This window comes from Pecten maximus, chromosome 3, assembly GCF_902652985.1.
Source record: "Pecten maximus chromosome 3, xPecMax1.1, whole genome shotgun sequence".
Lineage (NCBI taxonomy): Eukaryota > Metazoa > Mollusca > Bivalvia > Pectinida > Pectinidae > Pecten > Pecten maximus.
Window position 1 is genome coordinate 2,076,501 of NC_047017.1, and position 72,089 is coordinate 2,148,589.

At 36.5% G+C, this 72,089-nt stretch overlaps 4 protein-coding genes across 4 annotated transcripts in view; 2 read left to right on the plus strand and 2 right to left on the minus strand.

Annotated features, from left to right (window-relative positions):
• Nucleotides 1-6,302: 6,302 nt before the first annotated feature.
• Nucleotides 6,303-24,857, minus strand: LOC117322929 (zinc transporter 6-A-like). Its single transcript, XM_033877896.1, has 13 exons — nt 24,691-24,857; nt 20,930-20,967; nt 19,199-19,282; nt 18,816-18,900; nt 17,865-17,907; nt 17,090-17,155; nt 15,306-15,386; nt 13,830-13,865; nt 12,906-13,049; nt 11,234-11,353; nt 9,131-9,233; nt 8,492-8,608; nt 6,303-7,389 (listed from the first exon to the last, which is right to left on the minus strand). The coding sequence occupies exons 1-13, from the start codon at nt 24,752-24,754 to the stop codon at nt 6,949-6,951; spliced, it is 1,422 nt and encodes a 473-aa protein (XP_033733787.1). The 5' UTR covers nt 24,755-24,857; the 3' UTR covers nt 6,303-6,948.
• An 8,961-nt stretch (nt 24,858-33,818) lies between these two features.
• LOC117322930 (ubiquitin thioesterase OTUB1-like) lies at nt 33,819-43,135 on the minus strand. The gene is made up of 8 exons (XM_033877897.1): nt 43,015-43,135; nt 41,228-41,280; nt 40,202-40,300; nt 39,174-39,292; nt 38,519-38,603; nt 36,414-36,517; nt 35,341-35,431; nt 33,819-34,307 (listed from the first exon to the last, which is right to left on the minus strand). The coding sequence occupies exons 1-8, from the start codon at nt 43,040-43,042 to the stop codon at nt 34,110-34,112; spliced, it is 777 nt and encodes a 258-aa protein (XP_033733788.1). The 5' UTR covers nt 43,043-43,135; the 3' UTR covers nt 33,819-34,109.
• Nucleotides 43,136-45,560: 2,425 nt separating this feature from the next.
• Nucleotides 45,561-59,637, plus strand: LOC117322931 (protein MEMO1-like). Its single transcript, XM_033877898.1, has 9 exons — nt 45,561-45,692; nt 46,682-46,763; nt 49,261-49,329; nt 49,823-49,935; nt 51,049-51,160; nt 52,083-52,225; nt 53,091-53,167; nt 53,568-53,672; nt 54,767-59,637. The coding sequence occupies exons 1-9, from the start codon at nt 45,641-45,643 to the stop codon at nt 54,917-54,919; spliced, it is 906 nt and encodes a 301-aa protein (XP_033733789.1). The 5' UTR covers nt 45,561-45,640; the 3' UTR covers nt 54,920-59,637.
• Nucleotides 59,638-68,435: 8,798 nt separating this feature from the next.
• LOC117322932 overlaps nt 68,436-72,089 on the plus strand; it is a 6,815-nt gene continuing 3,161 nt past the window's right edge. The window contains exon 1 of the mRNA XM_033877900.1: nt 68,436-68,589. The gene's annotated coding sequence lies outside the window, so the exon portion shown is untranslated. The remainder of the gene's footprint in view (nt 68,590-72,089) is intronic.

Consider the following 72,089-nt stretch of genomic DNA (forward strand, 5'->3'; position numbering starts at 1 on the left):
GTATGTTGTAAACTGTCTTACCAAGCGATGCTTTTGAGCGTGTGTTTGCCATTTTGAAAATTACAGGTTGCAGATAAATTAATGTATACGTCAATCCCTTATTTAATGAGCATATTTTTGCAGCATTTTCCGGTTCGCGCAATGACCGGTATAGTTTGCCCGACAGAGTGCTTCCTTTATCATCGACACAGAGTAGAGCTAAACATTTTCTGCCTGCCAGTCAGATATTGTTTGGTCACTGAATTTGCTGTTCTGTTCAGATTCTTATAAGCTTCATTTACATTACCCGCTTTAGTAATGAGGTTTTCCCTAACAAAACCATATTTTCATAAGATATATACCTCTTACAGAGGTCGTATCTCTAATGAATGGTTCTAGAGTGGGGTCTTCACTCACAATGCACTAAAATATGTTTTCTATCATGTTTTATAATAATAACGGTCCTGAATCAACGGCATCCTTTCCTTTTGAACGTTATTGAAAAAGGCGTAGCTGCCATAATCAATTACTATTTTAAACACACTGTTGTGAATCACATCTGATAAATACGTGCTAAGTGCATTTCTGATCTCATAGCAGCCGCTCTGCTGGTGAGGTCAGTAAAACATATCAGGACAATGTTGACCTGCTGTGTCGCGGTGTGAACCTTGGGTCATTGGTGATATATAGACGGTATTGCTCCAAGGTCAGAGCATGGTTACAACGGACTCTGGACATGGGAAGTCGGACCAAAATGACCCCTTGTGTCCTGTGATCTTTTGAAAGCGATGTTAGCGCGCCACAAAACAAGTCACTGCAACAAAGAGCTTAGGTCAACCAGGGATACAACAAAACAGACACTTGTCTCCGTGTTGGCAGTGGTGGATACGATGGCGTGCCATAGCTCTCCCTAATCCATGAGTAACTTGCATGGGAAAACCAGAAATAGTGTCGGCGATCGGTGCGAAACACTCGAAAGAAATGTGCAAATATTCCATTTCGTGAGAACTAGGAGGCAACACATCCTACCAGCTGCAATTCAATAATCGTTTATTTATCAAAAGAAATACAATTTGCGATCAATTATGTGTTTAAGCATATTATTAAAGACCACTATTACTTTAAGACTACCAAGTATTCGAACATGCGGCTTTAACGTTAGCCTAAAAACAAGGTTTCTTCTGCAACCAGGTCACCAAGTGCATTGCTATTGAGTGATAACTAAAACGAATAGTTGATATCACTATATTTAGTGCTATCACTATCTCAGTCGATTTCACCCAAATATGCTTAGACAAAATTTGGTCATAACACCTCAATCCCGACAGAAAAAGGATTTGAAGGCGTTTACGCAGACCCCTAATCGGCCTTGTCCCCGTGGCCCCAGTGATGTCAAAACCAATTCAAGCATTTATACAAGTTGTCCCCCTTCCCGAAAGATGTTTTGGTCAAATTTAGTCACTATCCGCTGAGTCGTTTATGACAAGTAGCGATTTTTAGACGAAGTAAATAAATAATAATAACAATTATGTGTTGTATTTTTATTGTTTTTGTGATCAAGTGATGTTTTTATTTTTCCATAATGTAATATTTGTCATAATATATCACTGCAAGAAAGGTTATACAATTCAGGTTTTTTTTGTTGTTGTTTTTGTTTAGATAATCTAATTACATATAAAAATGCCCCAAAAGCAAACTTATAAGTGAAAATTCTTACCTAAGATAGAATTTTCCCCTGCAGCAAACTAAACAGTAACAGAGAAATGTGGCATTTTATCCTTATTTTGAAATAATCAGGGTTTTTTTTTTTTGGAAAAAATAATGTTTTCCCCAAAAAGTCTCGATATTGAGAAAATTAGCATGGAAAGGTATAGTATTTTTTTCACTACATAACAAATGATGGCGCAAAGATCACCCATGTCAATTTTCATGACAATCGGTTGAGTAATTCCTGACCGTGTCATATCCCCTTAAGGATGAGAACTAATTGACAGTTGTCTAAATAAAAAATGTCTAAAAATAGAACAAGTAATTGTAATTGTGCTTTGTGAATTATTTACATAGGTAAATTATTAAATCTAATGAATTCCCCATGAATATTTTCTTAGCGCTTCCACCACTTTCCTACTTCCTCCTCAACTTGTACAATATTTAAGTGTTTTTTTCCTCTCCTTTCACGAAAAAACACATGTTTCAGAACCCCTTGTGATGGATCACTGGAGGGCGTTAAAAGCAACTCGATGAATATATGATTACCCCAACCAAGTGGACACATATATAATTAATTTCAATGTTTTACCACTAAAAGCTATGCGTTCACCTTCCCATGTTGATTTCATTAAGATTTCATGCTGACCAGTAGCTAGTGATGGAGTTGAAAGGGAGCGAAAAAGGTTTATAAGTATTGAAATGTTTCCTAAAATAGGACTAATTAAAGCATCATGTTTTATACATGTACTTTGATAGTGCAGTGTATATAGGTCACTTCAGAGGCCACAGTAATGTGATTTTTGTAATTTTTCTAAATCTCCAGATTGAATTTAAGATTTCGTGAATATATTGGCAACAGGTGTGGTATAGACATTAGTAGAGTTATTTGTGACACGTTTTCTAGTAGATGTTTAAACAATGTGCACATGTCAGTAAAGACATATGTGACACGTGTTCTAATAGATGTTTAAATAATACGCATACATCAGTAAAGACATATGTGACACGTGTTCTAATAGATGTTTAAATAATGCGCATACATCAGTAAAGACATGTGTGGCACGTGTTCTAATAGATGTTTAAAGAATACGCATACATAAGTAGACATATGTGACACGTGTTCTAATAGATGTTTAAATAATACGCATACATCAGTAAAGACATATGTGACATGTGTTCTAATAGATGTTTAAAGAATGCGCATACATCAGTAGACATATGTGACACGTGTTCTAATAGATGTTTAAAGAATGCGCATACATCAGTAGACATATGTGACACGTGTTCTAATAGATGTTTAAAGAATGCACATAATCAGTAAAGACATGTGTGACACGTGTTCCAATACTTTCTAGCTTCCACGAATAACCAGATACATTGTACACTATAGAATGTGTCTTCAGAAAGTATCCAAAAATGATTAAATCAACCACGATCTATTTTATCGGTGTGAACATATGTTAAGCCTAATTCACATGTTCATCGCACGACTTGTACTGTTTTGTAACGCCGTTGGTCAGGTAACTCAATTGACTTGAGCGTCTGTCTAAAGATCGGAGGTTCCAGGTTCGAGTCCTGGTCTGGCCGTTGCATGTTTCCTTTCCTATTACATATGGCGCTCAACTAGCTACCCACTGAGGTGGTATAGGGACTCCTGTGTGTCTGCGAGGTCGAAGAAGTTGAAGGAGGGAGGAATGAAGCGGAACTGGACTGGGTATAATGTCATCTTTTTCTGATAGAATTGCTTACTTAATCCACGTTTTCTAACTATGCGTTTAACTTTTAACTGATCATAGTAGACCATAAGTCAAGCATTTGAAGTTGAATAACCACCTTCTCCCATCTAACGCCTACGCTACGAACTCGCATCACTTTAAACATCTTGTCAAGTAATGTTTACAACTGGGATAAAGGCTTTGACGCTATATTGTACAAATGTATTGATTTAACAGAGTAAAATAATGAGAGCTATATGTACCTTTTAGAGGAAACCCCTAATTAAGCTGTTTCATCTTATGGAACTACGTTTATTTGTTTACTGATTTTCCGGACATGATGTGGCGGCCGTTTCAAGAACTTGTCAATTCCAAACGATACTATTCAATTTAACCTCTGTGAGTTCATGTCTTTCAAAGTGCAATTCAGCAAAATTTTAAATGTAAAAATTGAAAGTATGGAAGTAAATCTCAGGATTAAAGTCTTGCTTTTATAAAAGGATAATATCAGTATGGTAACGATGTCTATATCATGGACCGAGTATGAGTAAAAACTTCCGTGTGAAATATTTGTAGGAATTTTTTTTTTTTCATTTGCATACTTTTTGTAGCGAAATAATATGAAGATTATATTGGCAGATCAGCGAGTTCTTGTACGTTTAATTAGCACACCCATCCTCTTTAAAAAATAACAACAAAAAAACAAGGGCCCAATGGGCCCGAATCGCTCACCTGCTATCCAGTGATCCATTTCATAAATAAACATAATTAAGAACAAGTGTATCAGAGACCATAATATATAAGATCCAAGGCCAATTTAACTCTTTCAAACCTAAATAATGATCAAGGTCATTCATTTGAACAAACTTACTAGCTTTCATCCAAGAACGCTAAAAGCCAAATCTAAGGTCGACGGACCTTTCAGTTATTGAATATTAGTCATGGAAATATTTTAGCCTATTTGACGGCTATCACCTTGAAAGGTCAAGGTCATTCATTTGAACAAACTTGGTAGCCCTTCACCCCAGCATGCTACAGACCCCATATCAACTCCCTTGGTCTTTTGGTTAATGAGAAGTTGTTTAACGATTTCAGCCTATTTGTTCCCCGTGACCTAGAATGAAGGTCAAGGTCATTCATTTGAATAAATTTGGTAGCCCTTTACCTAAGGATGCTACAGATCCAATATCAACTCCCTGGGACACCTGGTTATTGAGGAGAAGTTGTTTAAAGATTTCTGCCTATTTGATCCCCGTGACCTTGAATGAATGTCAAGGTCACTCATTTGAACAAACTTGGTAGCCCTTTACCCCCAGCATGCTACAGACCCAATATAAACTCCATGGGACTCTTGGTTAGTGATAAGAAGTCGTTTACACATTTTAGCCTATTTGATCCCTGTGACATTGAATGAATGGCAAGGTCATTCATGCTACAGGCCCAGTACTAGATCTCTGGGCCTCTTGATCACGGCATAAGGTCACCTGCCCTTTCGGGCACGTGAGCTGAAAATTTGCACGTGCATGTCCTTATGAGTGGAAGGGTGGAAGAACTGTATTTCACTGATATGACAGAATATCGGTATATTCTTTTGATATCACATGGATTTCTTGTATCATCACTGCAAAATCGTATACTGCAGTGATATTTAAGTTTTTATCAAACTTTTTTTTTACTTCAACTGTCCAAAAATGATCATGTACCACTAACCACTAGCTAGACCAAGGGGAACCTACATTTTGCATGAAATCTGAGAAAGATCAACTAGTCATGAACTTAATTTTATTCTGTACTCTACAAACTTACAAGAATGCATTTAAATAGAGTGAGCGTTGTTTCGGTTCATAGTCCTATGAACTGATATTAACCAGTATGAATGCCAAATAAATGTAAAACAAACAATGCAAGTCATGAACTCTCGTTTGAATGATAAATTATAGGAAATGTTCTCGCTTTGTTTACTCCAATTAAATCGCCATACAGGTATTGTATCACTTTTTGGACAGAAATGAATAATCTTGTTTGAAAATTTAAAAACCTTTGAATCACTAACTGTCCGCCAAAAGGAGGCTGATCCTGATTGTCAGAATGTGTTTGAGCATCATTTCAGTAGGCTGAAATAATGCTCTGGTTGAAAAATTCTCAGGTTGAAATACTAAGTAATGCAAAGGCTGAAATAATATACAGGATGAAAAAATGTTCAGGCTGAAATAATTTTGAAGCGGAAATAATATACAGGATGAAATAATATTCAGGCTGAAATAATGTTCAGGATGAAATAATATACAGGCTGAAATAATGATCAGGCTGAAAATGTATGCATTTGTCACCAAGCTGACACAACATACTATTATATATACCTTGAGAAAAATGATTATATCCCTTTAAACAGTGTAGACAACAAAAAATATCATGCATGTGTTCAGTTTTCAAGCAATGCAGTATACAGCAGCGGTATCTCCAACAACACAAAGCAGGACGCTAACCTATTTTTCCATGGCGACCAATTTACTAAGTTTTAAAATTCCGCGGACATTCCTCCGTAGTATGTCATAATAAACAAACAAGGACTCCCATAATAATGTCCATTCTTTCAGCGTGTTTCTATCACACTTTTAGACAAGAACAGTGTAAACAAAGAAAAACTTTTAACTGATTCATGATAAAATATATTTTCATTGTAGCCGTTTTCCGCAGACTTAATTTCAAAATCTCCGTTCGTGAAAAAAGTGTGTGAAAAGTTTCCATTGTGGGAAAAGGGAGCATTTGCTACAGGCTGTTCCATCAATTCAGTATTCCTGAGCTGAGGCTCTTGGAGATATCCTTGTTAAATTTCTAGTGCTAATTATTTTTTCGTGTATGGTTAGGGGTCGAAATGTAAATATAAGCATCAAACTGTTTTTTGTTTTGTTCAGTTTAATGCTCAAATGTCTTCTAGCAACAGAATGTATAATTATGTTCTTAAACAATAAAATACAGTGCACATGTACCACACTCACTAGACTAGCTTCTTATTTTCTCTTTCTATGAACTGTTTCTTATAATTATATAGACTTCAGTACAATTTTATGTCATTTTCATTTTCAAAACTTGTAATTGACTACTCAATGACTTTTTACAATTTGCATTGGAACGTGCCCTGAAGTCCAATTCAACATTTAAATGGTTCGCTGACTGCCAAATTTTCACTCGCTTACACACACATACTTACTCCTCACTTATACGAAACATTATCACATTTATTTACCATTTTATATCCACTCATTCAGCATGTATATCAATTATTTTCTAATGTCATTTCCATATCACATTGGCAATGAATTGCTAAACTTTTAGAAACATGAATCTGCATACATATTCATTTACTTAAAAAACGTCATTTTAATACAGGAAACAGGACACATTCCATCTAATTCAGACTTTTAAAATCCGATTTCACTTCGATTCAATAAGATTTAGTCAAATCTCCAGGAAATTCACCAGTAACAATTACCTGTAGCATATTATTTCTTTTCTGTAATTTTTGTTCCCAGAACAGTTTTTCTTAATGCTGGTTAAGCTGAGAACCATATGCACTCACAGAAAATTGTCCAGTGGATGGTTGAAAGTTACTACCTCTGACGGGTGTACTAAAGTCATGAAGATGGCCACTACTATGAGAATGACTGTTAACACTGTTATCTAGGGAATGACCCCGATTTGAATTGTCAAATGGTGAAACAGACAGAGGGGAGGACGGCACCTTCCCTGAAATATGAAATGTGTCTACTGTAGGTGAAGCGGCACGGGGCTGCCCGATGGATGAGGATGAGAAACTCGACGGGAATCCCTGGGTACCTAACATGTTGTAGCTTGACCGTGTCCAGTCATCCTTAAAAATCTGGACAGTGAGGTGATTCACAAGGTTTGAGAGTCGGTTGTACACATGTGCCAGCACCATTTGTTCATCAGCGTCACGACGTACCCGCACTTGTACAGATCCAGCCTACGTAAGAAGAAAATGAGAAAAAAACTATATTATAGTAAAACAGAAAAACTCAATATAGACAAATTTTATCGTCAATGATATTCTGACAATTTTGCTAAATCATCATGTCTTTACAATCTGATTAAAATCAACTGTTACTTATCTACTTTAACTACGTACTATGCCTGAACATTTGAAGGTGCTCCAATCAGGGTCAATTTCAGGTGACCCACTCGACAATGAATGCTCATTATATATTAGCCAATCAGAGATGAGCTTTCCAAGCCTTTGGTTGCATTTTGGTTGGCAACAAAAGATGCGACAAAGATGGCAGATTTAAATGAAGCGATAGGCAAATTTCAGTTTTCTTTCATAAGAATGTTTAAACGGATGTTGTTCCATCTGCTTGTGTCAATGCTTATACAAGGGCAAAACAGCAAAGTATACAAAAATTACAAAATCTGTGCGATTTCCTGAGCGCCGCTGTCACCGCCATATTGTTTTGCATTGCTGAGCTCTGTTCGATTTCTCTGGATCTTATCATGACTAAGCATATCGTCACAAGGAATATCAAAGCGGCAATGTGATTGGCTCACTGAAAGGTCATCTGAACATGACCCTGATTGGAGCACCTTCAGATGTTCAGGCATAGTACTTAGTAAATGTAGCCATGTAACAGCTGATTTTAATCAGATTGATATTTTTATGACATAGATGATTTGATGGAAATGAATGTAATGCTATACAAGAGAGATCCCAGAGAGATATTTGTGCTCACATTGACTGATCTTTAAACAATCTTATGAAAGACTGATCTTTTCTCTACTTTCCTCTTCTTTCCTTTTCCCCGATCAGACTCACAATTAAACAGGCACATCTCGGGAACAAGAGGAACCCACATGTAAAGTCTGAGAAAAATCCCTTCAGTACTTCTCAAGAAATAGCTATAACAATATTCAACTGTCAAAATTAAAGATGGCCACTTTGCTGCCATTTTGTTTTCCTGATCAGACTCAAAATTGAATGAACCACAGATGTAGGATGATTTGAATAGCCCAACATATGATGATGTTGGGCTAATGATCCACAAATTAGCCCCAATGTGGCAGATTCCACTTACCAGACGACCGAAGGAGAGAGTCCAAAAATGTTCATGTCTGAACTCTAGTACACCGTCCAACGTGGAAGCTTCCCTAAGGAGTTTGTCCAGCTGACCAAGAATGTGAGCTGGGGATGTCTGTAGGATGATAGAATCAAAGTTTTGTACTTCATTTAACTGTATTAATACTTTAGTTACCTAAAGTAGGATTTTGTTTACCTGTAGTTGTACTTTATTTACCAGTAGTTGTACATTATTTACCTGTACAGTAGTATTATCTACCTATAATTATACTTAAGTTATCTGTAGTTGTACGTTATTTACCTGTAATTGTATGTTATTTACCTGTAGTTGTATATTATTTACCTGTAGTTGTGTGTTATTTACTTATAGTTGTACTTTATTTACCTGTAGTTGTATATTATTTACCTGTAGTTGTACATTATTTACCTGTAGTTGTGTGTTATTTACTTATAGTTGTACTTTATTTACCTGTAGTTGTACATTATTTACCTGTAGTTGTACATTATTTACCTGTAGTTGTGTGTTATTTACTTATAGTTGTACTTTATTTACCTGTAGTTGTATGTTATTTACCTGTAGTTGTACATTATTTACCTGTAGTTGTACGTTATTTACCTGTAGTTGTACATTATTTACCTGTAGTAGTATTTTCCCAGTGTATGCACTCATTGGAAACATGGTGCCACAGATCATGACAGCGATAGATATGGCGGCCCAAGTGTCAGCAGAGTAGTACATTCTGTGGAAAAGATGACAGTAGTATAATTGCAAGCCAAAAGTTAAATATCTAAACATCATATAACATAAAATGTCAGTCAGGCTCTCATTGCTGCCATTTTGAAAACAGCACTCGCAACTGGAAACCTGATCAGTCAAATGAAACGGAGCAAAATGGAGACTTGGTTGACAGGACGAGGCAAAATGAAACGAATATGGAAGAGGGGGCTGGAAACAGAACAACAGGTAATGGAATAGAAGTCTTTTGTTGGGTTTATCGCCCCCTAGAACTGCCAGGGTCATTTAAAGGCAGGGTCTCCTTGTAGTAGTTAGTGACTACTTCAATGAACAACATATAGGAAGCCAGTCGCATGCCATCAAGAGCAATTAGGATAAAGTGCCTTGCCCATGGACTCAACCATGAAAGCACAGACCAGTCTGTTTCAAAGCTTCCCAAGAAACACAAACTGATCTGGGTAAGTAGTGTTGAACCACACATCACTGATCTTCACTTGAGGCTGCATGGCCAGTACTCTAACCGACTGAGCTATCACAGCCCCATTTGACCGACAGTGTGCAGTTAAAAGGGATATGCAAGTGCCCAAGTGCCGATGAGAATGTGAGAGGGTATAGTCTCCAGTGCCGATGAGAATGTGAGAGGGTATAGTCTCCAGTGCTGATGAGAGTGTGAGAGGGTATAGTCTCCAGTGCTGATGAGAGTGTGAGAGGGTATAGTCTCCAGTGCCATGAGAGCATGAGAGGGTATAGTCTCCAGTGACATGAGAGTGTGAGAGGGTATAGTCTCCAGTACTGATGAGTGTGTGAGAGGGTATAGTCTCCAGTGCTGATGTGTGTGAGAGGGTATAGTCTCCAGTACTGATGAGAGTGTGAGAGAATATAGTCTCCAGTGCCATGAGAGCATGAGTGGGTGCAGTCTCCAGTGCCAATGAGAGTGTGAGAGGGTAAAGTCTCCAGTACTGATGAGTGTGAGAGGGTATAGTCTCCAGTACTGATGTGTGTGAGAGGGTATAGTCTCCAGTGCCATGAGAGTGTGAGAGGGTATAGTCTCCAGTGCCGTGAGAGCATGAGAGGGTATAGTCTCCAGTACTGATGAGAGTGTGAGAGGGTATAATCTCCAGTGCCAATAAGAGTGTGAGAGGGTATAGTCTGATGAGTGTGAGAGGGTATAGTCTGATGAGTGTGAGAGGGTATAGTCTGATGAGAGTGTGAGAGGGTATAGTCTCCAGTGACATGAGAGTGTGAGAGGGTATAGTCTCCAGTACTGATGAGAGTGTGAGAGGGTATAGTCTCCAGTACTGATGAGAGTGTGAGAGGGTATAATCTCCAGTGCCAATGAGAGTGTGAGAGGGTATAGTCTGATGAGTGTGAGAGGGTATAGTCTGATGAGTGTGAGAGGGTATAGTCTGATGAGAGTGTGAGAGGGTACAGTCTGATGAGAGTGTGAGAGGGTATAGTCTCCAGTGCCATAAGAGCGTGAGAGGGTATAGTCTGATGAGAGTGTGAGAGGGTATAGTCTCCAGTGCCATAAGAGCGTGAGAGGGTATAGTCTCCAGTGCCATAAGAGCGTGAGAGGGTATAGTCTCCAGTGCCATAAGAGCGTGAGAGGGTATAGTCTCTAGTGTTGATGAGAGTGTGAGAGGGTATAGTCTCCAGTACTGATGAGTGTGAGAGGGTATAGTCTCCAGTACTGATGAGAGCATGAGAGGGTATAGTCTGATGAGAGTGTGAGAGGGTATAGTCTCCAGTACTGATGAGTGTGAGAGGGTATAGTCTCCAGTGCTGATGAGTGTGAGAGGGTATAGTCTGATGAGCGTGAGGGTATAGTCTGATGAGCGTGAGAGGGTATAGTATCCAGTGCCGATGAGAGCGTGAGAGGGTATAGTCTGATGAGAGTGTGAGAGGGTATAGTCTCTAGTGCCAATGAGAGTGTGAGAGGGTATAGTATCCAGTGCCGATGAGAGCGTGAGAGGGTATAGTCTATTATGTGTACACTAGACTTACTTTGTATCTATGAGGATGTAAGTTACACAAATCGCCAGACCACCTGTAAAGCCGATGAGGGCGAGTGGATTTATCCTGGGTAACAACAGCTTACTGAGACCGGGTATGACATGGCACAAACTGCAAAAATAACAGAAAAAAATAATATCAATCTAAATGTCGGTATCAAATCAATCTACATGTCTGTATCAAATGAAATTCTACAATTACTCAGTAGTGAATTTTCACATACGTTAATTTGCAGTATACATTACATTAATAAGTTTTTTTCCTTTCTCCATGAGTAAGACTTACAATTTAAATTCAATGTAGACCTTATTCATTTAATAGAGTTACTTCCCTTAGTATTTCAATAATTTTGCATGTATTTTCATAACCTTATAGGCTTAAACTAACTATCAACCTCATCATTTTGCAAAAACATTAATATAAAAATTATTTCAGAATTGATATATATAGTAACAAAAGTCTGATTATCAATACATTTTGCCAGTAGTATTGAGAAGTATCAGCCTAGAAAATCAAAATTTATGAGGAAACTCACGATAGGTAAATGCCTACATCCAGTCAGTACATATGTATACTAACTGCATTGAGATATAATTATAAGAGGTACTCTAAAAATCATATGTTCTCTCCATTTGTGATATTTTGATTCAGATTCAAATTTTATACTTTTGTATATGTATTTTTATCAAGAACAAGCATTCTGTGAGTATTGCTAAACCAATACATGTCCCCTACCGGTGCCCTCAAGTTAAAACATTAGCCAAATTTGAGTAAAAAAGTTTAGCCAAAACTGAAACATGATCATTTTATGAAAATAAGTTCACTCCAAACAATGTGTTAATTCAACTCTATTGGGTTGAATAAACAATGTTTCCTGCCCCTAAAAGATATTCAGGTATTCTTTTGGAATGTCTACTGTACAGAGTAAAAGAATCTTAAGTGAATTTAAAGTGAAATGTGTAATAACAGCCTTGGATTGAAATATTAACATGATTCTGCATAGCACAGCATAGTAGTACACTGATTTTATTCCAAAATTTATTGCAAATCCACATGGAATACCATGTTCTGTTCAAGGGTGGCCTTAAATGACCTCGCTGTTGATAGGCTGTTACATGTATATGTTGATTCATTTATACTCACAATTAAAAAGCAGCATCCTAATACCATTATTAAGTGAATGGAGAGCAATTACAAAACTTTAACCTCAAGAATACAGCAAAAACAGTTAAGCCCATAATATGGAAAAAATTTCAAAAAACAAAAATATTTTTTTTCATTTTTAACTGTACAAAAGTAATGCCAAATACCCAAAGAACCTCTATGCAAAAAATCAGCATCCTAATACCATTATTAAGTGAATTATGTGCCATTACAAAACTTTAACCAAAACTTTAACCTGAAGAATACAGAGAAAAAAGTTAAGTTCATAATATGCCAAAAATTTCAGTTTTAACTGTTAAAAAGTAATGCCAGACACCCAAAAAACCTCTATGCAAAGAATCAGCATCCTAATACCATTAAGTGAATAGTGTGCCATTATAAAACTTTAACCAAAACTTTAACTGGACTGACGGACGCAGGCAAAACCTATAGTTCACCAGTAGGGGACTAATAAGCATGCTAGATTTCTACATCATTCTCATTGGTTGTAACAGTTTACCTTTCACTCATGTCAGTCATATGCTCCTGTAGCCAACTGGAACTTGAAGCGTCAATGACATGGTTCATCGCTCGATTATTTACACTGTATGCTACAAACATGTGTAGCGTGAAGGCGAAAACAGTTCCCACCAATAGCCTTCCCCTGTTGGAAGAAAAATAAGAAACATTTGTCAAAGTTAACTTCCACTCGCCATTTTGGATCAGGGGAGACAACCAGAATTACAATTGCCTTTCAAATGTAATTTTTTTGACTGTGAAATTTTGGTACATGTGTAACAGACACATGAATAATTAAATTTAAATGACTGCCTTCGCTAGGGATTGAAGCCGGGACCTCTGGCTTACTAGTCTTATGCTCAACTGATCGAGCTAAAGAGAAGATCTCTCTAGCCGAGTGGTATATTGCGGCTAGTATTTATACCAGGGTATTCTAAACAAATAGCACCTTTCAACGATTAAGACTTAATTCAATATTGAAAGTTATATATGATGCACTAAAAGTACTGTTCTGGCCTGAAGTGTCATTACCATGTACATATATATATCACAGAATGTCTATGGCAACAATGTTTCTAAAACAAACTGAAATGAAATAAAAAATTGTAAAAGGTCAACAAGCATATCATGGGACGAAACACCAACCTTCCCAAGCTTATTAAACCTTCAAAGTTTCAAAAATATGCGTTCAAGCTGTGGAAGGAGATAATCTTAACAGGTTCAAAATAATAAAATAAACAGAAGGAAATATCTTTTGCAATAAGAGTTGAATCTTAAGATTTTAAATCACTGCTAAGTATCTACCAATGGGGGCAGCAGGTACAATTGTGGTGATTTGAACAGCCTGCTATCTGATGATGTAGAGTTAATGATAATAGACTGATACATAAAAAAGCGTAACACTTTCACTCACAATAACACTTACGTGTGAATGTCTGGCTGCTGGATCAGTCTTTCTATGCTGTAAAACACAAAACATCTCATTGCAAGGGAAATAACTCTTAACAATTAGTGAAAAATGTACAGTTGTATTTTAATATTATGCTTTTTTATTACTTGCTTTATTTTACATTTAAAACAACAAAGAGCACATACTGCAAACAGCTGCATACAGTAAATGTGCCTGTCTGAGCCTATACTCAGAGATCTTTACATGCCATGTCTATGTAATAAATATGCTTGCACTGATGCTTAAGTTATTATAATATTAAACCAAGATTGATAGTCATCATTGTAATGATTTAACATTTAATTTAATAATTGCCTAGCAAATGTAATGTTAAATACATTTTTTTCAAGGACCCAACACTCCTTATAAGCAAAAAAAAATTATATTGATTTCTCAAAATCTAAGGTTTTTGATCAAAGAGCAAACTACAGTGCAACTTCCGAAAACCGAACCTTCTAAAAACCGAACACCTCTGAATACCGAACGAATTGTCATTGTACGGAATTGGTCCTTCTTTATTATAGTATTAAAAAACTTCCAAATACCGATCCCTCTGAATTCCGAACACCGGACTGATTTTGTGTCCGGTTCCTGTTAAAATATACCAAAAATTACTTCTGAAAACCGGCCTTACCTGGGCGATGATGACACGAGGTCAGGCCAGTCAACCGTGAAACAACAACTGTGACGGGTATTGTGTGAAGCCTTATTGTCTCGGGACCTACGTAGGTGATTTGTACAGGTATCCAATATATACCCCAAGGGGGCATTATGACGGAAGGCCTAGTGTATAATCAACACGACAATTATGAAACAATGCCACATTTCATTGAAGCGCGTCGGTTCGTTGATCTTCTCAATGCAAGTAGAGCTAGAAGCCTGAGTTTCGCATTTAATTTAAATGAGGCCCAAAAGGGGTTGTTTTCGTAAAGAAGCCCGTGATGTTTTTTTTAGACAACAGAGATGTCGGAAATACGACCAGTATCATCTGATCAATTGTAATTGATATTGAAACAAAACATCTTCACACCCTTTAATATTATTTGATGTGTAAAATATTCTGTATCGGACTATTGGCCCCATCCACATGACGAGGCTTCACCGGATATAACAAAATGTAGGCCGATCGTAAAGTGTAGTTGTACATGTGAAAATACTGTTTAAAACTATTGTTATAGTCATTTGCCTTTCTTATATATTCTGCAATATAAACATTGATTAACTTTCATAATATGCATATTATTCAGACAATCCAAATTGTCTAAGTATGTACGTGCCGTTTTGGAATCGGGTGCATTCTAATAAAACATCGTCCAACCAATTATATCCGGAATTTGACCGGTCATTTTTCGATCAACTTCTCCAAACCGAACCCTCTATAAACCGAACAAATAGTCATGTCCCATGCATGTTCGGTTTATAGAGGTTCCACTGTATTTGAATTAATCATACCTTTCTTTGATAACAAACAGAGCTCCAAGTTGGGCTAACATCGTGGAGGCAAACACTGCTAGTACTTCAAATCTTTCATATCTAATGAAGGAAAAAATACTAAATTTGAAGAAAACAAGAGGTCCAGAGGGCCTGTATCGCTCACCTGGATATTGCAGTTGATAAAAGTGAAACACTGATTTTAAAGATTTTTGCTGGATTTCCACTTTTGAGCCCTGCCCTTCAGGCCCCTGGGACAAAAATTGATTTCTATTCAACCAAGGATGCGTCAGACCATATATGAAACAAATCCTTTCATGTCTTCAGAAGAAATATTTTAAAGAATTTGCAATACAGTACATGTTTCAATATTTGGTCCACCTCGAGCTCTCAGCTCTCTGGGGACCAGACCCAAAATTTAAAGAAAATTGGTTCTCCTTCATCCAAGGATGCTTCAGACCAAATCCTTTCATTCATACAGAAGAAGGATTTTATTTTAAAGATTCTTTCCCTTATTGGGCCCCAAGCCCAAGGCCTCTAGGGGGCCAGACCCACCATTTATACTGAAATTGGTTACCGTTCACCTAGGGATAGATACTTCAGACCAAATATGGACCAATTGACTGTCCAATTCCTTTTAGTTCTACAGCAAAGAAGGATTTTAAAGACTTTGCTTTATTAACCTGATTAGCCTGCCCCTAAGGGGCAATAACAGACTCACAATTTATACAAAATTGGTTCAATTTCACCCAAGGCGTAATTAATAACTAATAGCGATTTTTAGGAAAAGTTAACAGATGACTATGGATGCCGACTTGATGCTGCATCACGCCATAAGCTTACCTGCACTTCAGACCAGGTGAGCTAACAATTACGAATATCACCAAAGGTATTACTACTGACACTTCAAATCTCTATCTACAGGTGAATGAATCATCATATTAAAGTAATACTTAAACAAATCTTTCAATGGGAAATCATAACATCTCCCCTCATTATTATATACAACATAATGATAAATTTCTTATAAATAAAGCTGGAAAATGAAATGATCTTTTGTGTACAACAAGTTTGACCTCACATTGTTTTTAACTGTAAACATATATATCTTTGTGCATTCCAATTCTAGTGCCTAATTCTTTAACGTGATGATGAATTGGCAGTATGTCCCTCAACAGTTGTCAATTTAAAGAAAACAAATACAGTTACATATACTGTATATAAAATAATCTACAATAAACACAATTAATTTTCAGAAAAATGCTGTCAGTATATACGAGAAAATCACTAAAATAAGATCCCAGCTACAATGTCATTTTGGTTCTATATTTACATTCAGTATTAGGTATACTCAGGGCATTTGTTTGTTTGTTTTTGTTTTAAGTGTCCTATTAACAGCCAGGGTCATTTAAGGCCGTGTCTGGTTAGGAGGTGGAGAAAAACTGGAGTACCCGGAGAAAAACCACCGGCCTACGATCAGTACCTGGCAACTACCCCACGTAGGTTTCAAACTCGCAACCCAGAGGGGGAGGGCTAGTGATAAAGTATCGGGACACCTTAACCACTTGGCCACCGCCGCCCCATATTCAGGGCAATCTTTTTAAGAATAGACCTGTAATTTCCTCTACCATTTGGGACTAATACCTCCAGCAATGTGTTTTGCCAGGAACAATAATTAGATTGATATTAGGAACAGTACATCAACCGGACATGTCAAAGAGGCAGACATCAGTTTAAACATCAAAAGTCATCTTCAAAACAACTAACTTTCAGTTAAGATGTCTTGTGTTAAAAGGAAACATTACCCAAATGAATATGCTGGCGTAGGCTTCTGCATCTGGACCCAAATACTCAGCAAACAGATCAGAATTCTACAAAACATAAAATATAAATCAAGCATAAACTAAAACCAAAAGGCAATAGCTAGCTGATACCTCCACTACCCCTCATTTGCCCAATAAACTTGCACCAGACAATGGTTATGAGCATGAACTTATTAAAATCATAGAAATATTTACGAAAATTGAGGGACATAATGAGCAAGGCAAATATAATTATTCTTAACTGATGTTGCACTATTGAACAAATGGTATATCACAAAGTCACACAAGATATTAACAACTTTCAAAATGAATTGGGAATTAGATACATAGAGCTGTTTTATCCTTCAAGGACTTGTCAGTGATGCTAGGGGCCTAAAGTGTTGACAATACGAGGGATGTTAATGGCTGTTATTGAGCAGTATTAGCCTTATACTAAAAGTTCCATGATGTTAAATTTTTCAACTTAATTTGACAATAACTCAATCAGAATAGTTTCATTACTTAAGCACACATTGTCCTCTGTTTATAGTAACAAGTTTCACTTGAACTTGAGTTGTTGTTTGGAAAATATTATTTTTTTTACTTATAGTAAGTGACCTTTAACATTGATCTTTGACCCCTTGAACTGAAAAGAAATTCCACGCATGGTGATGCAGACGAAAAGCAGCATTAATTACAATTATATTCCCTTCCAACTGCAATAGCATACCTTGCAAAAGCTAAATTCAGAGTTTTTAATTATTGGTATAAAACTCACGTGAATATGTCGTAGAGTGTCAGGTATGTGTAGGCAGTGAGAGCTACAACAGAAAAAAGACAATTAATATACAATATCATGAATATGTACAAGGAATTTATGTTAATATCCATCATTTTGCCACCAACTTAAAAAATACATTTGGTTCCATGAATGACAAGCCTAGACTTTGTGAGTTGTGATGCAATTGGTTTGGAACAGAAAGAGGGCTTTATTTCTGAAAAAATAGAATGTAATTTAATCATTAACTAGACATTGTTTTTATGAACAAAAATATATGTCTCCCCTTCTCTTAACTATGCATTTTGTTTGCACTCCACTTGACCTTTGGCCTTTAGGTCAAGGTCACAATGATCCAATGACAATGCAGTGCACTTCATCAATAGGTGATTAAGTTTTACAGCATTTTCACTAAGATGTCCTTAAAGGTTAAAAAGTTTTCCCCAAGACAAGAACTAGGTATTCCAAAAATTAATTATTTGACCTTTGATCTTGAGGTCAAGGTCACTGTGGCCTTACGGCAATGCGTTCTGGCCCGGACAAGAAATTATTATAAAATTCACTCTTCTTTGACCTTGAGGACAATGTCATAGTTGTGACTTTAGGCCAGTGCTGTGCACATCGACTTTAGGTGATGCAAGTATTCTCCAAGTTTCATCAACATATCTTCAACAGTTCAGAAGTTATGGCCCAGTCAAGAAATTATTAGAATCAGAAGAAGCACCAGTACTATTGATATGTTTCTTTCAATTTGAAGGGGAGACGTAATTAGACTAAGTATTCCCTAGTTGCACCTCTTACTGATCAAATACGTAACTACAACTACACAAATTTTGCTATTTATTTGCTGCTTCAACAGCCAGGGTCATTCTGTGGGAGATGATCAGTCTGAAGCTCTATATAAATGACTGAGCTATCTATAAATAGCTATCAATGACTTCCTCCTCTTACCCATGCTGTCTGATCCATGGCACCATATCAACAGAAGAAGAGATCCCAGCACATTCAGCCCCAGGACCAGTAAAATCTTCCTCGACTATAACAAAATAAACACAACGCCCATATAGTCCTCCATTATAATCACCTGGTCATTTCAATGATAGTGATTATGTTACAAACGCTTTTTTTAAATTTTGGTATCTCCCTCTCAGTCCCATGTTTTGACAACATTTCCTTTAACAAACATTTAACTTCTGGTTCTAAAGAAGATTCAAAGCAAATTTATTTAAAAAAACACTCATCAGGTGAGCTAATGCTAACCTAAAACTCAGGCTTAAGCTTTAATATATATAAACTACAATCACTAGCTAGTAGCTCTCTGGAAAACAACTTACTGCTTTTATCCTCATCACATTTTGGAGTTCTGCTGCTACTGTCCTCAGAAAGGATCGCTGTGGGGCTAGTGGGTATATGGTACCCTGTGAATATGCAAAATACTTAAATAATGTATAATTTAAAATGATTCATACATTATTTCACAGGAATTAATAAAATAAACAAGTGTTATATTTCATTGTTCAATAAATATGCTTTGCTACATGCACTTAACAAATTAAAGTACAGGTAATAATAACAATACAAAAAAAACCCTTTTCAATATTTTGGTTCAAATGGGATGTTTATTATATTCATGTATATACAAAAAAATATATACAGATAATTTATATATAGTTCATTCATATTAGCATTGTATAAACTGAATAAAAAACTAATGATCAGTATTAAGATCTGAAAGACTATCTGTATTAAGATTTAAGAGACCACTATCCATTAAGAGTCTGTTTTTCAACTGATCTTCAGAGATCTCCTAATACAGCTTTTACTGTACAGCAAGGTTCTTAGCCTTCACCCCAGTTTTATATATGTAACTATCTTCTATGTATTCAAACAGTTTCTATATACAACAACAGTAAAATTTAGCCCCTCCCCAAGGGGAAACCTGACACCTGTGGGCCAAGAAAATGATTATTTTGGTTAAGAACAAACAGGTGCTTCGGTCTATGAAGAATATTTGATTCTAGCCCATGGCCAGCAAGTGTCAATTTATCAGACTTCTATCACATACTTATAATTCTAACAAAGTTTAAATCATTTTCCCAAGGAATAAAACATTATTCTAAAAATGTGATTTGGTTATTTACATAATATATAGTAAAGTTTAGCACCTATATGGGGAAAGCATGAAATTCATATTTTTTGTTTAAGAACCCATGTTGGTTTCTGTGTTTCAGGAAACTGAGAAAGGGGTAGGTCTGTGATGTCATGGTTGGACCTTTGGGCAAGACACCTAATCCTTATTGCTCTAGATATAGCATGCATTACAGGCCTGCCATATGTTGTTCAATGAGGTAGTCACCAACTACTACAAAGAGACCCAAACTCAAAATGACTGTGGCTGTTCATGGGGTATAAACAAACAAACAAACTTCCATCCATTAGCATGTCAAACTGCTATCATGTTATAATAATTTTAACCAAGTTTGAATCATTCCCAATCGAAAAAATGTGATTATTATGATTTTCCTTTATAAACTGCATATATAGTAAAGATCAACCCTCTCCTATAGGAAACCTATACCCCAAAGGCCATGAAATTTACGATATTGATTAAGCATGTTGAGACCCTTCCATCCAAGATACGTATTTGATTCTACCATATCTGGGTCTTGAGAAAAAGATTTTTGAAATTCTAGTCAATTTGAGTCTTTTTGGCCCAAACCCTCAGGCCCCTGGGTGGCAAATTTGGTTGAGCTGTGGCCCAGGAAGTTTTCTGTAAAAATTACATCAAAATTGATGGGAGTTTTTAAGAAGTTTGAAATGATGACGGATGAAGGCGGATTGGAAAAGTCACTGAGCTTGGCGAAGGTGACTTCAAAAACATAATTTCCTTCTAGCAGATCCATATTTTGGGAACCATCGTGGACAAGAAATGAGTGTTTTTTTCTAGACTGACCCAACATGAAAAGTATAGAGTATTATTCAACAAAAAGGTTCAACCAGCCGCACTTGTACATGTACACAGCAATACATCAGAACTCATTCACATCAATAAAGAAAATACATACACTGGTGAAGAATTTGGTCCCTCCATTATTTCCTTTATCTGTAAGAAATGTGAAAAAAAATTATAAGCAATAAACCATCTTGAAATTGCCAGAAGAAAACAAAGCATGCTGAGTGAGTTAAAATTTGAAATCAGTTCTTTAAAAGTAGGTCAAATATCACAGTCAAGGTCAGCAGGCCTGCAAATGTAATATCATTGGAAAGACCTTGTCACAAGGAATTACATGTCAAATACCCAAGCTGTATCTTGAGAAGTTTGAAATGTGTTTTTCAAAATGGCAGCCATTGCAGCCATCTTGAATTTCAGATTGAATTGAAAAACAAGAGGCCCATGGGGCCTGTATCACTCACCTGGTTGGATTAGACCAAATGTCAAAATAATGTTCATATTCAATTTGTTTTATTTGTAAATCTCTAACAATGCTATACATGGTTATAGTGTGGGAATCCGAACTGCTTTAAAGATTAATGAAGTCCAGACTCTCTAAGGTCTGAAAGACCTCAAGAATTGTTTTTAGAACATGCATGCATTCATCACTTTATGACTAGTAGCGATTTAAAGGAATTACCTCGATTTCCCCTATTGGGCCCCACCCTTTTGGCCCCTCAGGGGTTAGAGTCACCAATAATGCAAAATCTGTTCGCCTTCCCCCAAGGATGTTTCTGACCAAATTGGGTTCAAATCCATTCATAACTTTATGACTAGTAGCGATTTAAAGGAATTACCTCTATTTCCCCTATTGGGGCCCCGCCCCTTTGGCCCCTCAGGGGTCAGAGCCACCATTTATGCAAAATCTGTTCCCCTTTCCCCAAGGATGTTTCTGACTCAACTGGATTCAATCCATTCATAACTTTATGACAAGTAGCGATTTAAAGGAATAACCTCTATTTCCCCTATTGGGCCCCGCCCTTTTGGCCCCTTTGGGGTCAGAACCACCATTTATGAAAAATCTGTTCCCCTTCCCCCAAGGATGTCTCTGACCAAATTGGGTTCAAATCCATTCATAACTTTATGACAAGTAGTGATTTAAAGGAATTACCTTTATTTCCCCTATTGGGCCCCGCCCCTTTGGCCCCTCCGGGGTCAGAGCCACCATTTATGCAAAATCTTTTCCCCTTCCCCCAAGGATGTTTCTGACCAAATTGGGTTCAAATCTATTCATAACTTTATGACAAGTAGAGATTTAGAGGAATTACCTCTATTTTCCATATTTGGCCTTGCCCCTTTGGCCCCTCGGGGGTCAGAATCACCATTTATGCAAAATCTGTTCCGCTTCCCCCAAGGATGTTTCTGACCAAATTTGGTTCAAATCCATTCATAACTTTATGACAAGTAGTGATTTAAAGGAATTACCTTTATTTCCCCTATTGGGCCCCGCCCCTTTGGCCCCTCGGGGGTCAGAGCCACCATTTATGCAAAATCTCTTCCCCTTCCCCCAAGGATGTTTCTGACCAAATTGGGTTCAAATCCATTCATAACTTTATGACTAGTAGCGATTTAGAGGAATTACCTCTATTTCCCATATTTGGCCCCGCCCCTTTAGCCCCTTTGGGGTCAGAGCCACCATTTATGCAAAATCTGTTCCCCTTCCCCCAAAGATATCTCTGACCAAATTGGGTTCAAATCCATTCATAACTTTATGACAAGTAGTGATTTAAAGGAATTACCTTTATTTCCCCTATTGGGCCCCGCCCTTTGGCCCCTCCGGGGTCAGAGCCACCATTTATGCAAAATCTTTTCCCCTTCCCCCAAGGATGTTTCTGACCAAATTGGGTTCAAATCTATTCATAACTTTATGACTAGTAGAGAATTAGAGGAATTACCTCTATTTCCCATATTTGGCCCCGCCCCTTTGGCCCCTCGGGGGTCAGAATCACCATTTATGCAAAATCTGTTCCCCTTCCCCAAAGGATGTTTCTGACCAAATTGGGTTCAAATCCATTCATAACTTTATGACTAGTAGCGATTTAAAGGAATTACCTCTATTTCCCCTATTGGGCCCCGCCCCTTTGGCCCCTCAGGGGTCAGAGTCATCATTTATGCAAAATCTGTTCCCATTCTGCCAAGGATGTTTCTGGCCAAATTTGGTCAAAATCCAATAAGAACTTTATGACTAGTAGCGATTTGAAGCAAATGTTGACGGACGGACGGACGACGGACGCCGCGCCATGGCATAAGCTCACCGGACCTTCGGTCCAGGTGAGCTAAAAAACAACACTTGGCCTAGACCATCTCAGGATCATTTTAGGAAAATTACGGCTGAATCCCACAGTTAAAACTTGAGAAGTAAACCTATTTCTTTCAAGATAACGTTTATTGGGGCTATCTTGGATTTCGGATTGATCTAGAAAATGACAACACTTGGCCAGGACTATCTCAGGATCATTTCAGGCAAGTTTGAGCTATCATTCCACTGGTGGAACTTGAGAATAAGATTAAAATGTGAAATGTTCATGCACAGTGGACAGCCAATTATGACAGACAAAACATGATGGCTATAAGTCATCTTGACCTAAAATGTTTAACCTAGCTGTCCAGGGACGCCACCAATGTCTGGGGTATAGCAATAGCTCTCCTGAACTTCATCCTGCCAAGCTAAACACAGTATCAAATATTGCTCTTGTAATGTCAGTAATCCTCTCAGCCAGTTGGATGCTATAGGTTGTTTAAAATCATAAAAGCATCTTTAGGTGGTAATGAAAATTAATAATCCAAAATTCTACATTGATCAAATTGATCTTTCCCACATTGCAATCTCTACAGGTTGCCAACAATGTCACTTACATTTATCATTTTGTCTTAATACAACAATGCACCTATATCAATATTTTGTCACAAATTCACAATAAAGCAAATTTCAGTGCAATCTGTCATACTTTGCTCACCTGCTACATAGACAACTTAAAGTTTATCTAGATCGCCTATATTATTATGTGGATGCTAACTGATTAAAGTACCTTAGTATTCGTTGTAATACAAGAGTAGCACTAACAGACAAGTCAGGAGGGATAGCATTCCAAAGAGACTATTGTATGTGGAAAAGAAGCTTTCCTTCATATCAGAGGTTTTGCAGGAGAAGGTTTAATTTGAAAGGAAACTTTGGTTCATGCAGGTGTCTGGATTGGTGATTTGATTGGATAAGATTAAATGTTCAGCAGACATTATTTGTTCATTACTTTCAGGGGCACGTCTAGTCTTATATCTTCTACTGTTTAAATACTTCTACATTTGAACATGGTACTGGCCAACATAAACAATTTGAAGGGGAAAAGCCAGAGAGGAGTTGCCTCTGTGGGATGGGAAAATTATGATCTTTATTTTTTTTAATCATATAATTGTTAGGTAAAAAATAGGGTTTCAAAAATAGATATAATCAATTATAAAATTAGACAGAAATACCTATAAGCTTATTCAAAGACATACAAGTATTTCTGGTTAATTTTCTTAATTAACGTTATAATGGGACATGCATTGGTACTTGGCGAGAATTGGTCGCCAACTACTACAGTATACGTAGTGAGTACTTCAGCTAGCTTAAGGTCTCTAGCTATTCTTTGGTTCTGACGCCAACCGACTCCCGTCATGTTTCTCGACGTGTTATCCTGTATTATAAAAACATTATTGGAGTAACGTAGTGAGTAGACATGTCCCTGAGTTTGAGGCCTGCAATATTCCCGAGGGTGAGTGCTATACATTATATCTACAATATTTTTTGGCACTGTGTAAGGCGTGTTTACGTTTAAATTTGATGTGTTACTTTACCTAAGTCTAAAGACACGCTGCTGCTGATCAAATCGGGAATTGTGCTGTAGGCTTTCGTGGACATGGTTGTTTTGAGTCAAGACAACTCATCTCATCAGCGTTGTTAAAGCGCTCAAAATAGGCGTAACAATCATCAAAGGAAAGCGTTTCGATGATCTTTTAGGGTAAAATTGTCTTTCTTCCGGTTTTTGTCGGCGATGTTTCTTGATACTTCCGGTCTGGGTACTGTATAACGATTAAAAACGTATGAAAATCCGGATATTTTACGTCCTTTGCTCCAAAGACTGTTCGCCGCGAAAGTTTGAACTTCAAAGGTCATCGTACGCAAACGCTGATACCAGAGACATATATACAGAGATTGGCAGCTCTCTATTTGCCCTTGTGTTTACATAGTGGTCCCTGACCTTCCCACAATCCTTTGCGGTCGCTCGGTTCAGTCTTCACTAGGCGCCATATTGGAGAAAACTTAAAAACCAGACACATAATTATCGATAATTTCTATTTGAAATCATCACCAAGATCCAATTATGTGCTTTAATTTTATTAATATCAAAGTGCAGAAGTGTCATCAATATGAAATATATCACAATTTGCTGTCCAAGTGTTTGTATTTTGAGTATGAAAGTCAAGCACAACGCAGGAAAGATCGCCGGGAATCTCCAATTTTCGAAAAGTCCCTATGGGGTTTTCGAGAATACGGATAAATGACAACAATGTGCATGATAATCAAGACCACATTCCATAAGTATGATAGTTTTTGGTTAATGTGGTAACTTTTGTAGTGGCCTAAATAAAACGATGTCCTTTTTGTGTGCGTTTAAAATTGACTATGTTTTGGTCTGACGTAATGGCGGCTTAATTACAAACTTGGACATGTCGAATAGGACCCAATGGATTTTCGAAAATACGGATAAATGACAACAATATGCATGATCAATAAGATTATATCCCATAAGTATGATAGTTTTTGGTTAATGTGGTAACTTTTGTAGTGGCCAAAATAAAACGATGTGCTTTCTGTGTGTATTTAAAATGACGATATTTTGGTCTGACGTAATGGCGGATTAACCAGAACATGTCGAATAAGTTCCAATACTACGATACACACATGCGCATAGCCCGATTTACCTGCGCTCGCGTGTGTTTGATAGGAGACAGGACGCTCTCGATAAGGGATATGCTTGAGTGGTCACGAATAAAGGGAGCCACTACGTGTACGGGGAAATAGCGATGTTACTAATCTCTCTGTATATATGTCTCTGCTGATACGTAAGTAGATTTTAATACAAATTTAATTATGCAGATAATCATTTTATTCGGGTAAATTAAAGTTCTTAACAAACAATTACATACACTAGAGATTTTTAATTGGTGGCCGGAATATTTAGACACTTAATTCATATTCTCATAGCTTCGCCCTAATTGAGGACTGAAAATACATTGTTCATATGGCTAAGAAAATCAAACTTTTAAATTAGATTGGAACACTTTATTTGTATACAATATATACAGTAGGATTGGGCACAACTTTGCTAACTTATACAAAAAAACAAACAAACAAACAAACATTCCCGATATTATTTGACAATATACATAATTTACATGATGACATGGGTCAGTTATTTAAAAGAGAGAAAGACATAAATTCAATTCTTATATGATAATCTCTTCCGACACCGACGGCAGAAGTTGGTAGCCACTTTCGAAAAATTATTTAATTTAGTTTGGTTTGTTTTACGTCCTATTAACAGAGGAGGTGGAGGAAAGCCGGAGTACCCGGAGAAAACCATCGGCCTATGGTCAGCACCTGGCAACTGCCACACGTAGATTTCGAACTTGCACCCCAGAGGTGGAGGGCTAGTGATAAAGTGTCGGGACCAACGCAGCCACTAAAAAAATCTAAATCCCTCGGAAGCTATTTATACTTAATAATTATTTTTGTTTTGATTTTGCAGAACGCCCAAGAAATACGTAGCCAACAGAAATGGCAAATATGATCAACATAAATATGAACACATGGAGGAAGCCGTCCGGACAGTTAAAGCTGGGGAGATGTCCGTAAGATTAGCAGCTAAATGGCACGTGTTGCCAAAGTCCACGCTGTATGATCGAGTTTCATGGCGATTCGACCTGAACAATAAACCCGGACGGAAACCAGTATTAGACTGGGCCAATGATAATCATATACTTAAGAATGTTACTGGAAATGCAGAAAGGGGGTTGGTTTATTAAGACAACAACTGCTGACAAGAGCTGTATTTTTATGCAAATGTGCGAACATTTCTGGATTTCTCAACGTAACCCCCCTTCGAAACACTGCATGGTGGTATGGTCCCAAGGGGAGACATCCTGAAATAAGCATGAGAAAACCTGAAAAAAAACTTGGTACAGTTCGAGCGCGAATGTTAAATTCAACAGTTGTTGAGCGCTATTTCAAGAATCTTGGGTCATCGCCCGTCGCGGAACCCGATCCGTAGTTGGTCGGACAGACATGCTCTAACTTTTTGTCTTTAGCTCCAAGTAACATCATAAACAAGTGGACGTTTCCACAAATGTTCACGGCTGCTTGGGAAGCCGGGCTCACTATGGTAAATATCTGTAGTGGGTTTCGTGGTAGTGGAATATATCCTTTTAACCCTGCCTCTGTTCCCAAGTCTGTGCTCCAACCAAGTACAGTTTTTGATCGTCCTTTGCCATCTACGACCATAGCATCCGAGACCGTGACTAGTACCACCACCAACCACAGGGGGCTAACTCAATGAAAATGGAATTATCCATACATATTTCGTATTTACTGGATGGACTGGTCAATACACTTAACGACCATATGATTTTTTTCAGAAAAATCGAGATTTAAAAGATTATTAAAAAATCGAGGTAATTACTAATAAAACAGTTTTATTAGTAATTACCTCGATTTTTTAATAATTTTTTAAATCTCGATTTTTCTGGAAAAAAAATCATTATATGGTCGTTAAGTATATTGACCAGTCCACTGTTTTATTAGTAATTACCTCGATTTTTTAATAATTTTTTAAATCTCGATTTTTCTGAAAAAAATCATATGGTCGTTAAGTATATTGACCAGTCCATCCAGTAAATACTTTTTTAATAATTTTTTAAATCTCGATTTTTCTGAAAAAAATCATTATATGGTCGTTAAGTATATTGACCAGTCCATCCAGTAAATACGAAATATGTATGGTAAATTCCATTTTCATTGAGTTAGCCCCCTGTGCCACCAACGCCACAGATGCAAGCCTTAAATATCTTGAAGTGCCAGCTTCGCTGTTGCTCCGCTGACAAACGTTTCCTTGATAGATGCTCCGTCTACTCCTCTGCAGAGCCTATACATGAAGGTTTATAGACTCCCTATGGAGATGCTTCGAACATCATTGTTGTTTCCGCGGAAGTTCTATTAATGATAACATGCTTCATTTTGTATCATACATAATTCTGGACGACTGACGGACAATTTCTGATGGATGGTCGTCGTCAGACTGCTTGGTCGAGTATGTATATAAATGGTGATTGAATGCCATATACAGTTCGGTTATGAAGAAAATTAATGTAGTCATTTTTTTTTGCTAAATCGAAATAATCTTTTAAAGATATAGAATATGCGTTGGATGGTTGTACTAAATTTGAAACTGAATTGTTAGAGAAAGCTCAAAAGGGAAGCTGCCCGTATCATAACAGGCCTTCCCTCGTATGCGCGTATACAAGATCTACATTTTGAAACTGGTTTAGATACCTTCAAATTGTCGAAAACGTAAAAAACAAAAACTCCAACTTTTATATAATATGCATAATAAGTTATCTCCGGATTATTTAAATGATTTTCTTCCACCTACAGTTGCAGAAAGTAACCGATACGTTCTTAGAAATAACAGTGAATATCGGGTTCCACCATTTGGGCTTTCTCAAACGAATCTCTCGTTTACACCTTCCACTATTCGTAGTTGGAACTTGTTAGATATTTCTGTAGACCTAAACTCTCTTGTTTTCTGACATGTGCAAAGCTACATAAAATCCAGCAATAGATTTTTATATGTATTCTTGTACTCTTTCTTGCATACCTGTGCCTATCTAAAATAATCTATATATCTACTTTATGTTTATGATGCTACCTCAATGATTTCATGTAATATATTTGTATGTTGCGAGAGGGCGTCCACAAGTTGAAAAAAAAAACGTGTGCCTAACCTTTGCCACAATTAAATTGGCATTAAAATATGTTTAAAGTCAATAAAACATTATACTATTGATCCCCGCGCGTTTTGGCACAAAGAGGTTATTTTTCTTTCGGATTTCAATTATACATTCTGTCATACTCGTAATATACATGTTATACACAATGGGAAACCTTTCATACATGTATATAACCATTTATCTACATTGCAATATTTACCAATATTCGGACTATGGGGCCTTCGGACTAAAGGACATTCGGAATATAAGGCGGTCAACCAGCGGGAGATGAGAGGAAATAAACTTAAGACAAATTTAAAGACTCATTTGTTTGTGAAGAGTTTCTTAAAGTGACCCCTCTCCCAAGGTCTCGCCGTAAAATGCCCTCGATAAATTTTGCTGTGGAGTCGTTCCCTTGGAATCCGACAGAATGATCTTCCCATGGAGAAACCGATTGAACTTGCCGTTTCTGTGCTGATGAGATCGAGGGTAAGCTAATTCGTGTAAAGGTTATATTTATTATGTCCCCAACTATAAGGATATACGTGATAAAAGCAGTAAGCAATGTTTCTAAATTTAAATAAGCTTAATAACAAACAGAAGCTGCACTGAAAGAATTTTTGATGTACCGTGCGGAGACGGATATTTTTAATCTCGTGTAAAGTTTTTTTATTGGTGTTGTATGGCATAATCTTTTAAAATCTTGGCAGTATCTCATAACTCATTTAGAGTGGCTTTCGTGATGTATAGTTGTTTTAATGTACCGATAATTACGAAAAGCGAGATCGATGTATATGTTAAGCAGTTGAACGATTAAATTGGCTTCCGTGATCATTCGACGTTCTACACAATGCAATATATATTTAATGAATGTTTTCTGCTAAAAAGAAATTCGTGCATAGGCGTATTGTACAGCAACTATAGGAAATTAGTGCTTCTCTACAAGGTCATAAAAATTAGTGCTCGTTGTCTGAAATTAGTAGCTATCCTTGATTTTAAGTTTGCCTCTCAAAAAATGATGCTGGTTGTCGAAAACTTGTAGGTGTCGCCGAGAATAAGTATAATCGTCATAAGCTGGTGTGTGCCGTCTAAAACTTGTAGATTCTATATTATTTTTTCTTTTTAATTCTTGTTTATTTGTTTTGTTCTTTTTCGTTTGTTTTTCTTTGTTTTTTGGATTTTTTTTTTTGCACCCTCTCCTTAATTTGTCTTCAATCATACTTTGTGTAATTTGCGATCTTCAGAGTTCACTATACAGCGACGCCCAGGACTATACTTATATATTCTATCACACTAATGATTCAGTTTCCCTGTAAAAAACGTTCACAAACTTCCATACCTGTATACAATACACGGTACATATCGCCACGAGATCATTACCTGTATTCTGTAACCTACATGTTGTGTTGAATTTCCTTGGTATATAAGTCTTTCCAGTTTTTCCTCATGGTGCTTTTGAGTCATTCTTTCAATGTTTACTACCACTTCTGCCAGACTGTTGCAGCCATTGATCACTATAACACTGAAGGAATTTGTTCGAATATTGGGTCTGGTTTAATTTTGGTTTTATCTTCAAGCTTTGACCTCTTGGTCTTCAGTCTGTTTCCATATCGATAGAATTTAGAAGAAATTGCAATATTTTCCCTATTGTGACCCACTCCTCATTGATACAAACTGTAATCCCCTGCATCAAATCATGTTTCAGACCAAGGATTTTGAAGAATTTTCTATATTTACCCTATTGGGCCCCGCTCTTCAGTTCCCTTAGGGGTCAAGGCCCTCTATTTGTACAATTTCCAATCCCCACTACCTATATATGCTTCCAGTCAAATATGAATGATAGCAACTGTGTAGTTTTAGAGAAGTTTTTTATTTTCAACTGAACATCAAAAACATAACTTCTTTGTCGGAAACTGCAAAAAAATATAATTTTTACTCCAGTACTGAATTTGTATAAACTTTAACAATGAAAATTCTATGAGCTAGAATTAAAAAAAAAAATCTGATTTGACTAGCATAAAATAAACAGTGTATATGGAGTTGACCTTAACATAATGTGATATTACGCTTATCACTGAGGGGTCGCAGAATGGCCCTAACTGGTACCCCTACTTTCCTGTAATATTACATATGGTATCAATATTTGTAACTATTTTGGATGGTTGCTTGAATAAGTATTTCAGTTTTATCAAATTCCCACCTATATTTTAAGATAACAGATTACAAGTGATTAAAAATGAAAGACAAATTCACCTTATCCTTATACCATTAACCATGGCGTCTAGATGTACATTTTGAAATATGTACAGGTAATACTTTATCCTGCTAGACTACATGCATAAAACAATTTTGGGGTACTATAGGAAAGCCACTATGCAGAAACAATTCTACATGGTCAAAATGTTGTCACATTAATTCTCCCATCAATTCCTTTGTGGGAGACTTCCCACTTTGGCATCAACAAATAATCACGGAAAACAAACATAAGTCAAAGGGAGATAACTCCAACACAAACCCATTTCCATCACATTAGTTGTCGCTGGTGCGGTTTGGAGTAATATTGATCGTTTTTCAGGTGTTTTTTTTTATACTAATATATAATGCCAGGCAGCCTCAAAAGGTATTTATAAGTTCATCAACTATATATAAATATGTCTTGTGCATTTTTAATTGAATAAACTGAAATTTGTTTGACCTTAACGATATTGGAATGAACAAGGAAGTGTGGAACTCAACAGATGGCGCATGATGAAATTGTCATCTTACAAGGGCATAAACTGCCATTCTAGATTCTAACAAAGGAACATTAATGATATTTAAAATCACTTAATGGTTGGCACCAAGATGCCTCTTTCAATGTAAGACTCATCTTTCCCCTTTTCCTCTTAATCATTTGAAAACAAGGCAAATGAAATCGGAGAAAGTTCCATGAAGTACTTTCCGATATATATAGTGATAACACAACTGCATATGTTACAAGTGGCCCAGAGGGCCTGAATTGCTCAAAAAGCAAGTAATAACTTATTAAAGAAAATTGGCAAAATTGCAATTTCAAAATTTTACGTTTTGTTAGTGATGTTTATGAGTACCAGTACATCTGTGCACAAGTTTTCTAGAACTTCAGAAGAAGATTCTCAAAGAAAGAAATTTGGCCCTGTGGCCTTGGAAACGGGTCAAGGACGCTAATATGAGGAAACATCATAATGCCCTGTCCTGGATATCTACAGGCAAAATATCAGGCCTCTTGGTTTTCGTGAACTTGATAAGAAGATTGTTTTATTGCACAAGACCTACTGGCAAAATATAGGTCCTCTGGGTCTTCTGGAACTTGAGAATAAGATTCAACATATTTACCTCGTGGCCTCATTGTTATGAGAAAACTTTATAGCACTCTATAGCAGGTACCTTCTTGCAAAACATCGGTACCCATTTTTGAAATTTCAATTGCTTTGACCCCTTTTTGCCCCTCCCTCCAGTCACCTTGAAGGTTGAGGACCATATAATTCAGTTTTGGTTTACCTTTTGCCATGGAAGGTTCTTGCAATATTTTATTGAATTTGGTTTTGATTTTGACAATTGAAGTTTTGCATTGATATTTCACGTTCAAAGAAAGTTCTTATTAGATCTCATATATTGGTTCTCCTTGCTATCAAATCATAATTGTAGAGACAAGATCTGTTTTACATAAAACCAATGAAGATCCCTCTTTGATTTTTTTTTTGTGTGATTTCTATATACCAAAGCATTACCAATATACTGTCACGAAAAAATACAGGTCAAGGTCATTGGTGTAAGACACCAATATACTGTCACGAAAAAATACAGGTCAAGGTCATTGGTGTAAGACACCAATATACTGTCACGAAAAAATACAGGTCAAGGTCATTGGTGTGAGACACCAATACACTGTCACGAAAAAATACAGGTCAAGGTCATTGGTGTGAGACACCAATACACTGTCACGAAAAAATACAGGTCAAGGTCATTGGTGTGAGACACCAATATACTGTCACGAAAAAATACAGGTCAAGGTCATTGGTGTGAGACAATTCCATAACACTCGAAAGCAGGAATCTAACCTATAAGTTGAGTGCACTTGCTTTTTTACATGAGAAGACTCACAAATGAATTTTTAACTATTTGGCCCCAGTGACCTTGAAAATAGGTCAATGAAATTTATATGAGGAAACTGCATACCACTCTGCACAAGTTACCTTCTGGCAACATATTGGACCTCTTGGTCATCTTGAACTTGAGAACAAGATTCTTGAAATTATTAATATATTTTACCCCTCTGACACTGAAAATAGGTCAAGGTCATTTATATGAGGAAACTTTAATGTACTCTTCCCATGTACCTCCTCGTCAAATATAAGTAACCAGTTGCTTATTGTTTTCAAATGAAGATCCCTCTTGGATTTCTATAAACCAATTCATTGCCAATATGCTGTCACGAAAAAAAATAGATCAAGGTTATTGGTGTGAGAAAATTTCATAGCACTCCAAAGCAGGAAGAAGTTTTAAGTTGACGGATACAGCTGACCACTCATGCACCATACAATAAGTTCACTGGCACTTCCTGCCTGAGCTAAAATGATAGTTTAGTGTGTTTCCTCATACATCAGCACAGGGGCTTGTCACATTGTTTCTGGGGGCAGGGGTTTGGTTTGTTTTTGTTTAACGTCCTATTAACAGCCAGGGTCATTTAAGGACATGCCAGGTTTTGGAGGTGGAGGAAAGCCGGAGTACCCGGAGAAAAACCACCGGCCTACAGTCAGTACCTGGCAACTGCCCCACGTAGGTTTCGAACTCGCAACCCAGTGGTGGAGGGCTAGTGTTAAAGTGTTGGTACACCTTAACCACCCGACCACCGCAGCCCCTCTAGGGGGCGCAGGGGCTTGCCGAGTAGATATGTTAGACATAAGTAACACATAATATATTCATATGTTTGCATAGTTTCAGCACTTTTAATTAAATAAGATTAATCTAGATTTTTTGAAAATGATCAGATGAGGTGACCAACAGCTGATTTAATCTTCCAGATGAACTAGAATCACATTTCGGAAATATCAACTCTCACAGTAGACTGAAACGATACACAGCCATAAAAAAGAGGTATGAATTTGATGATATCAATGCCTGGTATAAGTCATGAGACCAGTATAAATGAAATCCAACGTGACAAGAGGAAAAAAGTTCATTGATGAGAAACGATAGTAGTTTTGCTGTCAGGAATACAGAATATCATAGTGTCCAGGTCGATATAAGAGGTACACAGAAGGTTTTGATTCCTCTGGAAAGTCATGGTGATTACAATGGCCACTGTCTCCTCGATCCATATATACAACTCGTACTGCCACACCTAATGCAGAGGTTAAGGCCATTACCTGAAGATGGTCGCTCTCTTTTCCCATAGGTTCAACTTCCTGTAATTGAGAAAAGATGGGTTATTGAGAAATTATTGCAGAAACATATGGATCGAAAATAGTAACATCAATCATTTATGGATAATACCTTCATGTATATGATGTATAAGTCCTCTCGGCTATCTAACTTGTACATTAAGGGAGAATTGTGCATATTCATTAAGGTTTTAAGCATTTCTTTTACTTTAACTAGTAGTAAGACATGTGATATGCTCCATATTTTAAAACTGCTATCTCTAAAGATATGGTGTATTTTCAATCTTTTGTGATATGCTCTCGATCCATATCTTTAAACTGCTATCTCATAAGTTATGGCGTATTTTCTCCTTTTTTTTTCTACTTCAGACCAAGATGATGAAGATTTAAAAAGAGGCTAAGAGGGCCTGCATCACTCACCTGGACATTCAAGTAATCAAGGCAAAATACTCCAATTAAAGTTACGGTAGATTCAAATCAAATCTGGATCAAATGCTGTTATATGTATTCTTAATAATGAATTTTAAATTATTTTTTGCTATATTTTCCCTTTTTGGGTCATTTCCCTAAGTCCCCAGGGAGCCACATTTCCCAATTATAAAATACTGGATCTCCTTTGCCCAATAATGCTCCAGACCAAATGTCATCAAAATCTATTCAGTTGTTCTGGACTTGTGGTGATTTAAATATTAGCCTCTATTTTCTCTATTTATCCCCACCCTTCCGGCCCCAGAGGAGACACACCCTTCATTTATACAAAATTGGATCACCTTTTCCCAATGATGCAACAGACTAAATTTCATCAAAATGCATTCAAGTGTTCAGGACTAGGAGCATTTTAAAGAAAATGTTGACAGAAGAACAGACAGAGGAACGAAGGCTGCGTCATTGGCATAAGCTCACCACCCTTTGGGCCAAGTGAGCAAGTAATACCCACCATTTATATAAAATTGGTTCCTCTTCACCAAAAATTTGATGAATCAGTTTTTGATAATTCACTGGATAAATGTATTGAATGTAAAGATTTTTCACTTCAAACCAATCATCATATATATACCTGATTACAAAATTCTTTGACAGTTCTTCCTCCTTCGATGAAATTTTGGAAAAAATCTGCCTCTTTCTGAAGATACCCAGACACTAGTAATCTACAATAAAATGAGGCAAAAGTTAATTTAAAGCGGATAATACCAATCTATTTTGTGATATTATCAGAAGGGTAAGAATTTACCTGAGATATAACACCAGATTATCAGAAGTGTGAGAATTTACCTGAGATATGACACCAGGTTATCAAAAGGGTGAGAATTTACCTGGGATATCACACCAGATTTTTCAGAAGGGTAAGAATTTACCTGAGATATGACACCAGATTGTCAGAAGTGTGAGAATTTACCTGGAATATCACACCAGATTGTCAGAAGAGTGAGAATTTACCTGAGACAGAACACCAGATTGTCAGAAGGGTAAGAATTTACCTGAGATATAACACCAGATTGTCAGAAGGGTAAGAATTTACCTGAGATAGAACACCAGATTGTCAGAAGGGGGAGAATTTACCTGAGATAGAACACAGAAGGGTGAGAATTTACCTGAAATAGAACACAGAAGTGTGAGAATTTATCTGAGATGTAACACCAGATTGTCAGAAGGGTAAGAATTTACCTGAGATATAACACCAGATTATCAGAAGGGTGAGAATTTACCTGAGATATAACACAGAAGGGTAAGAATTTACCTGAGATATGACACCAGATTGTCAGAAGGGGGAGAATTTACCTGAGATATAACACCAGATTATCAGAAGGGTGAGAATTTACCTGAGATATAACACCAGATTGTCAGAAGGGTGAGAATTTACCTGAGATATACCACAAGATTATCAGAAGGTTGAGAATTTACCTGAGATAGAACACAGAAGGGTGAGAATTTACCTGAGATATACCACCAGATTATCAGAAGGGTGAGAATTTACCTGAGATATACCACCAGATTGTCAGAAGGGTGAGAATTTACCTGAGATATACCACAAGATTATCAGATGGTTGAGAATTTACCTGAGATATACCACCAGATTATCTGAAGGGTGAGAATTTACCTGAGATAGAACACAGAAGGGTGAGAATTTACCTGAGATATACCACAAGGTAATCAGAAGTTCCCTGGTCAATGAATGTTTCATGTAGTTCTTCATTTGTACATGGAACACCAACCTTCTCCACAACCTCCATGAACTGCAAACAAATATATCATTTTTTCAGTTATACAATGATTATAATATCTTTATAATACAGTGGACCCGCGATAATCCGGACGCCGATAGTCCGGAAAACTCACAGTCCGGACGGAAATGCACGGGAACGGATTTCCGTAACGTTATTTGTACTCACCAGTCCGGAAATTCGGATTCCGATTCCGGAAGCCCATTTTGGGAACGGAACGTACTTTTCATAATAAATTTCCCTCATTAATCCGGACGATTTTTTCACCACGAGGAGAAAAAAATGCCGGGGCAAGTCACCCGTGTCGACAGCTGTACAGACTATCGCTTGACACTGTGCGTAGTCATAGAGACCGCTGCCAGGTCATAGCCCCGGGTGTTTACCTGTGTTACGATGTGTAGCTTTTGTTTTTATAACGGTACGTTGCTTTTTCTCTACGACCTAAATGTTACAGAATTTATGCACAACCATACAGTACGTGATACGATAATTAATCAATCTCAAATACATGTAATAAATTTATGATCGGTAATTAACATCATTAACACTTTTATTGGGTAAACACGGATATCGGCTTTGTAACACCGTTACGTGAAACGACGACTCATTGAAAGATGCATGTTATTAATTACATACACATTTACATATTAAGCAGTGATCACAAGAACTGGGTTGATTACACACAAATTAGTCAATAGTCGTCTGATACTTAACTAAGCGTCACATTGTTAAGTGAATACGGGTTTAATAATTATCGGACATCTTGGGTAGTTCTTGCTGGTGTCGCGTACTTTTAAATAGATAGCTTGGGGTTTCTGGTACGTAAAAATCATAAAAAACCATGGACTGACGGTAAGTTGTAAAATCCGGGTATTTTATTTAAGGTATTTAACGTTTGTAATTTCTACTTGATTGTGAACCTCCGGGACGTGACACGTGTGTTGTTTGTAGGTCACATATGCCCGCTATAAATAAAACGATTTTCACTTTACATGTTCTTTTAAAAACATAGTTTATTTTTTACTTTCTACAAAACAAAACAAGAATCATATCAGAAACATAAGTATATTTATTGTTAAAAAGTCTGACAAGTCTGACGTGTTTATGAAACGTCCCGGATTGTATATAATCAAGGGAGATAACTCTTACATGACAATTTTTTTGACCTGGTACACGAAATTCGGCAGTCCGGAAAACTCGTAATCCGGACGGTTTGGACTGGGAACGAAGGTGTTCGGATTATCGAGGGTCCACTGTATATACTTAAATGCTATATGCATTATTATTTCATGTTATTTAACTATTCAAAAATAAATCTTTAACACTAGATTTACCTGAAGTCTGGAACTGGAGTCTTTACCTACCTACGGTTAGATTAACCACAAAATTATGATAATGTATATAGTCACAGCTAGAACTAAAATACTGACAGGTCAGCAAGGGCCCCCTCTTGTGGCATTATATATATCTTCCATAATCAGCAAGAACATATCTGCCCATATAGCTGAGGTTGAAGTTTGATATTTCGAATTCAAAAACAATCCCAAGGAAGAAAATTATTAATTTAGAATTTACTATGATATGACTCTTGTTTCCTTCCACCTCCATATTTGCTTGGCTGACAGAAAATGTAAATGTACTGGTGCAATCTTCTTTTGTTAGTTTTGATTTGTTTTACTTCTAAACCTCTCCCTTCAAGAGCCATGGTCAACTTTGTCTTTGACCTTTCCACCAAAATCTATACATACTTACAATATTATTGAAGTCCTCTATAGTAAACTATGGGACCCTAAACTGACCAAGAGGAACCAAAATTACTGTGTCCAGCTATACTTACAGTATCATAGAAATCCTCTATAGTAAACTGTGGAAACCCCAGACTGACCAAGGGGAACCAAAATTGCTGTGTGTCCAGCTATACTTACAGTATCATAGAAATCCTCTATAGTAAACTGTGGAAACCCCAGACTGACCAAGGGGAACCAAAATTGCTGTGTGTCCAGCTATACTTACAGTATCATAGAAGTCCTCGATAGTAAACTGTGGAAACCCCAGACTGACTAGTTCATCCTTACTCTTGGAAGCCACCTCCTTAAACCTAAAAAAAAAAAATTAATGTAATTAATACTGCATGTTTCTGACACTTTCATTCCACAAGTAGGAAAACACAAACATTCTGCTGCCTCCAAAAACATACACTCACCCACTTGCTTACAGCTTTTATGGGAATTAAATTACCAAAGCTGTTTATAGGATATCAAACAACACAAAACCAAACAATTTTTTCTCAAATCACTTATTTTCTAAGCTAACTACCAGGGTATTAAATTGTGTTACTAATAAGACACTTGTGTGTGTTGAAGTATCCCAATTCAATACTCAATTTTCTATTTCATAATCTTGGATTTTCCCAACTGGGAAATGTGAAACCCAGGGAATATGAAGTTTACAATTTGGCCATGGAAGGTTTCTGCAGAATTTCATTGAAATTGGTCTAGGGATTTCTGAGGAGTTGAAATATAAATTGTTAACAGTCACATAACAACAGACAGAAAGCGATTAGAATAAATTTCGGCTGGACCGGTGGACAAAGGAACGATGGACAGAAAACATGGATGACATATCAGAATCCTTTTGATATAGAGCAACTTTAACAAATTCAACAAACCTAGCAAAATCCTCTGGAGAAGACAGTAATTGTTCTAGGTAAGCAAACCCAAATGCACGGTAGAAACAGTTGCCATCACCTCTTGTTTTTCTTACACATTTGTACTTGCTTTTTAAATCCTGAAAATAAAAACAAGTCACCTTCATATTGGTCAGCGCATGAAGGAAGAGAGATCATTCAAACAAAGGGAATACATTTTGCATATGGTACCCAACATTGAATGATCTTTATTGGTTCCATGTAAGACTGATCTTTATTGGTTCCATGTAAGACAGATCTTTATTGGTTCCATGTCAGACTGATCTTTATTGGTTCTATGTAAGACTGATCTTTACTGGTTCTATGTAAGACTGATCTTTATTGGTTCCATGTCAGACTGATCTTTACTGGTTCTATGTAAGACTGATCTTTATTGGTCCTATGTCAGACTGATCTTTACTGGTTCTATGTAAGACTGATCTTTATTGGTTCCATGTCAGACTGATCTTTACTGGTTCTATGTAAGACAGATCTTTATTGGTTCCATGTCAGACTGATCTTTATTGGTTCTATGTAAGACAGATCTTTATTGGTTCCATGTCAGACTGATCTTTATTGGTTCCATGTAAGACTGATCTTTATTGGTTCCATGTAAGACTGATCTTAAATGGTCCTATGTAAGACTGATCTTTATTGGTTCTATGTCAGACTGATCTTTATTGGTTCTATGTCAGACTGGTCTTTATTGGTTCTATGTCAGACTGATCTTTATTGGTTCCATGTAAGACTGATCTTTTCTCTACTATAATGATTTGATGTCTAGAAGAACCAACAGGTGAAATGTAAGAAAGATCTAAAAGATTTATTTTTTTTTTTTTGTTAAAAATAGCAAAATCTCAAAGTCTCTGGGCATCTAGGTTATTGAGAAGAAGTTATCAAAAGGAAAGTTGACATCGACAGGCCAGGAATTACGGCATAAGTTAATTACCTGCCTTTCAGAAAGGTGAGCTAAAAATAGAAAGTTACCATGTAGTTTAAAATGTTCATACCTGGATTTTCCCTAAGTATGTCTCATCCTCTTTTGAATAATCAGCACTGATGGTGTCAAAATCAACCACCAAACTCACAAGAGCTTGGTTCTCAGCAATCTTGATGAAAAAGAAGAAAAAAACATTTGTGATAGTCATTTCCTAAAATGTATCCAGTTGCAAGAGGAGCTGGAATTTACAGCAAAATCTAATCATGGTGAATCATCAACATGTAATTAAATAACTTCATGGTGATAATTCTCTTATGTGAAATGTATACATGCACACTCACTGAAGCAAAACATTTTGGGCAACATTCTATGTGAATTCTCGTTCTTCATATCCCTCCTAATAAACATTCCTCTTTATAATTATAGAGAACATGAACATGTTGAACTTATATATTTATAGAGCTCTCTCATGAAAGTTATTCCATATTTAGTTTAATTACTTATGCTCCTAATACAAACCAACTTTGTTTTAAAATGTCAGTACAAAATGTTCATCAGTAAAAGTATACAAAAGGTTACTTTGACCTTTAATCGTGCGCGCGGCCGAGAGACAACCTTTGGTCATTACCGGTGATTCCCTGTTAATACTGATCAACAAAAATATTCATTAGTGAAAAGGTAAAATATTTGATCATGACCCTGATTTTAAACCTTGAGACTTTACATTTGGACAGTGGTGCTTTGTTTATTTCTGACTATAATTGCTTTATGGTGTTGTAAAAAAATGTTCATCAGTAGAAATATACAAAATTTGAGCTTGACCTTTGACCCAGTGATCATGACTTTACCCTTTGGTCAGTTTATAATTATCATGACTATTTGTTTAAGTATGACTAACTTTGCTTCATAATGTCATAGCTATATATATATAGCCTATAGGAATATATTTTTCAGCTAATAGAAACAAAATCTTACCTTGACCTTTAACCCAGTGACACTACTTGTTTAATCTTGACACTGCAGGCCTTCATTTCCCCTAGTATAGTAAATGTCATAATATATCCCCCAAATCCTAGGTTAACCCATGTATATTTACCTCTTTTTCAATTTTTCTTTGCTGTGCCAGGGTAGCTTCATCATAGTTTTTTTCTGTAAAGAATAAAATGTGTGATAATTAAATCCTCACTATATCAGACAGAAACAAATTACAATAGTTTTACTGCAGTAAACCTCTGGACAGCTAAAACCAGCAGTGAAATAATAGAAACGTATGTATGTATAAATGTATTGCAAGGCTAGAGCAGTTTTCATATACACATGTAGAATTGAAACATGATCAAGTGCCTGAGAGGATAATTAGTTTGTACAGTAACATTTGATTTGGTTCAAAATATTAACTTTGAGTCTCAACAGCATATTGAAACAAGAGACCCAGAGGACCTGTATAATATAAGGAGAAATAGAAATTACTATAGAAAAATTTGGAAGAATATTGTTACATCTTTTCAGTTAATATCTGACTTGTAAGGATGACACACTGAAACAATATTATGTAAATTCTTAACTTAATTTACATGTAAAATGCAATTCAGTCAATTGGATTATCACAAAATACCCAACTAAAGCACAACTTGTACAACAATGATCACATGTACACGTATACGTACAACCCATTACCCTAAACGTGTGAAGTCTTGGTATTTTCCAGGGCGTGCTAATCACAAATTGAGTTTGCTGAAAAAAATCTTACTTTATGTTAGAACTGCAATTGACCAGAGATCTATTACAGAGAGTTATTATATAGGTCTGTTAACAAGTTTGGATTATGTAAATCAGGGTCAATTAAATTATATACAATCAGAGTGTGAACTATCATTAGCTAAATCATTGTATTTATTGAACAAGAGTTCTCAGAAGACAACATATAGCTCTGCAAGTGGGTTGGAATTCTGAATTAGTTTTTTAGATGTAGGTCACAGTCAAAGTCTGCATGTCCGAAAATGTAGTACCAATGGAAACATCCTGTCACAAGGAACACATTTGTCAAATACCTGTATCCTCATTAGTACTACACAACACTGTTTTATAAAAACTTTAACCTAGATGTCTACGGATGCCAACAACACCAGCTATTATTACGGACAACTCTGGTTAAACAGCCCATGCCAGCTCGTTTGATGGAAACCCTACTGTAGGCCTATTGCTTATATAATAGCTAGCTCCCCTGGACATTGTCCCAGCAAATAGCCAAAAAATATATGTTTGAACATATTCCGCCTATCAAAACTGACTGAAGGTTTACATAACCTAGGTCTGATTGACATATTTACATGGTGTAGGCCTAGTCATGATCAATGAAGCAAACAATGCTTACCCTTGCAAAACGCTTGGTCTTCTTGTAGATCTACTTTAAGTTTATCAAATTAATATTTTTGTTGGTATGTTCGTATTATTTGCTCGTTATATGGATTTGCGGTTTTTGTTAGTTTTTATTTTTTTATAGACTGATGAACGCCAAATAGGTTTTTTACTTGCTTGTTTTTTTAATAGGCCTACTGAAACAATACTGATCAATACCTACAAAATGTAGGCCTACAGTAGGTCGCGATCGGATTTCTATGAAACGAGCTGGGCTGTTGTCCAAAATAAGCACTAAACGGACCTAATGGTCTTGCGTAACTCTCTGACAAAAACTACAATAGATTTTTTAAGCTTAAACGTTAAAAAAAAAGAGAAAAAAAAGACGATGCATGATATTGATAAGATGTAACAGCTCGACTGCTCGAGGCATATAGGATGCGCTGTACCAGTTAGACTGATAATTGTAAGAATATTTCGGAGTATCATCTACCTGTTAAAGGTCAATAACACGGTAAAATTTACCTGGATCGAAGGAAAACGCTTCAGCCATTTATCTTTCTAGAACGTTGAACGAACAACACGAGAAACATCCATTACCGGAAACAGAGCAGATGACATCGCCGTAACACCGCGTAGGGTTACCTACAACAGTTTATCGGTTACATAGACCTGATTCAGTGTAACGAAATTGGTGAGCAACATCTGATTCTCAGCTATAACATTTTGACAAATGTGTAATACAATGTGTCAGTTGGTCTTTCTATCGTTAATTTCATATACTAAATTGCAAAAGAGGTAGAGAGTGGCCAGATATATGATTTTCCCTATTTCTTTGTCTTTAGAAAGCCAAAAAATATTTTTGAAACGGTACTGTAGGGATTGATTTCAGGAGACTTCTTTCCAGTTATGATACATCAGAGACATGTATATCTGGTATATACGTCTCTGGATACAAGTAGGCTGGTAACTTCCACCAAAAATGAAAAACAACTTGTTGTAATTTTTGGATGTTACAGCAATTTTTTAAAATGATTATCATGGGGGGGGGGGGGGGGGGGGGTGGAATAAATTTCTTGGAGGAGTAGAGTACAACACACACTCGTAAAAATAACAAATAACTTAAAACCATGTTTGTCTACTTTTCAATATAATCAATTTAATGTTTATATGAATGAAGAAAACGCAATTTTGTCATAATATGAAGAGAACTGACACATGCAGCGACTCTTATTACAAACATTGTTTTCATCCAAACGCGGACTTACGTCAGAGACCTATATACTAGTATATAGGCCGTCAGAGACCTATATACTAGTATATAGGTCTCTGCTTACGTGTGCTGTACTTTTTTTATCGGTATAAGGAACAGTTTCTGTCATAGAAACATAATCTAGGTTCGTGGATCTCTGGGCCCATTGAAGTCTTATAATTCGGCACCGAGAAGTATATATGGCAAATGAAACACGGACTCAAATGTAAAGTTCAAAATATCTATTTCATCAGAGACGTGTATCTCTGATTTCATCAATTCAACATTTGTATAAAGTGTATTTATGTGATTAAGTGTATTCACGTGAAAGTGTATTCATGTGATAAAGTGTATTCATGTGATAAAGTATATTCACGTGATAAAGTGTATTCACGTGAAAGTGTATTCACGGTGATAAAGTGTATTCACGTGAAAGTGTATTCACGTGATAAAGTGTATTCACGTGATAAAGTGTATTCATGTGATAAAGTGTATTCACGTGATAAAGTGTATTCACGCGATAAAGTGTATTCACGTGATAAAGTGTATTCATGTGATATCTCTAATTGAATTGAACCTATCTCTAATTTAATTGAACCTATCTCTAACTGAATTAAACCTATCTTCAAATTAGTATATAGGTCTCTGGCTTAATTAAATTAAACCTATCTTCAATGGACCTATCTTTAAATCAATTGCACCTATCTTTAATTCAATTGAACCCATCTTTAATTCGTCCTTTTTCCCTATTCACTATTGTTCGTAATTGAAGATAGGTTCACTTCAATTAGAGATAGGTTCAATTCAATTAGATAATGAACAACAGTCCGGCCCACTAATTAATTAATGCGAGGGTAATTAGAACACCAATATATATGTTTATCTCGTAGGCCTAACTTATCTCTTTCAGTCTTTACATGGACTTACTATACAGTATGCGAGACATATATAGAATTGTCTTTAGTCTTGAATATAAAGAAAAATAAAAACTCAACAACACGTTTTTATCGCTTTCGTGGCATCTCGACGATTCTACTTCGTCCGTAGGGCTCATACTTAACTATTTTAAGTTTTAATTTTAGTTCACTTGGCCCGAAGGGCTGGTGCGCTTATGGTATGACGCAGTATCCGTATGACGCAGTATCCGTCTGCAGTTCCCTTAATCATGATCTTTACCGTTCAAATCTGGTCCAAAACTCAAATTGTGTAAATTGTGGCTATTATTGTGAGAATGCCTATCACTTCTTCTTTGAATGTCAATCTTACACAAATGCTCGAGTTGTGCTTTTAAATCATTTAAGTGATTTCTAGATATAAATATATCTTTAAGATTATCATTTTTTGGAAATGAAAATATGTCTTTGGATTTAAATTGTGTTGTATTTAACAAAGTACAAAATCTTTATAAAATCCAGCGGAAGATTTTAACAAGATTTTAACAATATTTAACATGTTTGAAAATTTTATTGACTTTGTTATATTATTTTGTGTGAGTGCCTAATGTTATGTAGGCCTATATCTCTTTCGTACTGCAGTTGATCAGTCTGTAATATCATCTGTTGTCTATGTAACTATTGTAAGGAAATGGCTTCATAAGTTGTAATAACTTGGGCCAAATCCTATTTGCAAATATGTGTAAATAAAATATGTTTAAAGTCATCCGTCTACCGTCCATCCGTCAACTTATCCTAAACAGGAAACGTCCCTAAGACAACTCTGCTTGTCGCACTCTCATTTGAACAGCGCGCCCTTTCAAACATTTTCGGGATATAGATCCCAAGTCGATTAAAAAAGTTTGCGCAAGACCCGAATGATCACTACTTCCGGATTGGCTTTTGTGTTGGTAAATAGACTTCCATCCCGAGCTTCTGCCAAAATAACACCAAAATAGGTTCCAATATGGCCAAGGTTCGCCAGGCAACACATGCTGGAAGTTGGTATTCCAGTGATGGTAAGATTTTGACGACTTAGTGATGTAAAGATAAGATATATCGAACTGGATATTGGAATTTACGCTTTCTGCCCACTTAATGGTGACGGCCTATTGTTATGAACAGCTGATCAATCTGATGTCCGCAACTTGTCTCGTAAAATAAACTCTGGAGTCTCTGCAATGCATCCTTGATACTTTTTGCGGAGATTCGCTCTGCACATACACGTTCAGTATACATGCATATACATATACATACATATGATTAACGATTGTAGGCTCTAGGTAGTAAAAGTCCGCTGCAGTGCAGGCATGGCAATGATGGTGTAAATCTATAAATAGGAACACACTTATATACAATACATGCATGGTAATAGTGTCTTAAAATATAAGCTGTTTTTTAGAGAGGGTAAAAAAAGACTAAAGTGGCGACTGGCGAGCCACTTTTGTTTTAATTTCTGTCCTGAGCCAAAAATATAGCTTATATTTTAAGGCACTTATATAATTATATACACTATTAACTACAATTAACTAACAATGTATTCTATTTATCCTACAATGCTGCCATCAAACATGAGGATTTTAAGTGAAATTATGGTATCAACAATGTTCCAGATATGTTCACCTTTTAAGTGTTGTTTCACTTGGAAGTAGTATAAGTCAGTTGATTTGATGCACATGCTAAGATTCTAAAATGCATCACTTTCGAATACAGCAAAAAATATATGTGGTATTACACTATATTTCCCCCTGCATAAATCTCAATCCAAGACTCTTAAGGCCAAAATGAGACTCATATTTCAATTTATCATTTAGTATTATTTGCTCATTTTTCTAGCAGCTTGAATTTGTATACACATATACATGTATGTGTTTGATAACTGTACATGTATAATTCTATTTGAAACATTTTTTTAAAAATCAAACTTCAACTGTTTGTCAGAAATTTACCATGATATATAGGACCAATTATAAAAAATATAATCACTGAAACATAATTTCATTTGCAGGAAAAGAATTAGATTCTCAGCTCACCTCATGGTTGTCTAAGGCTTCTGTGTGTCAGGCACCTGCTCGTGCCATCATAGCACCGTAAGTAGACTTAACCAACCTCACATTGTCAGATTACCTGGTAATAGCCAATTTAATCCCATGCAAAAATTTGATCATAAATGTGTAAATTTGTATTACAAGAGTGAAAAACTGTATTTTTTCATTACATATTTCACCTGAAACCACAGGGGCTTGGCGCATTCCTATAATCCAGAATGAAAAATGAGCCCCTGCCCATGGTCCCAACCCCCTAGATCACTTGTCAATGATCACTTATTGTTGACAAGGGCAGGAACATTTTCTTTCAAAATTCAAGATGTTTTTCTTTAATGTTCTATTCTGGCCATGAACAAAGTCTGATCCTTTTCCATCTATGGCTGGTTTTAAAGGAAATACTCTAACCTTTCCAATGCTACATATAGCATATTTAGAGCCAGAGTTAAAATTTAATTATTTTTGAAAACAAAATGGCTGATAAACAGCCATCTTGGATTTTGACAGTTGAACATTTTTATTGATATACTTCAGAAAAACCTTCTTAGATATTTCTTGGACTTCTATGCAGGTTCCCCATGTCATCAATTGATTAAGAAGAAAGTAGGGAAAGTTGGAAAATTAAGATAATTCATTAGTGTCTGCCAAACTGATCAAAATCCCTCTTGGATCTCTTGTTATTAGCTCGTCTCTTCGAAGAAGAGTGAGAGCTTATGTCGTCACTCCGGCGTCGGCGTTGCTTTTTCAAATGTTAAATTTTGGGTGCAAGTGTTGAAAGGCATAGTAATTTATGGTAATATGGTCCCCGTGGGGGTCAAACTATCCCCTGCCGGAGTTAGACTAAAAGATTTTTGAAACATTTTGGACTTAGAAAATTTTTGCGTTAAGTTTTTGGTGCAAGTGTTGAAAGGTATTAATACATCACTTTATAATTGTACTAGGGTGCTGATAATTGGTAATAGAGTCCCTCTAGGGTTAAACTATCCCCTGCAGAAGTTAAACTAAAAGATTTTTTTGGGAAAAAACCAGAATTTTCAAATTTTTGGACTTAGAATATTTCTGGGTTAAGTTTTTGGTGCAAGTGTTGAAAGGTATTAATACATCACTTTATAATTGTACTAGGGTGCTGATAATTGGTAATAGAGTCCCTCTAGGGTTAAACTATCCCCTGCCGGAGTTAAACTAAAAGATTTTTTTGGGAAAAAACCAGAATTTTCAAATTTTTGGACTTAGAATATTTCTGCGTTAAGTTTCTGCGTTAAGTTTTTGGTGCAAGTGTTGAAAGGTATTAATACATCACTTTATAATTGTACTAGGGTGCTGATAATTGGTAATAGAGTCCCTCTAGGGTTAAACTATCCCCTGCTGGAGTTAAACTAAAAGATTTTTTGGGGAAAAAACCAGAATTTTCAAATTTTTGGACTTAGAATATTTCTGCGTTAAGTTTCTGCGTTAAGTTTTTGGTGCAAGTGTTGAAAGGTATTAATACATCACTTTATAATTGTACTAGGGTGCTGATAATTGGTAATAGAGTCCCTCTAGGGTTAAACTATCCCCTGCCGGAGTTAAACTAAAAGATTTTTTGGGGAAAAAATCAGAATTTTCAAATTTTTTGACTTAGAATATTTCTGCGTTAAGTTTTTGGTGCAAGTGTTAAGAGGTTTTAATACATCACTTTATAATTGTACTAGGGTGCTGATATTTGGCAATAGAGTCCCTATGGAGTAAGACAATCCCTTCCTGGAGTAAAACTTTAAAATCTGTGTTTTTTTGTTTTTGTTTTTAAATCTTTGGAATTTGTGTTAAGTTTATGTTGTGAGTGTTGAAAGGCATAGTAATACATGGTATTAGGTTCCCTGTGGGGGTTAAACTATCCCTTGCCATAGTTAAACTGAAATATTTTTTTGGGGAAAAAACACATTTTTAAAAGATTTTGTGCAAATGTTGAAAGCTATTAACACATCACTTTATGATTGTACTAGGGTGCTGATATTTGGTAAAAGAGTCCCTATGGAGTTACACTATCCCTTCTTGGGGGTGAAACTGAACATAAAACAATGTGAAAATGCTCACAATAGACAATTTATACCGGTCCACATTTTTCAAGGGAGACAACTCTCATTAGGATAATATTTTGTCAAAAAATTGAAGAAATATGTCCAAAAGCAATTACATTTGTATTTAATATATTCATTTAATCTACAACAGCATAGCTTGTCTCCCGAATGTTTGTCAATAAATAATTCATATATATATAAATTGGTATGGTTTTGAAAATTGCATCAATTCACAAAACATAATCTGATCAAGTACAGTAAACAATATAAATATTATTAATGCAATTTGCGAAACCATTCCAATTAATATATTTTGATTATTTATTGACAAACATTTGCGAGACGAGCCATGCTGTTCTCCAACAGCTCTTGTTAATTCTAGTAATTGATTTCATCTGGAAGCAATTAACGATCATGTCAGAAAGCTATATTATCATACATGTTTTCTCAAATAAAATATTTTAAATAATCGTTGGTACTTACAGTCATGCTGGTTACTACTACTGCGGAGGATGTGGTGCCCATGCCTACAGACAGGTCGATCCCAGCAGAGTGTTAGTATATCTCTCTTCACCTCTACATCTCCAGTCATGCAAACCTATAATTACATATATAGGCATATTTTATAGAACAAACCCGTTTAAAAGCAATTATTACATTTTACAAATAAGTTGTATTTAAGATTTGAAGGTGAAAATAAAATTTTATCATACATAGAGACACCATGGTAACTATTGTTTTTTAAATCGTTAATTTATTTAACAAGAAATATCACACTTGGAAACTATCATTTGTTTATAATATGTCAAATAAGATAACCAGTATGTTTTCCAATGTTGAAATATATTTGGAATTTGCCAAGTACACTTAATATATATATCTGAGGAATTACTTATTACACATAAGTAAATGGGAATACATAGGACTGAAATACAGAAATGTTTATTTTAGAGTAAGGCTCTATGACAACTTGAGTGGATAACTTGCTACCATTCTATATTCTTGTAAACTACATATTTGTCCTTCTTTTTGACATTTCACTCTCAGGCGTCGTGTGTTTATCCTCGGGCCGTCCCATCATGTCCGTCTGTCTGGCTGTGCGCTGACTTCTACAGAAATATATTCCACACCTCTATATGACCTCACAGTGGATCAGCAGAGTATGTATATATAGTTGTCAGAGTTTGGCCATATTTGCAGGAACATGCTAATTTAATGCAGCAGTAGATTACATGAGCATCTCGTGTGCTGGAAGAATTCATTTCATTTAAATCAAAATTTTTAATTTGATTAGACTTAATATCAATCATTTTGAGTAAGTACATGTACACTGTATATGTTTATAAGTCAGCCAGATGTGTCAAATATACAAAAAAAAAATATATGAGTCATTATCAAAAATTCAGATATATATTCAGATATATTCAGATATAAAAATATTGCAAAAAAGATTTTCAGCAAATTCTTAATTTTATTGAACCAACATATATGAAATTATATCTCAGTATTTAATTATTTCATTAATGTAACTATCAACTTACCTGCATGGTAATACTATAATCATGGAAAACTGGTGACTAATTAAGGTGATGTTGTCCATTATGTTACCAATTTTAAAATTACATGTACATTGTACTATGTCATAGCCTAGAAACAGGAATTTAGAATTAGATTGAGTGGCGTTATATTACAACAGCATAAAAGTTCCAAATTGGCACATGTTGATTGTGTTTGCTCATTTTGTGTCTTCAGAGACAAAAATGATGATATTTTTATGGCTTATGACATCACACAATGATGAGGTCTGTTCAAAAAAGAAATTTTCAACTAAAATGAATGTGCTTGTTGAGGAAACTAGTATTTAGTATTTTGGTGTTTAAAAAAAATAAAATCTGGTTTTCAAAATGATTGAAAATGGTTTTAAGAATAAATAACAAAATGCTGAAATATTTAGGTGAAAAACACACAGGACATTTCAAGTACCGTAAAATAACAAACATTGGTAATTTTATAACATGGTCAATAGTTAATTAATATCTTGAACAATTGTGATACTTAAGGTGTAAACATAGATCAAAACAGTGAAATAAATTATAGTAAACTTTCATTGCTGATACAGAATTATCAGGAAGAATCCTAGGTGAACATACCATTTTAAATGTTTAAATGTTTTTGTTACTAATAAATCAAATAACATTATAACATCTTTTCATTACACACCAAAATATTTCAATATATCATGCCATTATGTAGATATGTGTCTTATATTACAGTCAATCAAGAACTCTACGCAACTGGAAAATTTGAAACTATGAAGCTCTCTACAGATGAGGATGAACATAGTATAGAAATGCATTTACCTTATATAGCCAAAGTAATGGAACGGTAGGTACACAAGTCATCAGTATTACCTTATATAGCCAAAGTTATGGAGCGGTAGGTACACCAGTCATCAGTATTACCTTATATAGCCAAAGTTATGGAGCGGTAGGTACACCAGTCATCAGTATTACCTTATATAGCCAAAGTAATGGAACGGTAGGTACACAAGTCTTTAGTATTTACCTTATATAGCCAAAGTTATGGAGCGGTAGGTACACAAGTCATCAGTATTTACCTTATATAGCCAAAGTTATTGAACGGTAGGTACACAAGTCATCAGTATTTACCTTATATAGCCAAAGTTATGGAGCGGTAGGTACACCAGTCATCAGTATTTACCTTATATAGCCAAAGTTATTGAACGGTAGGTACACAAGTCCACAATATTTACCTTATATAGCCAAAGTAATGGATCGGTAGGTACAAAAGTCATCAGTATTTATCTTATATAGCCAAAATTACTATATAAGAAGTTTATGCGCATTTGATATTTTAGTCGGATTGAACTTAAATTCAAAGTGAATCGAAGCTCATTCCCCAATTCTGATTTTTCAAGGGTTGCACCTTGTGGAGTTTTAGGGAGTAGGGGCTAATATATTTTTTTTCTATTAATTAATTCAAAACAGAAACAGATGCCTGTGTTCTATCCAATAGAATGTGCATATCTTACATGTATTTCAAGTTTAAATTGAATCTATATATTTTGTAGCTTGGTGATTCACAGATCGACAGAATTGTTATCTGTTTAAGTCTTGAGTTAAAAATTAATTATTCATTACCCAGCATCACATTTGCTAGCAATTGGCTTCAGGCTAATGCCATTATTAAGTCATTTTGTTGCCTTTTGTTGTTTCAAAAATATTGTATATATTGTATATATTGTATATATTTGTATATACATGTATTAAAATTATGTAAATTTCAGTCGAAGAGGACAGTTCACTATCATTCCAGTTCTCGTTGGATCACTGTCTACAGAAAAAGAACAGGAGTATGGCGCCCTGTTCAGTAGATATCTCGCAGACCCAGCCAACTTCTTTGTGATATCATCAGACTTTTGTCACTGGGGTAAACAGTTATGATATATAGACTTTTACGATCAATAGTAAAAGATAATTATCATACATTGTAGTTAAAAATTTATATTTCATCAAATTCAATTTAGCATTGACAACAATTACATGAAAATTGTGTTAATTTGATGTCCCTGTTTTCAAATTGCCCTATGTCCCTGGTCTGTGGTCTGTCCATTAGCAATCTTAGTTTTTGCTATTGTTTTTAGAATACTGGAAGGATATTGGTTAAACTTATTTGTAGGTTCTTCTTGGTGACTAGTTGTGTCCATTTGATTGTAAAAGATAATGGCCAACTGGCAACTGTCTATGATTTGGCAGCAGTTAAAGGGGGTGGGATGTGTGTGTGTGTGTGGGGGGGGGGGGGGGGGGGGGGGGGGGGGGGGTAGTAGTGTTAAACTTAAACTTAAGGTTTACTCTCTGTCCGTCTTGTACGTATGTAAATCAGCATTCTAGTGGCTTCATTCCTTGAGGGATTTTTATAAAACTTCACACAATGATTAAAGACCATAATATATCGGGCAAGTTGGAGTTTCAGGGTTTTTTGGTCAAGATCACTGTTAAACTTTTAGCAGGGACTGGTAGGGTAGTTTGTGAAAAGAAACGACCTTGACCCATACTCAATATTACAGGGGTCAACCTTTGCTAAATCTTCTTTTGATTCGCTGAAAGGCTTTGAATCATTTTAGCAGTGATCATGAACAACAGGTAAGCGATACAGGCCTATTGGGACTCTTTTGATAAAATCAAATGTTCTATCAAAGATTTGATTATTAATTTTGAATGAGTTTTGTCCATTGTATATTATACAACTAACACATGTATCATGATTGAATATTGTGTATGATGTACATTTATAGGTCAAAGGTTCCATTTTGTTTCGTACGACCAGCAGCATGGAGAGATTTGGGAGTCAATCAAGGCCTTAGATAGCATGGTAAACCTTTCAATACTTAATAGTCTAAGTGTCATAAACAACAGTTCCCTACTCAAACAAAATTTTTCTACTTCCTTAATGTTAAGTAATTTATTATCATATGTCCACGCGTGCAGTAATACCCTGAAATCCTAAATATAGCCAGTCTTGAGAAAATGTGTTTTAAAGTCGAAGTGTATGAATAAGTAATATTTAATCATTAATTACCCCAGCAGGAAATTTAAATGAGTCATGTTTGTTTTCGAGTTATACAGCAATATACACAACTATACCTGTATAAACTTACCACTGTCTAGCAGGCGACCTTTGACCTGATGATAGCATGACATTAGATGTACATCTCCCTCCAAATGACATACATGTTCACATAACTGAGTCTTTGCTTTCTTTGTGATTCTAGGGTATGGAAGTAATAGAAAAGATGGATGCTGCTAAGTTTACAGAATATCTCAAGAAATATCAGAACACTATATGTGGACGTTTCCCTATAGGTGTGCTTCTTAATGTAAGTATTTCTACTGATAGTGGGGGTCTAGAAATGAATGCCTGGTGTTTCCAAGTCTAGAAATGAACACCTGGTGTTTCCAAGTCTAGAAATGAACACCTGGTGTTTCCAAGTCTAGAAATGAACACCTGGTGTTTCCAAGTCTAGAAATGAACACCTGGTGTTTTCAAGTCTAGAAATGAACACCTGGTGTTTCAAAGGCTAGGAAGGAACGACTGGTGTTTCCAAGGCTAGAAATGAACACCTGGTGTTTCCAAGTCTAGAAATGAACGCCTGGTGTTTCCAAGTCTAGAAGTGAACACCTGGTGTTTTCAAAGTCTAGAAATGAGCGCCTGGTTTCCAATTCTAGAAATGAAAACCTGGTGTTTCCAAGTCTAGAAATGAACACCCGGTGTTTCCAAGGCTAGAAATGAACACCTTGTGTTTCAAGTCTAGAAATGAACGCCTGGTGTTTCCAAGTCTAGAAGTGAACACCTGGTGTTTTCAAAGTCTAGAAATGAGCGCCTGGTTTCCAATTCTAGAAATGAAAACCTGGTGTTTCCAAGTCTAGAAATGAACACCCGGTGTTTCCAAGGCTAGAAATGAACACCTTGTGTTTTAAGTCTAGAAATGAAAACCTGGTGTTTACAAGTCTAGAATTGAACGATTATTGTTTCCAAGTCTAGAAATGAACACCTGGTGTTTCCAAGTCTAGAAATGAACACCTGGTGTTTCCAAGTCTAGAAATGAACACCTGGTGTTTCCAAGTCTAGAAATGAACACCTGGTGTTTCCATGTCTAGAAATAAACAAGTGTCTGAGAAGATTATTTATATTCCAAATTCCAAAAATCTGAAATCTGAGGTTACTTGCAAGAGCTGAACATTTCCTTCCTTAATATTAAAACAACTTTTATTCAAAAATTGAACAAAATGGCTCAATTCCAAATGAGTACCACAAACTTTGTTCCTCTAATAAAGCAAACACATGATGGTGTATGTATTTCTATAAATATTTTCAGAATGAGCCATGGAATGTTTCATTGAGATATATATACATTTGTAAGTTAATGATATCATGCAATCATGCTGTCACTTATTTCTGCATTCATTTCAGGCTATGAATACTATTCAAAGGAATGGAAATGGATTTAAAATGTCTTTCAAGTTTGTCAAGTATGAGCAGTCAAGCAAATGTAAAACCATGCGAGATTCGTCTGTTAGTTATGCATCTGGTGCTCTTGTTATCGAGGATACAAATCACCATTAACGTGACAGTGAATGGAAGAGGCTGGATCTTTGGAGAGTTTGTGATGAACAATGTTTTTGTGAGGATACTAGTGATAATGATTAATAGTATAATATATATAGATAGTTAGACACTAGGGGCATTGGCTGTTGTCCACGGCATTTAGATACATGATTTGGTAAACACATATGTGTGTGCCATTTCAGGTGTCTCTCAAATGTTTTGAGCTTCTTTGAGATCGACACTAACAGTACAACATATGTGTGTGCCATTTCTGGTGTCTCTCGAAGGTTTTGAGCTTCTTTGAGATAGACACGAACAGTGCAACTTCCTAAAACAGGTCACCTCTTGATAACAAACGAAAACGAAAAAGCGGATTTTTTCTTTCTTTCTTTTCAATAGTAATAGAAGTATTCCCAATACTGATCCGTCTGAATTTTGAATAGGAGTCCAATTTTGTGTCCAGAATGGTTAAAATCTGCCTGAAAGTACTTCAGTAAATTGGCCTTACCTGAACGAGTACGATAGGTGCCTGGCCAACCAACTGTGAAGTCACATGTGGCGATTGTTGTTGTAAGCTTTGTTAGGGGACTATTTGCAGACAAATTCATACACGATACGAAAGCTAATAGTAGATCAGGCTATATTTTGAAATGCTGTTTCGTTGTCCTTAATAAGGTCAGTATGAACTGGTCAATGTTCAAATTTATTATTATAATTCTTATTTATATTTGTAAACTTGTTTCATTTTACAATGAAATAAATATCCCTGGTGATGTCCCATAAGCTCAGTTGTGCAGCGTCAAGCCAGATGTAGGTTAGTGCCGATGATTACATTGTGAAATAATAAATGAAATTATATACATTGTCTTTGTACAAAACTTTTTTAGATAGTTTTCTTTTCATAAATTCTGCATTCTATGAATTCATTAACTTCCATTATATTAACACTGCTTTAAAGATACAAAATGTCGTCCCGATCAATATCATCCCCGGATCCTGATCAGTCAAAATGGATCACTTCTTCAAACCAAATCCTTTCTAAACCGACCAAATATTTATGTATCGTTCATGATCGGTTTAGAGAAGTTCCTCAGTACAAGTATTTGAGATTATAGTCAATCCATGTCAACTTATTTTAAAAGTTTTATTATAATATATTAAAATTTTTGTCAGTTTGTTCATCACATCAGCAGCTGTTGGCGTACATTTTTACTTAACCAGGTGAGCGATACAGGCCCCATGGGTCTCTTGTTACTTAATATCATACATGTAAATAGGACTTTCGATCAGCTTATATTTTTAAACATTACAAACATCTAACATATCCTTACAAAAAAACCAGGCTCAACTCATCAGAAAAAAAAATCTAAAGCAAACGGAAACAGAGTTATCTCCCTTCCTCTTCTGTATGTCGGTTATATGAAGTTGTGAATTGTCAGATTCAGAAATGGTTTCTTAGTCGATTTTTAATTCTTTGTTGATAAAAAATTGAAGTACTGTGAAAGTATAAAGAGGACTGTTTAAGGAAATTAATATATTTATTTTTTTGATTATTTGAAACTTAATTGTTAGATATACTGGAATTAGTGAATCTAATGACAAGCTATTGTAATTGGTTTTGAAAGGTCGGTCTGGACTATACAATAATGTCAAGTAACACGTCAGAATTGTTTCATGTTCAGTTATTATGGGTTAGGGAAATCCAGGAATTTTAAGAATGGGACCCAGTAGTATAGTAGGTCGACATTTTACTGAAATATGGGAAAATGATACAGTATCAGTGTTTTTGGCAGTTCAAATAATGGGTTCAATATGATAATTTAATAAACTCCGCAAAAATTTCGTGTTTTAAATATTTTATTCATCAGCTGACTCATTCCTACAGAGAACTCCTTTGGTTATACTTTAATTACACACACAAAGATCACCTTAAAAAGGTTGTAATAAGTTTTACAAAGATTATAAACAATAGCAGATTGGGAAAAATTGAAATTGGGACAGTACAGGGTCAGCTTTCGATTTGGAATAGGTTGTGATGCTAGACCAAATGCATTGTAAAATCTTAGTGATTTATGCTTGATCAGAGATATACATGTATTGTCATTGATGAACAAAAAGGATGTGCTATCTTATGTTATTTATCTACCAAATATACTTCATAATATGTAGGTCCCCCTTGTGCTCATTCTATTTTGAGACTGATAAGGGAAACAAAATAGGCAACAGGTGGCCATCATCAGCTGTTGAAGTTTATCATCACTGTTTTTTGAGAAGTACTGAAATAATTATTTATCTCAGCATAGCATTTGATTTTGAGACTGATCAGAGAAACCAAATGAGAAAATTAGAGAAAAGATCTTATGAAACAGATCAAATAAGATCGTTTAGTGGTGGGTGCCAAGATCTATCTCGGATTTTCCTGATTTCTTAATTCACATTGTGTGTGTCTTACATTCGGGGTCGTAAGAAACAAAAAAAGTTAGGTAGTTAAGCAATTTCTTCTTTATAACCCAGAGGCCCAGGGTCATGATATTGGGCTTCTACAGCATGCTTGTATGTAGAGCTTCCAAGTTTGTTCAAATGACTTACCTTGACCTACTTTCAAGTTCAGAAGTTCAGAAGTCAAATATCATTAAAGTCATGTTAAAATCTTTAAGCCTCCCTTTTCTGAGGCTTAGGATGTTGATATTTGACCTGTAATATTCAAATAAATGGCCTTTATCCATTTACAAGGGCACACAAAATGAAATATGTAAATTTGTTTTGATAACTTTATAAAATGACAGAGCCTTAGGGTAATGATATTTGGTCAGTGACATGCTGGAAACCAACTTCTAGGGTTAATGCCATGTGAGCAATACAGGACCATTGGGCCTCTTGTTAATAAATGGAAGATCGGAATTGTCAATAAAATAATTTATGCCAGAGACTACATTTTGGTTCCTCATAGACTATATATTTAACCTTATGAGTGAGTAAAACACCAAGTGGCTCGTTAATTTTAGACATATTTTATTGCTGAAGCATGACAGCAATATTTGAATGATCCCGTTATTCTCAACATCCATAAATGTTTCATCTTGCTAGTAGATGAGTGATGCTTAGTTTTGTTTCTTCATACATTACATAAAGTTTGAATAATGTAGTACAGACATTTTTGTTTGTTGTAAAGCAATGTATGCATTCATCTCTTAAAGAATTAAACATACATTTTAGCAAATGATAATTTTGTACATGTACCTATACAATTTACTTATGTAATTGTGTACCATTTCATTCCTTGGTAATTAACTGCCCTCCAAAAGTCCTATCGATACTTCTCAGACAAAATATTTGAAAGCTTCATAATAACTAACATTCGTCAGCATTGGAGTCAGTAGCGTTGTTATGGGGTCCATCATTATAACAGGTTAATTTGACTTTGTTGTGCGGGTTATGTTGGAGTTACACGTTAAGCAAGATTTAAAATGCAGTTATGAATCACGAAAATCAAGGTCATGACTATAGCACTGTTCAGTCTATGAAGTTTTTGTAACATATGGGACCCATAAAGAATGAAATTGATATTGTTGAAGTTTTTCAAGAAGTGTTGCATTGAAAGCTTCACTATTATAAAGTTGAGCCTTTGTAAGGAGTGAAATTTAGATAGAAAAACATGTTTTCATGCTTTGGTGATCTGGAACTATTACCTGAATTTAATCCAACTTAATACCGGTAATTATATATGTATATATAGGAGGAGGCAGGATATTTTTGGAAGCACATTTTATGTACTGTCAAGTTTATGAACATCTAAAACATCAGTAGCTTTGATTTAGCTATGAATTCCTTAAAGGGGCATTCCTTCGTTCTCGCATCAGAAACATGCACAATTTCTATTGATGAAATCTACGTCAAATCCATGATTATACAGTATTTGTGCCTAAAAGTACTGAAATTAACACAGAAATGTACAGGAAAAAGGCATATCATATAAAATAATGTATGTTTAGTGATACTTTGGGTCAAATTTAAAATTTTCAGGACTTAATACTCAAAGAATTTTGGTTAATCTTGAGAGTAAAACTGCCTTACTAATGTTAAGATTATAACATTAACTATTTGGAAAAAAATACATATTTTCCAGTAAGTTTAATTTTGACGACCTAAAGTTTATTCAAACGAAGGAATGCCCCTTTAAAAAGTCAAATTGTGTCAAGAGGTTTTGGAGGGCAGTTTTGAATAAGAGAGATTTTGGTGTCATTGTTTGAATAAGTGAGTTAAATCATTTGACGAGTTCCGCTTCATTTCCTGTGAATATCTGAATACAAATGTATCTTCAGGTGAATAAGTTGTTTTGTAAATATTCCCTGAATGAATGATGGTTTACAATGCCTCCACAACTCTGATGGCAGACAGAGATTCAAGATTTTTATGGTTCTATGCAATAAACATAAAGTGCTCAAGTTGTGTATGTGCTACACTGTAACTCACACGACCTTTAGAGAAGAACATCAAGCAGTAGAACTGGGCTGGACTGAACTCCCGTGGCTAGGTAGCTCAAATGGTTTAAAGTTTGGAGGTTCCAGGTTCGAGTCTCGGTCTAGTCGTTGCATTTTTCCTCTCCTGTTACATATTTTCACCATCAATTTTCTGGTTGCTTGTCAATATGCTTACAGTTTAGATTTGTTATATTAAATTTCACTTCACTTTTCAAATGTAATGCATACAAGTTGACACTAAATATTACAGAGCTACACATTTTGAGGATTGTCTTTCTTAACTCTTATTTTCAAAAATATAATCTTGAAGAATACAAGTGTTTTGTATTGTATGGACATATTCTTAAAATGACTGTTGTTTTACTGCTTGAGTAGTACAAGCCAGTAATGTTACACAGTAGAATAACTGTCAACAGGTAACATCCCTTTTGTCAACAGGCAACAACCCATTTGTCAACACAACCCATTTGTCAACACCCTGGTCTGTCAACAGTCCAACATCCTTGTCTGTCATTAGACAACATCCCGTTTGTCAACAGGCAACAACCCATTTGTCAACAGGCAACATCACTTTTGTCAACAGGCAACATCACTTTTGTCAACAGACAACATCCCTGTCTGTCAACAGTTCAACATCCCATTTATTAACAGACACCAAACCATTTGTCAACAGGCAACAACCATTTGTCAACAGGCAACATCACTTTCGTCAACAGACAACAAACCATCTGTCAACAGGCAACAATCATTTGTCAACAGACAACAAACCATCTGTCAACACAACCCATTTATCAACACCCTGGTCTGTCAACAGTCCAACACCATAGTCTGTCAACAGTCCAACACCATAGTCTGTCAACAGTCCAACACCATGGTCTGTCAACAGTCCAACACCATAGTCTGTCAACAGTCCAACACCATACTCTGTCAACAGTCCAACACCATGGTCTGTCAACAGTCCAACACCATGGTCTGTCAACAGTCCAACACCATACTCTGTCAACAGTCCAACACAATGGTCTGTCAACAGTCCAACACCATAGTCTGTCAACAGTCCAACACCATGGTCTGTCAACAGTCCAACACCATGGTCTGTCAACAGTCCAACACCATGGTCTTTCAACAGTCCAACACCATAGTCTGTCAACAGTCCAACACCATAGTCTGTCAATAGTCCAACACCATGGTCTGTCAACAGTCCAACACCATGGTCTGTCAACAGTCCAACACCATGGTCTGTCAACAGTCCAACACCATGGTCTGTCAACAGTCCAACACCATGGTCTGTCAACAGTCCAACACCATGGTCTGTCAACAGTCCAACACCATGGTCTGTCAACAGTCCAACACCATGGTCTGTCAACAGTCCAACACCATGGTCTGTCAACAGTCCAACACCATGGTCTGTCAACAGTCCAACACCATGGTCTGTCAACAGTCCAACACCACGGTCTGTCAACAATCCAACACCACGGTCTGTCAACAGTCCAACACCATGGTCTGTCAACAGTCCAACACTATAGTCTGTCAACAGTCCAACACCACGGTCTGTCAACAATCCAACTCCATAGTCTGTCAACAGTCCAACACCATGGTCTGTCAACAGTCCAACACCATCGTCTGTCAACAGTCCAACATCATAGTCTGTCAACAGTCCAACACCATGGTCTGTCAACAGTCCAACACCATGGTCTGTCAACAGTCCAACACCATGGTCTGTTAACAGTCCAACACAATGATCTGTCAACAGTCCAACACCATATTCTGTCAACAGTCAAACATCATAGTCTGTCAACAGTCCAACACCATGGTCTGTCAACAGTCCAACACCATGGTCTGTCAACAGTCCAACACCATAGTCTGTCAACAGTCCAACACCATGGTCTGTCAACAGTCCAACACCATGGTCTGTCAACAGTCCAACACCATAGTCTGTCAGAAGTCCAACACCATGGTCTGTCAACAGTCCAACACTATCGTCTGTCAACAGTCCAACACCAACCATGGTCTGTCAATAGTCCAACACCATGGTCTGTCAACAGTCCAACACAATGGTCTGTCAACAATCCAACACCATAGTCTGTCAACAGTCCCAACATCATAGTCTGTTAACAGTCCAACACCATAGTCTGTCAACAGTCCAACACCATAGTCTGTCAACAGTCCAACACCATGGTCTGTCAACAGTCCAACACCCTGGTCTGTCAACAGTCTAACATCATAGTCTGTCAACAGTCCAACACCATGGTCTGTCAACAGTCCAACACCATGGTCTGTCAACAGTCCAACATCATAGTCTGTCAACAGTCCAACACCATAGTCTGTCAACAGTCCAACACCATAGTCTATCAACAGTCCAACACCATCGTCTGTCAACAGTCCAACACTATGGTCTGTCAACAGTCCAACACTATGGTCTGTCAACAGTCCAACATCATAGTCTGTCAACAGTTCAACACCATAGTCTGTCAACAGTCCAACACCATAGTCTATCAACAGTCCAACACCATAGATTGTTAACAGTCCAACACCATAGTCTGTCAACAGTCCAACATCATAGTCTGTTAACAGTCCAAAATCATAGTCTGTCAACAGTCCAACATCATGGTCTGTCAACAGTCCAACATCATGGTCTGTCAACAATCCAACACCATGGTCTGTCAACAGTCCAACACCATGGTCTGTCAACAGTCCAACACCATGGTCTGTCAACAGTCCAACACTATAGTCTGTCAACAGTCCAACACCACGGTCTGTCAACAATCCAACTCCATAGTCTGTCAACAGTCCAACACCATGGTCTGTCAACAGTCCAACACCATCGTCTGTCAACAGTCCAACATCATAGTCTGTCAACAGTCCAACACCATGGTCTGTCAACAGTCCAACACCATAGTCTGTCAACAGTCAAACAACATGGTCTGTCAACAGTCCAACACCATAGTCTGTCAACAGTCAAACAACATGGTCTGTCAACAGTCCAACACCATAGTCTGTCAACAGTCCAACACCATAGTCTGTCAACAGTCCAACACCATAGTCTGTCAACAGTCCAACACCATAGTCTGTCAACAGTCCAACACCATGGTCTGTCAACAGTCCAACACCATAGTCTGTCAACAGTCCAACACCATAGTCTGTCAACAGTCCAACACCATGGTCTATCAACAGTCCAACACCATAGTCTGTCAATAGTTCAACACCATAGTCTGTCAACAGTCAAACACCATGGTCTGTCAATAGTCCAACACCATAGTCTGTCAACAGTCCAACACCATAGTCTGTCAACAGTCCAACACCATAGTCTGTCAACAGTCCAACACCATGGTCTATCAACAGTCCAACACCATAGTCTGTCAACAGTCCAACACCATAGTCTGTCAACAGTCCAACACCATGGTCTGTCAACAGTCCAACACCATAGTCTGTCAACAGTCCAACACCATAGTCTGTCAACAGTCCAACACCATGGTCTGTCAACAGTCCAACACAATGGTCTGTCAACATGCAAAACACCATCTGTCAACACTTTTTGTTGATAAATGTTTGGTGATAAGTGACATACACATTGTGTAGGTAAATGTTTAGTGATAAGTGACGTACACATTGTGTAGGTAAATGTTTGGTGATAAGTGACATACACATTGTGTAGGTAAATGTTTAGTGATAAGTGACGTACACATTGTGTAGGTAAATGTTTGGTGATAAGTGACACACATTGTGTAGATAAATATTTGGCGATAAGTGACACACACATTGTGTAGATAAATATTTGGCGATAAGTGACACACACATTGTGTAGATAAATATTTGGCGATAAGTGACGCACACATTGTGTACATGTAGGTAAATGTTTGGTGATACGTGACGCACACATTGTGTAGGTAAATGTTTGGTGATAAGTGACATACACATTGTGTAGGTAAATGTTTGATGATAAGTGACGCACACATTGTGTAGGTAAATGTTTGGTGATAAGTGACGTACACATTGTGTAGATAAATGTTTGATGATAAGTGACACACACATTGTGTAGGTAAATGTTTGGTGATAAGTGACGTACACATTGTGTAGGTAAATGTTTGGTGATAAGTGACACACACATTGCGTAGGTGAATGTTTGGTGATAAGTGACACACACATTGTGTAGATAAATGTTTGGTGATAAGTGACACACACATTGCGTAGGTAAATGTTTGGTGATACGTGACGCACACATTGTGTAGGTAAATGTTTGGTGATAAGTGACACACACATTGTGTAGATAAATGTTTGGTGATAAGTGACGTACACATTGCGTAGGTAAATGTTTGGTGATAAGTGACGTACACATTGTGTAGATAAATGTTTGGTGATACGTGACGCACACATTGTGTAGGTAAATGTTTAGTTATAAGTGACGTGATCGTTTTTCGATGATAAACTATTTATTTTAAGCATGTGTTTTCCCCCTGTAATTTGTGATGATATGTTCGAGGCTATGGGTTTGTATCAACGCTTTTTTCCTCTTCTGAAAAAAATCAAAGTTAAGTTGTCATGGAGTATATTTTTAAAATCTCATATTTATTTCTATTCTGTATTGAAGATTTTAAAAAGAGTTATTCTGAAATCGGTTAAGAAACCTTTATGTTGAAGTTTGAATCGCAGACAGTTGGTGTATGTATGTTAATGTAAGGGATATTTACTAGGTACATAAACGGACGAGTTCATTGTGTGTTGTGGTCAGGAGTATATATGTATCATTAGTGCACTGTATATCTGCATTTTCACGTTTCGTGTTACGATTTTCTTTCCAATAAAATTGTGTTAAAACAAATAATTAGTTATAACTCGTTCTTATCTGCATTTGAGGAAGTACATGTATCTCTGCCAAGATTGGCGAATGGATGTATGTCGTGTAGTGGTGTATGCGTCCTTCGTCTGGCGCTGGTCTGTCGTCCGTCCGTCTGGCGCTGGTCCGTCGCACTCACTCAGATATACTTGTGGGGTGAATTAACTATTCATTCCGTGCAAAAATCTTCGTCGCTTATAGGAGAGGAAATTTAATGTAAATTTGTGTTTTTTCCCATAATTCATCATTAAATCTCACTGCGCATGTGCTTTTTTTAGCGACGGAATGAACGGAAATTAAATGTGATGTCCATATCAAATTAAAACTTGTGCCTTGCACCCCACAAGGTCTCGGACAAAAGACTTCACCCCATAAGTCGATCATGTCTGTATCACCGTCCGTCCGTCCGCCTGGCGCTGGTCCGTCGTCCGTCCGTCTGGCGTCAGTTCCTGCGTCGTCCGTCCTTCCGTCGTCAGGGAATTCTTGCTGAAAAATAACGATAACCATATTCAAATGTCAAAATTTAAAATCTCTGCATGTCGGTCATCTTGTTTTCTAATCAGTCTCAAAAAGGAACATGCACAACAAGGGACAAGATGGTCCGATGATACGAACAGGATCGACCAACAAGATGAATCTACATATGAAATTTGAGGAAGACCCAGAAAGAACTATGTGATTACAAAGGTTGTTTACGGACGACGAACGGAATGACCACTTACCACGGACGAAGGACGAATTGAATAGCCCATCATCATCAGATTGTCGGCTAAATTGTTAAGACTGAAAATACCGTTTACAGAATCGTACATGGGTTTGCGATCGTGATGTTATGAGGCGAGTCTAGTGTTAATTTACAGTAACGATCATCTGGCGACTCTCACAAATTCAAATGTGCAGTGTCTGATCTTAATATATTTTAAATACTGCTGGAAAATCGCAATTTCCATACTCTTCTTGAAGACATCTGTTGTATCTATTGCCCCCATAGTGACACGATGTAATCTGCAATTCATTGCTTGGGGTCTAACAACGATTTTTTTTCAATTCTGAGGGCATTAAGATATTCTGTGGATGAGAGCCTGAGAGCACAGGGGTCTGCTTCTGGTTAGTATTAATGAAAAAAATTATATAGTAGGAGTAGGAGTAGGGGCTAATATATATTTTTTCTATTAATACTAACCAGGCGCAAACGCCTGTGCTGATAGAAAGAAGAACTAAAGGAAGCGATACAGTAGGAAAAAAATGAAAAGACGTTTTTGTTTACACAAACATGTCTTCCCTTATTAATTAGTCATATTCGTTGTCAACAATAGAATATTTTAATAGTAGGGACACACATTCCCTGACCTTGTATTGACACAACTTCAGCTATGATCCTGTGACTCGTTTAATTAAGATAATCTTTGTCTTGCCTAGCCCGTGTTTCCTTTGGCCCTGACACCATTACCAGACATGGTGTCAGGGCCAGTGGAAACTCAGGCTTTGTCTTGCCGTCATGCCATTCATCGTTATAAAGGGAAGTTACTGGTATTGTTCAACCTATCAAAGCCCTAATGTACGTAATTGTGATATCAATTGTATCATTTGCATTCCCTACAAATATTCCCTGCTAAAAATCATGTCAAAAACACCATGTGACTTATCTCTGGGAAGACGCATTTGCAACAAGGGTGCAAGAGCAGAGGAGCTAAAATGACAGTTTGATGGACATGATTATTGAAATATGTTTGCAGCACGTGTACATATTCGTATAAACCGATTTCCAGTATCGTAGTAAACCCCAGGGTACTGAATCGGGTATAAAATATGTATAGGTCGTGTTCTAGACACCACTTCGGATGGCTGAATAGCCATTAGTAACTTTAATAAATTACGACGTTCCGATAGATTTAAGTGCCTCGATAATTCAGTTAAATAGCATCTGTCATTATTGGGTATGTATATAGTTGTCACGTGACACTATCAGGTATGTATATGGTTGTCACGTGACACTATAAGTTATCATTATTGGGTATGTATATAGTTGTCACTTTACACTATCAGGTATGTATATAGTTGTCACGTGATACTATCAGGTATGTATATAGTTGTCACGTGACGCTATAAGTTATCATTATTGGGTATGTATATAGTTGTCACTTTACACTATCAGGTATGTATATAGTTGTCACGTGACACTATCAGGTATGCATATAGTTGTCACGTTACACTATCAGTAATCATTATTGGGTATGTATATGGTTGTCACGTGACACTATCAGTTATCGTTATTGGGTATATATATGGTTGTCACGTGACACTCAGTTATCACCATTGGTTATATATATGGTTGTCACGTGACACTATCAGTTATCATTTTTGGGTATATATATGGTTGTCACGTGACACTATCAGTTATCATTTTTGAGTATGTATATGGTTGTCACGTGACACTTTCAGTTATCATTATTGGGTATGTATGTGGTTGTCACGTGACACTATCAGTTATCGTTATTGGGTATGTATATAGTTTTCTACAAAGAATAAGTGATATCAAATTATTATAGCGATATCAACAGCATTTTAATAGATTGAAAGTCGACTCCCGGTATGGCACATATACTATGTATCGTTGACGGTAGTTTCGGAAACCGTGCCAAGTGTCTCTATCTTATAGTTTACTTTTGCGTATATCGCGGTCGATACTGTGTAATACTCACATTCCTATGAAGAAAGGGATAGTTCACGCGTCTCCGCTGACATCTAACCTTAATCTCTAGTAGATTTTTACTTGGGCTTATGTGTCATGTGTGTGTACTAATTGAATCTTATGATAACATAGATTACGATACTCGTTAACTGCTAAATAGAATCATTTCAACTATAGTCGGCCATATTTCTTAGCCATTTATAATCCAAACTGTATATACATGCACCGCGGTAATCGCAAATAACTTTGATCAAAGTTAGGATTATTTTAACTCGGTGATTGTTTTTTCCCCAGACGCTAAACAATATGTTCATATATATAGTTGGAAAAGCGATATTTTCAATTCCCTTACAGAACTACAGAACTTATAAACAAGATTTAATATTTGAGAAATATGTATCATTAGATCTTTTCTTTTTCAAATTTCGAACGTTTAAAATCAACTTAACATTCCTATGGAGAATGGAATGTGAATTCTTTGCAACCAGGACGATTTTGGAGACGAGTTTTATTATTTAATTGCAGTGATCGACAACCATTAGCAAGTAGGATTTTTATTTCGATACTATTATGAACGACCCATACAAGGTTTTTAAAATCCAATGCTCTTTTCAATTTTGTAGTAGATGACGAATTTGTTTCATTTGTGGTGTTCATTAAGCAGTAATCGACGACTCGATCTAATTAAGTAGTGCCAATACTAATTAAATGTATATATATATTCTTCGTCAATTGTGTTACTATTGGTTATATCATATAATTAGCACAATGTGTCATATAGGCTCTGTGTTGGTGAGCCAAAGATATAGATTTGAATTTCCTGTCGTAGTTGTGCTCCATAAATATTTATAATATGTGTACAATTCGTATCGATGTATGTAAATACATTGCGATCCAGGTATTCATATAATCTAATAGACGACTTCCACAATGATCATGTCAGGGTACCGGGCCGACCATCACTGCGCCATTGAAACGTTCTTTTTTAAGAACGCCGATGTGGCGCAGCGGTATAAGCTGTGGATAATTCTGGCTAGGCGATTGGGTGCCGTACATCGTGAGTTCGAGGCCCGGTCAGGGCACGAGTCATAAAGTTGTCTTCATTCGTCATTTGTGTTAATATGTTATATATATGTATGTCCTGTATGGACTATGTTACAACCTACAGTGGACACAATATAAAAACGGGCCGTTTTAGTTAATTGTCAATAATCTAATCGCCTATTGTGATATATGGGTATTGTGATATATGGGTATTGTATTGTATTGTTTTACGACCTATCGATATTTTGAGTCAATGACATACAGAAAGAAAACGAGCATCCCGGTGTCCCGTCATGTATTTTAAATGTGTGTAACGAAAAATGAACACATTGATTTGTCCAAAGGTCATGGTCGCTTCACTATATATATGAGGCTGGTATCTCACCGAGACACACGAATCTGCACAATGCCCCACATCATCGGTTTGTTGTTAGCAACCAGGGTAAACAAAAAGACAACAGTACAAAGCTATCGTTTATTTCGAAATTCAGCAGTTCTATATAAATATGTGCCTGTCCATATATACACAAGACAGCGTTTATTGAAGTTATATGTTTCACAACGCCAGTTCACCCACACGGTAACCGTGTCATACCAGGGTAAAGGCGAGGGATTAGATATACACATTCTGTACATACAGGTAAGTCGGGTATAATCACCGTGGTGTACTTGGTTTCTGACACCATATTCACTTATATCACAAAATTATTCTAGGGTAGACTGAGCTATTAATCTACGCCATATTGATGATTTAAGATATACAGAAAGCTTCCTCAATCCCCAAACCACAGGGGTATGTCTAGTCTTATATAAAAAAAAAATAGCCAGAAAAGTCTTAATACATGTATATTATGGCTATTTTAATCTTAATATATGGGGTGGGGGGGGGGGGGGGGGGGGGGGGGGTGTCAAGTAATTTAGTGATAATGCGAAGCAGGTTTAAAGCTATGAAAAAAATATTTCCTCCTCCGAAAGGGGGGGGGGGGGGGGGGGGGGGGGGGGGGGGGGGTCCTGACCCCCAGGAACCACCCCACCCCCTGTATCCGCTAGTAAATATAGTAGATAAGACATGTCTATAATTATCATCATAATCCAAACATGGCTACAATGTTAAAACCCCACATATTATAACATTACCGACACTGTCCTATTTCCCCGTGTACTCGTATGTATAGAGTACTACGGGCCAGTCCAATCAAGGAGAGTCACGGGCCATTTAGTCTACTGCATGCGAACGAAATCGATATCACTGAAATCGTATCCACGTGTGTTCGATGGTAACAATAACTTGACTTCAATATTGGATAAAATACGTGTTTGTGTTTTTGGTACACGAAGCATTGTCAACTTTTTAACAGTACGAGTTAATTTCCCCTCGTTGGGAGGGAAGCGTTCCGTTCTATGCACGTGTGTACGTAACGGATTTTGATAAAAATATTAACAAAAACAAAAAAAAACAAAAAAAACGTTTACATTGTTAAATTTAGTTTGCGTAATGTCCAAGTAATGTCCAAGTAATGTCCAATCAACAGCTACTGTCATTAAGGGATTACCTCCACTTTGTGTGAGATGCTTTGCGTATGGTTGCGTGTGATTTGGGAGGATGCGGTATGCTCCGACATTATAGTGCGATCTCACTGAAGCATACTGCCGAAGACAGCAAGCAGGACACCCCACTCGGTCATTTTATACTGACAATGAGCGAACCAATAAAAAAACACAAACAAACAAGCAAACAAAAACCCCCAAAAAAACTAAGCGCTAAGCAGGAGTATCAACTACCATTGGTACATGTATAGCCTTTGGCATATTTCGGCCACGGAACAGGAACAAACTCTTCCTCCACAGGGGGTTACCAATTAAAGTGCCCATGTAATATTCTGAATGTGTATACAATGCGCTGGCCAGGAATCAATTGCTATGTCATAATATGGGTCATGAATTGAAATGAGCGCAACAAAATGGTTTTATCCGTTTGATTTTTCTCTCCAAATTTTGACTTTATATTCGTTATGTGATGAAAAGTATCTTAAATTTGCTCTAATTTCATTTGAGATTTAATGACACTCGTCTCAAGTTTAGTCTTACTCTCACTTCATAAAATCTGCCACGAAATGAGAATTAATTTATGATCCATTATTTAATAAATATACGCCAATGCAGTTGAACTAATTAAAAAAAAGTAAACTTTATTTATTTTGCAACAATTGCTAAGCAAGATATATCAACTTATATTAATCACGCTTGTTGGCCCGAATGGAAGCGCGCGAGAGGTCTTAGTATGGGAGGAAACCGGAATACCCACGTGGTCGGGCAGGTGACCGATCGGGAAATCGAACCCCGGCCGCCAACGTGAAAGGCAAATGGTGCCAACCGATCACCCAAGCTAATCATGATTTCTCCTTACATTTGGTATTTTGTTCTACGTTATCTAGAACTAATACCGTTCCGTCGCTTTCGTGTTTACGGTTGAATAGTCTCTTTTATTCCGTGTAAATCGTCCCGTAAAAAGGAAGGAGTCGTTAGTTTTACAGATATGGTGAAATATAGAGTATACCCATACTGTGGTTAAATATCTATGTTAAACCCTTCTTGGTCAAAGTTCTATTTAAAACAAAGTATTGCCAAATATAGGTGATCGATAAAACATTAAAGGAACACGTGTTTGATCAAGCCTGACTCAGTACACTGGTATGCTTTGTTTAACGTCCTATTAACAGCCAGGGTCATTTAAGGACGTGCCAGGTTTAGAAGGTGGAGGAAAGCCTGAGTGCCCGGAGAAAAACCACCGGCCTACGGTCAGTAGCTGGCAACTGCCCCACGTAGGTTTCGAACTCTCAACCCAGAGGTGGAGGGCTAATGATAAAGTGTCGGGACACCTTAACCACTCGGCCACCGCGAGATGGGCTTATATTGTGACAACTAGAATTAAGGAGGATGAAGGCGTCCTCAACTTATACATGTATTGTGACTAGAATTAATGTGGTTGACATTTCCTAGAATTATAATGTGACAACAAGAATTAAGATGGACGAATACGTCCTAAACTTAAATTGTGAAAACTAGAACTTATGTGGACAGAGACGTCCTAGAATTATATTGTGACAACTAGAATTAAGGTGGGTTGACATGTCCTAGAATTATAATGTGACAACTAGAATTAAGATGGATCTATATGTCTTAAAATTATATTGTAATGACTATAATTAATGAGATAACTAAAATTAAGTTGTCTGGTTTACTTTTACGCTATTCAAACAGGCATTATAAACTATCAGCTATGTTATACGATTAATCGTTCATTCATTTTCTTTTATCTTATTTCATTAAGAGGTGCACAGTAATTACGCAACACTGAAATGATAGTCTATATACCTCAACATGTCGTCAGACAACACAAAGACAACCTTCAGAACCAGAGACAAACGGACAAAAAAAAAAGATTTTTGTTTGAATAATTATATTGCTGATATTTATTTTATCGGTTGGTTGGAGATACAAGTACTGATGTTCTTGACAATGTCAACTGAGATGTCAGTAATATATTGATGACGTAGTGAAGTGAGATGTCAGTAATATATCCATGGTGATGTTAAGTGAGGTGTCAGTAATATATCCATGACGTAGTTAAGTGAGATGTCAGTAATATATCCATGGTGATGTTAAGTGAGATGTCAGTAATATATCCATGGCGTAGTTAAGTGAGATGTCAGTAATATATCCATGGCGTTGTTAAGTGAGATGTCAGTAATATATCCATGGCGTTGTTAAGTGAGATGTCAGTAATATATTCATGGCGTTGTTAAGTGAGATGTCAGTAATATATCCATGGCGTAGTTAAGTGAGATGTCAGTAATATATTCATGGCGTTGTTGAGTGAGATGTCAGTAATATATCCATGACGTAGTTAAGTGAGATGTCAGTAATATATCCATGGTAATGTTAAATGATTGTATTGGTTGGTTTGAGATTCCAGTATTTATATTCTTGTTGAAGTTAAGGAATTGTTTTGGGTTGTTTGAGTAACGAGCTATTATCATATCATCTGAAGTTATATTTACATTATGGTACAAAGATTTCATATATATAGGCCCATGTATATATCTAACAAATGATGTAATATTGGGAGGTGAAACGTTC

Coding starts and splice junctions, on each gene's coding strand:
- LOC117322929 (XM_033877896.1), bottom strand. CDS start 24,754: ATGTCCACGAAAGCCTACAGCACAATTCCCGATTTGATCAGCAGCAGC. Junction 8,609..9,130: donor CTGGGAAAATACTACTACAG/GTAAATAATGTA, acceptor ATCATCCTACAG/ACATCCCCAGCTCACATTCT. Junction 7,390..8,491: donor CTCTCTCCTTCGGTCGTCTG/GTAAGTGGAATC, acceptor CTTCTTACGTAG/GCTGGATCTGTACAAGTGCG.
- LOC117322930 (XM_033877897.1), bottom strand. CDS start 43,042: ATGGCTGAAGCGTTTTCCTTCGATCCAG. Junction 41,281..43,014: donor AGCGTTTTCCTTCGATCCAG/GTAAATTTTACC, acceptor TATTCTTTACAG/AAAAAAACTATGATGAAGCT. Junction 35,432..36,413: donor TACCTTGTGGTATATCTCAG/GTAAATTCTCAC, acceptor ATTTTATTGTAG/ATTACTAGTGTCTGGGTATC.
- LOC117322931 (XM_033877898.1), top strand. CDS start 45,641: ATGGCCAAGGTTCGCCAGGCAACACATGCTGGAAGTTGGTATTCCAGT. Junction 45,693..46,681: donor AAGTTGGTATTCCAGTGATG/GTAAGATTTTGA, acceptor TTTCATTTGCAG/GAAAAGAATTAGATTCTCAG. Junction 53,673..54,766: donor CTATAGGTGTGCTTCTTAAT/GTAAGTATTTCT, acceptor CATTCATTTCAG/GCTATGAATACTATTCAAAG.